Source organism: Arabidopsis lyrata (assembly GCF_000004255.2).
Source record: "Arabidopsis lyrata subsp. lyrata unplaced genomic scaffold ARALYscaffold_3, whole genome shotgun sequence".
NCBI lineage: Eukaryota > Viridiplantae > Streptophyta > Magnoliopsida > Brassicales > Brassicaceae > Arabidopsis > Arabidopsis lyrata.
In genome coordinates this window covers 21,602,844-21,672,559 of record NW_003302553.1, presented here as the reverse complement: position 1 = coordinate 21,672,559, position 69,716 = coordinate 21,602,844, and the positions used below count along the sequence as shown (strand labels likewise).

Here is a 69,716-nt window from a genome sequence, read left to right as displayed (position 1 = left end):
TCCTGATTGGCTCGGACTGTGCAAGATGGTTCGGAGTGATACGGGCGCCATGACGACAATCGAGTGAGACTGGAAATATGGCCGTAGCTTCCGAGCTGACATTACTACGGCGAGGGCGAGCTTTTCAGTTTGCGGGTAGCGTGTTTCCGCGTCGGTGAAAGTTTGCGAGACGTAAAATATCGGCTTCTGCTCCCCTCTATCTTCCCTGACTATGACTCCACTTATAGCCGTATCAGAGACTGCGATGTACAGGAATAACGGCTCGCCCGGGACTGGTTTCGCTAACACCGGTGGGTTAGCCAAATACTTCTTCAGTTCCTGGAAAGCTTCTTCGCAGCGATCGGTCCATTCGAATTTCTTGTTCCCGCGCAGGGTATCGTAGAAAGCCAGGCATTTGTCAGTGGACCGCGAGATGAATCGGTTCAAGGCCGCGACTCTCCCGGTGAGACGTTGGACTTCGCGCTTGTTCTGTGGTGAGGGCATGTTCAGTAGAGCATCGATTTGCTTCGGGTTTGCTTCGATGCCTCGGTGAGTTACGAGGTACCCCAAGAATTCTCCCGACTTTACAGCGAAACGACATTTTGCCGGATTGAGCTTCATGTTATGCTTGTTGAGCTGGCGAAAACAGTCGCGCAGATGGGCTATGTGATCGCTTTCCTCAAGGGATTTGACTAACATGTCGTCGATATAAACTTCCATCGTCTTCCCGAACTGCTCGGAGAACATCCTGTTGACGAGCCGTTGATACGTCGCGCCAGCATTCTTGAGTCCGAAGGGCATGACTTTGTAACAGTAGATACCTAGGTCTGTGATGAATGCTGTCTTCTCGCGATCGTCGGGGTGCATGAGAATCTGATTGTATCCTGCGAAAGCGTCCATGAATGATAGCAACTTATTTCCCGCGGTTGCTTCCACTAAACGATCGATATGTGGGAGCGGAAAACTGTCTTTAGGGCAAGCTTTGTTCAGATCGGTGAAATCGACGCAAACTCTCCACTTGCCGTTCTTCTTTTTAACCACGACAGGATTTGCTAACCAGTCCGGATACCTTGCTTCAGAGATCGAGCCGATCTTCAGGAGTTTTTCAACTTCGGCGTTCACGGCATCTGCGCGATCCCGGCCCAATTTTCTTCGCTTCTGCTTGATGGGCTTGAAAGATGGATCAACATTCAGCTCGTGGCAGATTATGTCGATGCTCACTCCAGGTAGATCTTCAGCTGACCAGGCGAAGGTGTTGATGTTCTCTTTGAGGAATGAGATGAGCTCGGTCTTGATTTCCTCGCTTAAGTCGCTGCCAATTTCCACGCATCGTTCGGGCCGTTCATCGTCGAGGCCAATGGAGATTACAGGATCCGAGGTAGGCTTCTTCTCCTCGCGCGCCTCCTCGATCTGTAATTGTTATAACTGTTTAGATATAGCCTTCTCTTCATTCCGGCCAAGTTTTGATTTCTTGTGATTGGTTTCAGCCTTCGCTTCGGTGACAGGGTTTCGGAGTTTGTGTGCTGCCATGAAACACATCCGAGAATTTTTCTGACTGCCCCATATTGTTTTCACGCCATTAGGGGTCGGGAATTTGACACACAGATGATATGTTGATGCGACAGCTCGCATTAGATTTAACCACGGAGTCCCCATTATGACGTTGTAGATGGTAGGTCGGTCGGTGACTGAGATGTTGACTATCTTTGTTACCCCGCCGGCTCGGACTGGTAGTTGGATGGTTCCAAGCGTCATCAAAGTTTCCCCTGAAAATCCGAGGACAGGCCTCGGGGTCGGAACCACCTGTGACATGTCGATGCTCATTCGTTGGAGCGTTTCGCGAAAGATCACGTCAATGGTGCTGCCGGTGTCAATCAACACTCGATAAATATCGTGGTCTCCTATCGCTAATGTGACGACGATTGGATCGTTATGAGGCATGTCGAGCCCGTTTGTCTCGCTTTCTTCGAATGTGATCACGTCGTTAGGTCGATCGAAGCGTCTTGTCCAGTTGCTAGGCGTCTCGGCTCGGCGTTGATAAGCTTTGATTGCCGCTACGGTGTCAGGACAGTAAGGTGATCCACCCATTATGGTAAGAACCTTCTGTCGCGTACCATCTCGGTCTTCGTCTTCCGACCCCCGGGTTCTTTTCTGAGACTCCTGGTTCCTTGGTTCGGGGTCTCTCCCTGGATTGGTCTGCTCGGGCTCCGGTTCTGGCTCGAGGTCTTTGAGAGTAACGTTTGTCCCGAGCTCTCCAGCTAGGAATTTGGTTGCTAACTTGGCTCCGAGGCTTCGGCATCTCGAGGTATGATGGCCGAAAATTTTGTGGTGTTCGCAATATTCCTGATCATTGTTCGGTGGCTGATCCCTTGTCCAGGTGAAGGACTCTCTTCCTCGCCCGCGGCCTCGGCCTCTGCCGCGGCCACGGCCTCGGGGTGTGTCGATTTGGTAGCTATGGTATCCTGAGAAATTGCGCCCTTCGTGATGCGTATACGTACTGCTCTCACGCGTCTTCTTCTGGACTGGAGGTGCTGCTTGGGCTTTCTCAGTTTTCTCGGTTTTCTCGGCTCGGGACGCCTGTTTCGTCGGCTCGTGCCTCTTTGCTAGTAGCGCCATTTCTTCTTCGTGGGCGACGAAATCCGAGGCTCGATGCAGCGCGTCACGAATTGTTGTCGGTTTAGACAGGTTCAACTCTTTCCTGAATTCTGACTTGTACCAGATAGCTTTCTTCAAAGCTGAGAGAGCTGCTACGTCGGTAATTCCTTCGACCTTGGCTAGCGTCGATTTGAAGGTCTTGAGGAAATCTCTTAACGGCTCGGTGGGTTGTTGAGATAAAGACCACAGATCCGCGTCGGAAGTTCCGGGGTCGATGAGCACGGAGTATTGTTTGAGGAACAATGTCGACAGCTCGTCGAAACTATCGATCGAGTTTCGTTCCAATCTTGAAAACCACTCTAATGCAGGTCCTTTGAGGTGTTCCACGAACAGTAAGCATAGACCTGCATCCTTTTCGCCGGGCTTGAACCTGGCTCGGGCCACAGATATCACGAACGATTTAATGTGGCATTTCGGGTCGGTTGATCCGTTGTAAGAATCGATTTTGAACTTCCCCAGATTGGACATCGTCGTTTCGGAAATTCTTTTGGTGAAAGGCGTATTCCGGGATTCCTCCAAAATTCGGTCGATGTTCGGTGCGGAGGATGAGACGCTATGTATCTGGGTTTTGACGAGCTTCATATCAGCTTCCGCCTTGGCTAGGGAGGCTCGGATCTTGCTTAGCTCGTCTTCCCTTTCGGATTCTTCGGCCCACCTTATGTTTTCTTCAGTTTCTTCGTCATCAGTAAGGTCCGTTCGCTCGGCGGAATTAGCTCCGGCTCGGGTACGCTCATCCTGAAGATCATCTGGCTCGTTTGTCAAGTCCACTGCGTCTGGCTCGGTGGGATCATCTCGGTTCTCGCGTCTGGCAGGATCAGCTCGGGTTGCGACTCTGGTGTTGCCGGTTGGTGTCGTGAACGTGAGTCTCGTTGGGTTGATGCCAGGCAAGTCCCTCCGAGCTCGTGGTGGCCGAGTTTGGAAACGTGTGGTTTTTTGTTGCCCGCGTGTTGCGATTTCGTCGACTCGCTGCGCCAAGGTTTGGTTGGCTTTCTCTTGGTCGTCAGTTTTCTTCTGGAATTTAACCATCAGATCTTTCAGTTCAGCTAGAGTCGCTAGGATCGTCGGATCGGCTTGAGGATTCTGAGGGTTCGGAGGGTTCGGGATTCCTCCTCTAGCTGGTGGCGTCTGACGACCGTCTTCGTTCATCGTCCTTTCAGTAATCGAGTTCTGCGTCTTAGGGTAAGAGAATTCTAAAGTATCCCCACGGACGGCGCCAAACTGTGGAAGTCGAAACTAACACAATCGAGATTTGTCTAGGGTTTTAATTTAGGGATACGATTTGCGAGAATTCTCAAAGAACGACAGAATCAATTGATACCAAAGATGGTGTTCTTGATTTTATTAAGAAAAAGATGACTTTGATCGTACAAGAGTTTGATCGTAAAAGAAAAAAGATGTTTGTGCTGTGAGGGCTTTGCGTAGTGTAAATTCTAGAGCGATATTGCCTCCCTTCTGCGAGAGCCTTGAGTCTCTTTATATAGGGGTGATGAACCGCCTCTCCAGCGATATTCTCAGAAGATTTCCATTTATCTTGAAGTCGGCTTAGAATATCGCGGATTAGGATAGTTTCCTTATTCTTCGGAGTCTTTTGGAAGATTTCCTGATTTGAGTTGATCCTTTGTGATTCTTCCTTATCATTTCCGATTTTATCGGAAATGATCCTTCTTTTTTGGAAATGATAATGTGCTTGGAAATGATACCTTTAAAGAAGAATATTTCCTAAGTCTTTGCTTCGGGCGATGAAGACTTCGCCTCGGGGAGCTTGTGCAACCGGCTCGGGTACACAGGAAGGACTGGCTTGGGCACTCTAGGATGGCTTCTTCGGGTGTCCCCGAGGCGATGGGCTCAGATACTCCCGAGGCGACCAGGCTCGGGTACCCCCGAGGCAATTGGGCTCGGGTGCTTCTGATGTCTTGTTTAGGATATCCCCGAGGCGATGGGCTCGGGTACCCCGAGGCAATTGGGCTCGGGTACAGGAAGGACTGGGATGGCTTATTTAGGTGTCCCCGAGGCGATGGGCTCAGAAACTCCCGAGGCGAAGGGCTCGGGTGCTTGAGACGTAACGTTCAAACATCCCCGAGGCGAAGGGCTCGGGTGCTTGAAACGTCTAGTTTCGAGTATCCCCGAGGCGAAGGGCTCGGGTACTCGAGACTACTTGTTAAAGGTATTCCCGAGGCGAAGGGCTCGGGTATACTAGATCGATTAGATGGATATCCCGAGGTGAATGATGCGATACCCCGAGGCGATCGCCGAAAGATTCCCGAAGTATTCTAAGTCTGGCTTGGCGCTAAAGGATGGAATCCGACCCCAACAGTTAGCCCCCCAGCTCGTTAGTTTGGAGAACCGAGCGTGACGAGCTGTGACAATTAGGCCGAGCCGTTTACTTTGAATAGTTCGGTCCCTTTAGCGATTTGAATTACTCTGTCGTTTCATCTTCTCTTGGCGTGTGACGGTTGGGATTCCTTCTCGAGAAGTGGAAAGGTCCTTTCGCTGATTCCCGAGATTGGTGCGGATGCGAAGTATCTTATTTGATTTGTGTGTGCCCGACGCGCCTTAGACGCGGACGCGATGTTTTTATTTGGTTCGTACCCGACGCGCTTGAAACGTCTAGTTTCGAGTATCCCCGAGGCGAAGGGCTCGGGTACTCGAGACTACTTGTTAAAGGTATTCCCGAGGCGAAGGGCTCGGGTATACTAGATCGATTAGATGGATATCCCGAGGTGAATGATGCGATACCTGTTGGTGTCGGATCCCGCAGCTCGGATCCGGCCCGGAAAGATAGTGAATCAATAAGACGAAGTGGGCCGTCGGCCCAGTCCAGGGGACGAAGAGAGCGGCCCGATAAGTTCAAGCCCAGTTCGAGTAAAACGTCGGATCCCGCGAGTTAAATGAAGGCGGATTGCACGGGATCTGCCAGATCGGGAAGATTCGAAACAGAAACAGTAAAGAAGGCGAGATCTGCGGCTTGACGAGCGATTTCGGTTTCAAATCTTGTAATTATAAATAGGAAACGAAAACCATTGTAGAGGGGGGGATTTTTCTTGAGCAATAAACGAATACACATACTTCACTCTTTTATTTTCTCTTTGACGATTGCTGTTCGAATTAGCAAGGCTAGACGGCCCGAGTTATATCTTAAAATTCGTATTGCGGATTCCGACATCCACAATTTGGCGCTAGAGAGAGGGGATTTCTAGCCTTTCACTCCAGAATATCAATCGGAAAGATGTCAGACATAGCGGATCCGGCTTCAGTCCTTGACGAGATCAAGAAGTTGCTAAAAGATCTGTCCGAAAAGACTGACCAGCAGCAGCTCGCCACCACTGCGTTGTCTGAGAAGCTCTCAGCTTTTGAAGAGCAAAGCGGCAGCCAAATCGCAGTCCTTACAGCGAGTTGTTCCGAAATCAGGTCAGCCCATAATGCTTATGCGGATCGGGTTGATACAATTCTTGCAGGAACTTTGCGGACCAGCGGACCTCGTGGCCATTTGGACTTTCATGGTCCGAACGTTTCGGAGGTTCAGGATCCTAGACTCGTGTCCCCGAGCAACGTACTCCCGTCTTCTTTGCCTCTTGGCTCTCAGAGCGAACCTGGAGATGGGTCCCGTCATGCTCAAGCACCTCCAAATTCGGCCGGCGGTCCTTTTGTTCCAGCCAGAACACCTCTCCCCGTTCATCTTGGCAGCACTCCGCATCATCCTCAAACCGAGTCCCATCCACCTCACCTTCCGGTCAACCCGGAAATCTAGAGCTTACAAAATCAGATTCGGGAAATGAGTTCGAAGGTTCATCAAGCCACCAGTTCGGCTCCCGAAGTCGATAGAGTGATCGAGGAGACGAGAAGGACTCCTTTTACTCCACGAATTGTAGCCCTGCGCATTCGAGACCAAAGGAAGGTCAAACTTCCGGGATACGATGGTAAGGGAGATCCCAAAGAATTTTTAGCATCTTTTCAGGTGACCGCAGGTCGGGTACATTTGGAGCCAAACGAAGTAGACGCAGGCTTATGCAAGCTCTTTGCCGAGAACCTATCCGGGCCGGCTTTAACCTGGTTTACTCAACTAGAAGAAGGATCGATCGATAGCTTCAAGCAACTATCCACTGCTTTCATCATGCAGTACGGATACTTCATCAAGAGCGATGTGACTGACGCCCAGCTGTGGAACCTCTCACAGGGAGCCGGAGATCCGCTCCGAACTTACATCACCTCCTTTAAAGAGATTATGGTCCAAATCCCAAATTTGTCTGATTCCGCAGCTATTGCTGCACTCAAGAACGGTCTATGGCACGAATCTCGTTTCCGAGAAGAGTTGGTTGTTAACCGACCGGCCACTATTCAAGATGCCCTCCATCGGGCAACGAACTGGATAAACGCGGAAGAAGAGCGGGCCGCTCTAGCTAAAAAGTTCAAGGCAGCTCCGAAACCTGCTCAGCTTCTTCCTCAGAAGAAACCCGCTCAACCTGAAGCTCGGAAACCTGGAGCTGGCACATTCTCAGTGGATCGGGAGGAGCCAAAAGGTTCACCGAAGATTTCACCTGCGAAGCAATCTTTCTCACCTAAGAGCAAAAACAGCGCTTTCCCAAGTAACAAGTGGATTCGTGACCCAAACGCCTACTGCGAGATCCACAAAGTCAACGGGCATGCTACGAAAAATTGCAAGGCTCTAGGGAGGTTACTGGCCGCCAAGTTCGCATCCGGGGAAATAGCCGAAATCGATGTTTCGGAGCTCGAACCAACTCATCCGTCGGGACATACAGTAGCAACAGAGGAACCGTCTCCTCCCAGCAAGAAAACCAAAAGAATCCAGTCCCCTGATGTTTTTAAAGGACCGAAGAAGCAAATCCAGGTGATTATGGGGGGATCTAAGCTTTTTCGGGATTCCATTAGTGCAATCAAGCAACACGAAAGGAGGGCAACCCCCCCGATTATCAAGAAGGCCAGGCTTACTGAGGAACAGTTACCCGAAGTAACATTCTCCGAAAGCGAAACCAGTCAACTTGACAAACCACACGATGACGCTTTGGTCATAACACTCGATATTGCGCATTGCGAAGTATCTCGGGTTCTCATTGATACTGGGAGTTCGGTGGATTTAATCTTCCTCGATACTTTGACAAGAATGGGGATATCGAAGCGAGATATAAGGGGGCCACCATCACCTTTGGTTTCCTTTACTAGCGAAACTTCAATGTCATTAGGAACGATTGTGCTCCCGGTATGCGCAGAAGGCATAGTCAAAATGATCGAGTTCACGGTGTTCGATCGTCCGGCGGCTTACAATGTTATCTTGGGAACACCCTGGATTTATGAGATGAAAGCAGTACCTTCAACGTATCATCAATGCTTGAAATTCCCTACGAAATCCGGAGTAAAGCAAATCCTGGGAAGTCAACGAGCTGCGAGGATGTGTTACATGTCCAGTCATAAGCTTAAAATTCAATAGCAACCACAGTTCGAGGTGCCTGCAAATCCCGTCAAAAAAATAAGCGGTGACCTCGTGGAGGCAGTGGTAGTTAATGAAGAATATCCGGATCAAACTGTTAGCATAGGAGCGGGATTAAGCGAAACACTCCGAGTTGAACTGATAACTTTCCTGAAAAGGAATCAAAAAACTTTCGCCTGGAAAATCGAGGAGATGACTGGGATCGATACAAAGGTCATTTCGCACGAGCTCAACATTGACCCGACTTTCAAACCAGTAAAACAAAAACGCAGGAAACTTGGTCCAGACCGAGCCGAGGCTGTAAATGCCGAAGTACAGCGCCTGCTTGATGCCGGTTTGATTCGCGAGGTCAAATATCCGGACTGGTTGGCAAACCCAGTAGTAGTCAAGAAGAAAAATGGGAAATGGCGGGTTTGCGTAGATTTTACCGATCTTAATAAAGCCTGTCCCAAAGATAGTTTCCCACTTCCGCACATCGACCGACTTGTGGAGTCAACAACGGGCCACGAAATGATGTCCTTTATGGATGCTTTTTCTGGGTATAATCAGATTTTGATGAATCCGGAAGACCAGGAAAAGACAGCTTTCATCACGGACCGTGGAACTTACTGCTATATAGTCATGCCATTCGGGTTGAAAAATGCCGGAGCCACTTATCAACGGTTGGTGAATATGATGTTCAAAGATCTCCTCGGTAAAACGATGGAAGTGTATTGTCACTGAGCGAGGAATCGAAGCTAATCCGCGACAGTTGAACGCTTTTCTGGCGATGACTTCGCCCCGAAATGTTCGGGAAGTTCAGCGACTTACGGGGCGGATAGCAGCTTTGAACCGATTCATCTCGAGGTCAACTGATAGATGCCTTCCATTCTATAATCTGCTCCGAAAAGCGAACAAAAATTTCATCTGGGATGAGAATTGCGAAAAGGCTTTCGAAGATCTAAAAGATTATTTGTCCACACCTCCTGTGTTAGCGAAACCTGAGTTCGGAGAAGAGCTTTTCTTGTACGTTTCGGTTTCTAAGAGCGCAGTAAGTGGAGTATTAGTACGATTGGATCGGAACGATGAAAGACCGATTTTCTATGTAAGCAAGTCTTTTTCGGGAGCGGAATCGAGATATCCGATGATGGAAAAGCTAGCTCTGGCAGTAATTACCTCAGCTCGGAAATTAAGACCATATTTTCAGTCTCATACGGTTATAATCCTAACTTCGCAACCTTTAAGAGCAATTTTGCATAGCCCGAGTCAGTCAGGAAGATTGGTGAAATGGGCAATTGAGCTGAGCGAGTATGATATTCAGTTCCGAACAAGGACAAGCATGAAATCTCAAGTCCTCGCAGATTTTCTGATCGAACTACCTCTGGTCTCCGAAGGGGCCAAAGAAAACGAAGGACCTTGGATACTTCATGTGGACGGCGCGTCCTCAAAACAGGGTTCCGGGATCGGTATCCGATTACAATCCCCGTATGGTGAGGTAATTGAACAGTCATTTCGTCTCGCATTTAATGCGTCGAATAACGAGGCGGAGTACGAGTCTCTCCTTGCAGGACTTCGTCTAGCGGTTGGGATAGGTGTCACAAAATTACGGGCATTTTGCGACTCGCAGCTCGTTGCTAATCAGTTTTCCGGTGATTATGAAGCAAAAGATGGTAGAATGGAAGCTTACCTCGCTCAGCTTCAGGAATTAAGTAGAAAGTTTCTCAGTTTCGAACTCACTAGAATTCCGCGAAGTGAGAACTCAGCGGCGGATGCCTTAGCGGCATTGGCGTCGAGTTCCGAAGTAACAGTGAGCCGAATGATCCCTGTTGAAGTAATTGAACATCCCAGTATAGCCACCGGAGAGCTGAATTTCGTGACTACACGGTCTATGCAAAGAAGGACGAGTGTGGAACAAGAACCACAAGGGGTCGAGGAAACTGAACCGAACTCCGAAGTAGAGTCACTAATCGGAACACCGCTAAATCCGGAACCACTACCAGCGCTACCGCTCCCGGATTGGGGGGCAGACTGGCGGATTCCCATCAGAGAATACATCCTTAATGGTACTCTTCCTGCGGATAAGTGGGAGGCACGGAAGTTGAAAGCTAAAAGTGCTCGTTTCTGCATTTTGAGTGACATCCTCTACAGAAGAAGCATCTCGGGTCCTGACATGATCTGTATTTTCGGACAGCAGGTCCGTACTGTGATAAAAGAGATTCATGACGGAGTATGCGGAAATCACTCCGGAGGTCGCTCTTTGGCCTATAAAGTAAGAAAGTACGGATATTTCTGGCCCACATTAATCGCGGATTGCGAGGAGTATGCGCGGAAGTGCGAGCAGTGCCAGAAGCACGCACCTTCAATTCACCAACCCACCGAGCCATTATCATCAGTCTCTTCGCCTTATCCGTTTATGAAATGGTCTATGGATATTATTGGGCCCCTTCATGTTTCTACGCGCGGGGTGAAATTTGTCCTGGTTCTTACCGATTATTTCTCGAAGTGGGTGGAAGCGGCAGCCTACGTAAACATAACTCAGGTTCAAGTTCGCAAATTCATTTGGCAAGACATCATTTGTAGGCACGGTTTGCCATACGAGATCGTTACTGATAACGGACCTCAATTCATTTCGCGGCAATTCGAATTTTTCTGCGAAGAATGGCAAATCAGACTCAGTCGATCAACGCCACGTTACCCGCAGGGTAATGGTCAAGCTGAAGCAATGAACAAAACTGTTTTGTCCACTTTGAAGAAAAAACTTAAGTCGCATAAAGGAGCTTGGTTTAATGAACTACAAAGTGTTCTCTGGGCAATTCGCACTACTCCTAGGCGTGCAACAGGTGAAACACCATTTTCATTAGTTTATGGAATGGAGGCTGTAATCCCTGCTGAAATATTTGTGCCAAGTCCGAGACGAATGAATAACCCGCAGAACGAGGCAGCAAATATCGAACTGATGGTTGATGTTATTGATACCATTGAGAAGCGGCGAGATCGAGCTTTGATTCGAATGCAAAATTACAAGAATGCCGCAGCTCGATACTATAATTCGACTGTCCGAAGTCGACACTTCGACGTTGGAACCTTGGTATTGCGCAAAGTTCAGCAAAATACTACCGAAGATGGAGCTGGAAAGCTAGGTATTAACTGGGAAGGTCCTTATCGAATTACTCAGGTAGTTCGCAACGGAGTTTATCGTCTGGAGAATATGGACGGAAAAGCAGTTCGGAGAGCTTGGAATTCCATTCATTTGAAGAGATACTTTATTTAATCACATTATTTCTATTGTAAATCGAACTACGACAGACTTGATCCCCACCTTTGGGTACGTAGGCAGCTCGGACCTCCAGTGCAGTCTCTAAATCAATAAAATATTTACATTGTTGAAACAGTCTAAATATTCAAAGCCGAGATATATCTCGCAACTCGTAAAACCGAGAGTAATCTCGTAATTCGCTCTTCGCAAACCGAAAAAGTTATTTTCGTACTATTTAAGATTCTTTTCGTCCGAGCTCAGTGCTCGAATAGACGAATCTTTATCTCTAAAAACAAACGGAGATTTTTCTTCTAAAACAATTTCTAAGTATATTTACTTAAGAGAATAGCTGGTTCAACACAGTTCAATTCGGACTTTGATGTCCAAGTCTCGTGTCATGTTTCTTGAAAACCGGAAGTACTTCAATTGTATTTCGCTTTCCTTTATGAACTTTTTGTCCGACTTACGTTAGCAAAAAGATTTTCAGGAAGGAAATAGCTTAAGTTTTTAAATCCAAAAGAAACGGGAAGCAAAAGCAAAAGGTTCTAATTAAAAACAAAAGGGAGGGCCGTTTAAGCCATAACAACCCCGGAAATCAAATCAAGGATCTTTAGGCTTCGGGATCCTGCTGTCGCTGTTCCTCCGATCCCTGGGCTGTTTTGAGCTCGGATATGAGACCTTTGTTCGAACCGAACTCATCAATTGCAAGTTCCTCCTCGGTATATGGACCTTCAGGTGCCGATTCAGGAGGAGTGGCAACGAAGAGATGAGCAAACTCATCAGGACGAGGCTTGAGAGCGTTTATCTTGTTAACTTTGGCCTCCGCATCCGCCTCATCTTTCTTCACAGACTCCAGCTCGGCATCAATATCCGGGATTTCCCCTCTCTTAAGCTCCTCAAGAAGCTCCCGATTTGCTCTAGTCTCCGCAGCTCGGTTGCTTATTGACTCATTCTCACTCAGGACTTTCAGGTAGATCTCATGCTTTGAGATCAAGCCACTGTAGTGTTCTCGGAGTTTCTTCCGCTCATCCTTCCTTGCTGCTGCGAGCTCCTCGTCCCGTTTTTCCGCAGCAACCTTGCACCATTCCTCACTTCGCTTTACTTCGGCCTCCAGCGAAGTTATCTTGTCACATGCCTCAAGGTACATGTTCTTTCCGGTCTTCAGTTTCACCGACAGATCCGTGTTAACTACATCAAGATGGTTACAGCGAGCTTCGGCACTCAACATCCGTTCCCGGATATCGTTGGCCTTCGCCACAGCTTTAGCATTTTCTTCCTCCATCTCTTTCATTTGACGGATCTCTTCTTCGAGTTCAGCAACTCGAGTCCTAAGGCTGTCAAGCTCGTTCACGGGGAAGAGTTGGCTCTCGTGACAAGAAAATGTGGTGTTGTATTCGAGCATAATCTATCAAGATGGAAAGAAACCGTTGGATCAAGCGAAACGAGCTGAAGTAAAAATTTAAGGTAGTACCTCTCCAAGTTTGTCGGCGAAGCGAAAGTAATTCGCCCTGTTGATTTCTTTTAGCTCGCTGAAGGCCGGGATCCTCATCCCAGCCGGAGTAAAGTTCCTCATGAAATCAGCTGGAGATTTCGGAGGGGCTGATTGAAAATTTTATAGGGAATCAATATGAATGATTCGTGCTTTGCAAGAAGAATCGAAAAACAATATAGGATTACCTATTGGAATAGGGATTTCTTGACGACCAGATTCCCGATTCTCTGAGTCTCGTGAGGGCAAGACCATGACTTGAACGGGAGGTTCGGACAGCGGAGTCCCCTGAGAAGTGTCTTTAGCTCTTTGGCTAGTAGTCCCGGCATCTTCGGGAGGATTCGCATCGACATTCGTGTGAGAACGACTTTTGCGATGTAGAGGAAGAACATCCGAGTCCTCGCTCTTGCGTTTCCTCGAGGAAGTTGCAGTTGGTCCCCCATCAGAACACTCTTTTTCCCGGGATGATCGGGAGGAACGGGAGTCCGAAATTCGGACTATCTCTTTACCAGCAGACTCCTTTACTTGATCTTGACGATCAGAAGTCTTCGACTCAGATGCCGGCATAACAGAGCCGGAAGTCTTTCCTTTCCCAGATGCGGATCTGGATTTTCCCTCTTCCAGGGCCTTCACCATTCTGGCCTTATCCTCCTTTTCTCTTGCCTGCCTAACCTTTTCCCTCTCTTTTTGGAGCCTCTTCTCTTCGCGGTAGGAGACTGGAGACATGTTTCTGTCGATGATGGGAGAAGTATGAGGAGGAGAAGAGGTAATAAGGTCGGAGCGATTGCGGACACGGCAGCACGAGTTCCGAATTCGTTCACAAGTAAAGAGTTCCCACGCGAGGTCACTCTGATTACAAATCCTGATGAACTGTTCTGCAAAGGTATGGGAGACCGGTGTCTTCGGAAGTTTAACTGCAAAAACAAAAAGGATTATTTCACCGAGGAGCGAAGTCAAGAAATAAAATGCATTAAATCCCTAAAAACCATCTAACCAGGACGACGAGTCCAGTCCCGAACAAAAAGTCCTGCATTTGGACCGTAGGTGAACTCGTCAACAGGAAAGAAGAAATACGACTTCCTCCACTTCTCATCTTTTTCAGGAAAGTCTCCGAAGACCCTGAAATGACTCCTCGGGCTAAGGAAGAAGGTTCCCGGGGTTCGCCCCTTCTTCATTGTGTAGAGATGAAAAATGTCGGATAGCGTAATTCGGTATCCATTCTCCTCTGCAAGAGTCTGGAGGCATAGTACTATCCGAACAACGTTCGGGCAAAGCTGAGGCAAAGCGATCCCCAGTTCGTGCATAAGTTCTATCAGAAGCTCTGGTAAAGGAAAGGAAAGGCCGCATTCCGAAAAGAATATTTCGAAAGCACAACAATGATCGGTGGGAGGAGATTCAGGAGACTCTCTGGGCTCCGGAGCTATTAATTTAACTTGTCGAGGGATACCGCAGCCGCCTTTCATCAGAGCTAGTTTCCTGTCATCAAGTTCCGAGGAAAAGTATTTCCCGAACTCATCTTCGAGGATGAAAGATTCATTTCGGATCTTCTTACTCTTCTTCGGAGCCATAACACGAAATTGAAATTTCTAAAGGTGAAAAAAGATCTGGCGAGAAATGAATCGAGAAACCCTCAAGAACACTGATGAAGATCTTCGCCGAAAACCCAGGAGATGAAGATCTCGACGGAGAGTATTCTTCAGATGACGGAGAAGAACCACCGGAATTCGAAGAAGCACGGCGGAGGAACGGCAATTGACGGGAGTTTCTTCACACCTAACGGTTGAAAATCTAAAGGATCTTCAGATCTATGGACTAAACCTAGCGGAAAGCAGATGCTAAGAGTAATCTACTTCTAAAAATCTAATCGGATTCAAGAACTCAAAGCGAAGAACAAAATCAGTCAGAGAATTTAGGAGTAAGGAGGAGAGGAATACCTTTAAATAAACGGAGGACAGAAGTGGATCGTGGGTATTGAAGGCAAGGTACAGAACCCGAAGGGTCCAGTCTGATATATAGAGCGTTTTGGCGGGAAAGTGAAAACCCTAGGATCTCGAAGCGTCGCCTCGATCCCGAGAAGAATCTCTCGGTTGGCGGGAAAAAATGAAAACCCTAGGATCTTGAATCGTCACCTCGGACACGGAAAAACCCCGAGATTGACGGTATTTATGTCGAATTTCCTTTTTTACAAGATTTTCAGTATCATAAGTATCCCGAAGCATACACTTCGGAACACTTGGGGGGCAAACTGTTGGTGTCGGATCCCGCAGCTCGGATCCGGCCCGGAAAGATAGTGAATCAATAAGACGAAGTGGGCCGTCGGCCCAGTCCAGGGGACGAAGAGAGCGGCCCGATAAGTTCAAGCCCAGTTCGAGTAAAACGTCGGATCCCGCGAGTTAAATGAAGGCGGATTGCACGGGATCTGCCAGATCGGGAAGATTCGAAACGGAAACAGTAAAGAAGGCGAGATCTGCGGCTTGACGAGCGATTTCGGTTTCAAATCTTGTAATTATAAATAGGAAACGAAAACCATTGTAGAGGGGGGGATTTTTCTTGAGCAATAAACGAATACACATACTTCACTCTTTTATTTTCTCTTTGACGATTGCTGTTCGAATTAGCAAGGCTAGACGGCCCGAGTTATATCTTAAAATTCGTATTGCGGATTCCGACATCCACAACCGAGGCGATCGCCGAAAGATTCCCGAAGTATTCTAAGTCTGGCTTGGCGCTAAAGGATGGAATCCGACCCCAACAAACCTTTCACCAAAAGTGGCGTTGGCACTAGCGAGTATACCCATCTGATTGGTCAGATCAGTGGTTGACTGAGTAAGCAAGGCAATTGCATTGCTCAAAGCTTGCTGATCAGCCATAGTTTCTTGGTTTGAAAAAGAGAGATTTTGAGATTAAAGAGTTTTACGGTAACTCTCCACAGACGGCGCCAAAATGTGGATGTAGGATTCACACTCGTTTGTCTTTAAGTAATTTTGTGGAGAAAAACTCTAAAATCAACAAATGAAAATAAGGATTTAAAAAGGAAAGTAACCAAGAAACTAAATAAAGCGAAAGAGTTTGACAAGAATAAAATAGTAAAAAGCCTTGCGAAATTGTAAAAGAAAGAGTATGTTGTATTGCTTGATCGTAAGAGGTAAAAAGTTGTTCTCTCCCAAACACATGCGTTTGAGGTTGTTTTTATAGAGAAAACATTATCATTGCGGTCATTTACTGCTCATAATCGCATTGATCCGCATTAATCATGTAGGTTACAATTTGACCGAAACGGCTTGAATTTGAACTATATTGGGCTTCGCGTGGATCTTCCGAACTCTTTCTTGTTGACTCCAAACTCCTGCGTCTTGACGCTGCCGCGAACCTCGAACAATATTCTCCTCGCTTCGGCCTTCTTTTATGCGAACTATATGTTGAATAAGAGCGAACTCCGTACTGGTAAAGATCGAGCTCTTTAATAAACTGAATCGAACTTCCGACAGGTCGAGCTCGATTCTCGCAATGAAATATCTAGAAATCCAAGAGGATTATTATGTAATAATGACGTGGACAGATCCAAGTGGATCCTACCGAAGATGTGTGGGATCCGACCCCAACAATGAGAATGCAGAGGCATCAGGACTGGTGGCGTGAGCCACTATAGTGAATCCACGGCCTCGACCAGAGGGTCCAGATGTTGATCCACGTCCACGGTTTGAACCATGACTTCCACCAGACTTGTTTCGTTCTATCCACCACTCGGGATATCCAACGATCTGCCAACATACTTCTTTTTCATGTCCCTGCCTTCCATAGTTGGGACACGCAAAGTTACGGTCTCTGTTTTTTCTACCACTTGGAGAAAATCGTGTTGCAAAACCAGAGGCATCACCGGTCATCAAAGAAGAATCAGACGTAGAAGATTCATGGCGAGTAACAAACCCGATTGCGTCCAGCTGTTGCTCCTTTTTCTTCAATGCCGCAAGTCTCTGCTCCTCTTAGATCACATTAGCATAACCTTGTACCAAATCAAGCATCGGATCCGCGTCAACGATTGCACAAATCACATTACCAAAACGAGACTCATCAAGACCCATAACGAACTGATGCACTTTCTCATCCTCTCTTTCCTTTGCGAATACGTCACCGGCACCACAGGTACACATAGGTACACACAGGAAGAGGACGATAACTGTGGAGATCATCCACAAGACAACAAGACATCCGTAATAATCAATCACGGATTGGCCATCTTGACGACACGCCGCAAGCTGACACAAAATCTGATGGGTTCGCACCTTGTTCCCAACCGAGAACTTCTTCAAACTGTCTCATAACTCAGACGCGTCCGAGGTGAATGACACCGTCGAACAAACACGAGTGATTATTGAAGTTCTCAGCCATCCAATAACCATCGAGTTCACACTTGTCCAAGAATCCATTCCGGATCTCCAGCTGCGGGTTTCTTGATGGAACCATCAATAAACCCTAATTTCCTCTTGGTTTTGAGAGCGTTGAGCATCTCTGTTGCCCACTCCGCATAATTTTCTCCGGTCAATTGAACAGAGGAAATCATATATCCCGGATTGTCACCAGAGAACATTGAATAAGGTGTGACTTTTGTAGTGTCGATAACCTTAGGCACCATCGATAGATCCTCACTAGCCATCGAACATGTTTTTTTATCTTAATCAAAGATCGACAAAGAAAATAGAGTAGTAAACACGAAAACAAAAGAGAATTTTTGAAATTAAAGAGAGATCAATGAATCATGAGCGTTTCTCTGATACCATGTAGAAACTAGAGACGACTAGGTTTAGAAGAATGTATTCTCTTTTGTTCATATGACACGGTTACATCGCAATATATAGACACATGAATATTAGGTAAACTAAACTTGGAGATCAAGTTATTCTCCGCAAGATATATCTCCGAAATATACTTATTAACATAAATATGTATATATCCCAATACTTTGACTGGAGTGGGGGTGGTGGTTTGGTGGTGGTGGTGATGGGATACTAAATCTGATTTGTGACGTTTAGGATGGTGGTGGAGGTTATGTTGATGGCGATGGTGGGAGATTAGATTTGATTGGAGTGGGAGTGGTGCTTGGTGGTTGTGGTGGCCGGTGGGAGATTAAATATGATTGGTGGTGGTGGTGTTGAAGATGGTGGTAGATGCTGTGTTGATGGTGGTGGATGTTGTGTTGATGACGATAGTGAGAGATTAGATTTGATTAGAGTGGAGGTGGTGGTGGTGGTGGTAGCGATTCGACGATTTAGTGTTCCGGCGAAAGATTTGCAGCAAAAGTTTGTGGGGGAAATCAGATTAAAAGATTTGAGAGAGATGATGAGACAGAGAAAATGTGAATGAAAGTTAAATGGTCATTTCCTCTACTCCTCTAACAAAACACTATAACTCATAATAATTAGTTGGATTTTGCGCAAAAAAATCCTCCAACTCGCCTATTTTTGCAGTTTTACCTTTCATCTCCGAAAAATACAGATTAATCCTATGAAGTCTAAAATAATACGCAATATAACCATTATATGTATTATACGTATATTGTAAACGTTTTTCGGGTCACATACATTAGTTTTTATAATTCTGAAAGTAAAGTTGAACTCTTCATCCCGAGGGATTCGATTTGACATATTATTTGTCAAAATTTTACGAACTTGACGGTAGCGAATAAGGGTTACATTGCGTATTATTTTAGACTTCATATAATTAATCTACATTTTCCGGAGATGAATGGTAAAGTTACAAAAATGGGCGAGTTGGAGGGATTTTTTTTGCACAAAACCCTAATTAGTTTGTTAATTCTTTTAGTTTTCATGGTTAGTATCTATATTTTCTCCTCTTTTTTTTGGTAAAACGAAAACATTAATTATCTTATGTTGATAAAAGAAATATAGTATTTTTAATGAAACTACAACTTAATTAACAGAGTTCTCATTGATCCAATTTTGCTTGTGTATACCATGGATCCAAATCCAAACAATCACATTTTGGATTTAAAAATGTAAATGCAACTAATAAAACACCTTTTGCTCAAAGTACTTTGTCACTCTAGTTATTGATCAATGAGTGCAATGAGAATAAGCGACATTGTTTTGAGACTAAACCGGTGTAAAATCATTGTTACACTTAATATCTCGCAAGCCTTTCCTTCACAGGAGGATCCAAAAAAGAGAGACATTGCTCCCATAAGTTTCCTCCTAGCATCTGAACACATAAAATTAAATCAAAGACATTAATAATTTGACATCAGATTGCTTCAAATATATGTAAATGAGAAACTAAGCACTTGAAATGGTTAAACACTGAACTCAAAGTACGTATATCTTACGTTTTTATAAACGTTCAACACTTGGGAGACTTCATTCTTTACGTCCTCACTTCTTATTTCCAATTGTTCCAAATCTCTGTAACGAGATTGAATTTAAATATAGCTAGGAGGGTCAGAGTTAGTTTTCTGTTTACTTACGTGCCAACTCGCAATGGCTTGACATATGTAATAAAGCGAGTCAGAAACTTCTAATGGATCCACTTTAACCTGAATTTATGGTGACAGCTTATAAATGCCAAACTAATACATATGTTATTATTGCACATTGTTACCCTTTAGTATTTATTATACAATTATCTTTACCCGTTATATTGATAAACTCATGTTTTAGCCCTAAAAACATTGCAAATGTACAATAGACCGCAATAGTATTTAGATATTGAATTCAGGGAGATCATGGGAACTTCGAATCATACTTAAACAGTTGACTATTGAGATACCATTATTGTGAAGAGGTGAAAAACGTAAATGCAACTGAAGAATGATGGAAGACAATACACAAAATCCCAATCACATTTTCTTATTGGTATCCACAGGTTTAATAGTTCACACAAGCTGAAGAACAATAAATCTTGACTTTGCTTAGCTCTTTCGGTTTAGAAATCTTACCAAAACTGCTCAAACCACCATACAACGTTGCCCGCAAAACAAAAGAGGACGAAGAATCGATGTAGAAATAGGATTAAAAATAAAGACAGGACGTAAAAAAATTCCAACCATGTAATCTGAAGAGCACACACACACCCATACTCTGTACTGTATGTCTTCTCTTGCGAAATTTTTGCCCTTCGTTGAATCTTGCAAAAAAATATGATGTCTCAAGCGCTTTTGCTCAAACTCTGTGACTCTATTTGTTGTTTGCAATGAATAAGCTAGAGCATATTCCTCTAATACAAACCGGTGTACGATCAATGTTACACTTGATATCTCGCAAGCATTTCCTTTACGGGAGGATCCAAAGCAGATAAACATTCCGCCCATGAGTTTCCCAGCATCTGAACCCAAAATAAATTAAAAGGCATTAGTCATTTGACTTCAGATCACTTCTAATGTACGGGAGTAACCGCTTAGGATTGTTAAACACTGAACTTAAATTCAGCATAGCTTACGTGTTTATAACCGTTCAGTACTTGGGAGACTTCGTTCTGGACGTCCTCGCTTCTTATTTCCTATGATAAAAAAGAAAGTTGATATTTGTGTATCACAACCAATTGTTCCAAAGCTCGGTAACAATATTGATTTTAGAACAGTTTGGTTTCTGTTCACTTACATGCCAACTCGCAATGGCTTGGCATATGAAAACAAGTGAGCTGACACCTCCTGATGGATTCACTTTAACCTAAATTTGTGGAGAACACTTGTAAATATCAAACTTATTCATGTTTCGAGCACAAAGAAAAGAGTAGAGAGCAATACCACTGCACATAATCCTCTAAATGCATCTTCTTTCTCAATGTCATCACGTACCCTGAAAAGAAAGTATGATAAGAAATTGTTCTATGGAGCAGAAGTTGGAAAAAGACTCCAAAATAACACAGAGGTTCCCTAACATTGACAATGCCATGCACCATGGCTTCATAAAGTGCTCCATGTGTGGTGCAACGAGGTCTGGACGTATCCATGCTAGTCTCCCAAGGGTAATTGCACTGTTCTCAACTAGTGCCTTATTGACACCCTGCTTCACAAGAGAATAAAATTAGGCATACTCATCAAATACCGCAGTTATTTGATAGACTTAGACGTGGCCAAGAGGTCAAATTTATAGGCTGCTAGAGTCACCTCTCCATGTTGAAGAATCAGGCCTAGGGAAGAGACAACTTTGGCCACTATTGGTGAAACTTCTTGACGAACCTGAAACATTGAGTTCATATCAGTGAGTCTGCTCTTAACCAGAAACTTCAAGCAACAATAGAAGAAATAGTATTTTGGTATTACCTTGACCGCTAATTCTCCAATGGCCCAACAAGCATTATTTGCGACAGAAAGGTTTTCTCTATTGAGGTTTGTACTCTGTACAAAGCATAGATATGATCAGTGCCATAGAAGAAGAGAATAGGTATAGTATCAATAAAACTTGGATACGAACCAGTTGCTGGCTTGCAATTTCAAGGAAATCAAGCAGGCGGGGTTGTAGATAGACCGGGAATACCTGTCGGTAGTAGCCAAAAAGCATTATTTCACTACTATAACTAGCAAAAGGGAGTCGGAATTATAACATATAATCTCACATAACTTCACTTCCCTTACTGTTTCTTTATGTTAAAAGTAAAATAAGAATAAAAGAATATGTGGCTTACTCTTGCGAGATCACCCATTAGGGCAAAAGCACTTTGTCTGACATCAGGAGCTTCATCAATGCAACAATTGAGAAGCAGATCCCTTAGGTTACTTTGTGAAACCTGCATAAGAGCAACATAATAAGAATATATCCGGTTTTGGAAATCAACTCAATTATGTTATACCACAATACATTAGACACAACCATCCACTTGATCATGTTATACGAACAACAATGATCAGAGCAGTTATAAAAGTTATCCACTTAGTTAGAACTTATGCATAATAGATTGTAAGAGCAAGACATAAAGAAAAAGAAGTACCAGAGACTCTATCCCACTGCCAAGTCCTTCAGCAAGTCCAGAAAGCAAATCAAGAGAACAAACAATGAATTCTCTGTCATACTGAGCCCCCGCAGAAGAAGGATCAACCTACAAACAACAGAAGCGAGCTTTGATCAAACGGAAAACAAAAACATGCAATAGTTATGTACATGCAAGCCTGTGACGAAGGAAACTGGAAAAGTCACTCTAATTCTCAAATGAGATGAAATCGCAGAATTCTGAATGGAACCTTAGCCAGCTGCTGCAATTGGATGATATCCATGCATCTCTGGAAAACAGGCTGAGCATATGGAGCGAATCCTACACCTAAAGCCTGAAACATGGAAACACAATTTGTTAGACATAGAGAGTTCATGCTGCAACCAGTCTAATTTTAGGTCAAGATTAACTTGTCAGGCATCATAACTGATATATCCTTCTATTAGTAGCAGTTTCAGGCTTCCAAAAATAATCGTTGATCAAATGCTGGAAGTTTTGGATTTTTAGCTGACCCACAACCCCCAGGATTCTTTTTCAGTGATCTTAAAACTACCAACACTATAACTTCACTGAGTAGGATCATCAAGGATAGTTTCATTCGTGCAACAGATACAAGACCTTACAGATATTCTTAAGACCTTGACAAGTAGCCCATACCTGAGAAATGGATGTGAAGCACTCTAGCAATGGAAATAGATCTTTATCTGAATTGGAAAGCTGTTGCCACTTTGTAACCAGTGGGGGCATCAGAATCTCAAGATAAGCAGGCTGCATAAGAGAGGAATAATAAGTAGGCAACAAAAAAAAATTATACTACCACCAGTATATGGAATTGAAAAACTACTAGTCAAGGATCTAAATTTACAAGATCAGATTAACCTTGTACAAACCCAATTGTTATACCTTGTTCAACTCTCCTCTAACTGAATCTGCCAGTGTTCCAATAGCATCATAAACAATTCTTAAGTTTCGTCTCTGGTATATGAAAATTGTATGTTAGGTAAACAATGGTTTGAAGTAGATAATAGCCACCACGGATATTTAGTCTGGCAAAGCAGTTTAAGAGAATTTAATGACCTGATACTTTCCAAAAGCGCACATCAGATGCTGCAGTATTACCCCCAGGTGTGGCACTAACTCTTCGGCAGCATCCTACACGTTCATAGAAGATTCACATGGTCAACCAACATCGACAAATAACACCAAAACCCACATTGCAAAGCCAATAGGTACCTCTTCAACAGTTGCAAAAGCTGAACAGGCAGCCTCCTGGACCCGCTTGTTCGTATCCAAGAGTCTGCGGAGAAGACCCATAAGAACTTTCTCAAATTGTTCATAACCCTTCGGATTGCCACTTTCCTAGAAAATAAAACAGTGAATCATCTAAAGACCGTTTGAAGCAGTTAAAGTGTGAAATATCCTGTTCCAGTCATACCTGGATAAGATACTTGCCAAATCGAGAAAGCGTCCAGCAAGATATGCTTCGTATCAGCGGGAATTTATCATCTAAAAGAGGAAGAAGAAATGCCACAATCTGTAGAAATAAAGCGTTCGCATGTTGATGTATATCAACTGAGCAGAGAAAAATCATATATATGAGATGATGTGGATCAAAAACGAACTTGCCTCAGACAAATGAGGGTAAAGACCATTCATGCAGCCTTCAGAAATAGCCCCGAGAGCCAAAACAGCAGCTTCCCTTTGTTTCCAGGCGTCATCACCAGAGGCTGATAAATTTGTCTGCAGCTTGGAAGAACAGGGTTTAGCTAATTGTGTTCATTTCAAAAAGACTAAGAGGAATAACATTTACCTGAATTAGGGGCATGATTGCTGGAAGGATTTCATCTCCAAATACATTAGAGAGAATGTCAATAGCTGCTGCACTACACTTTCTTAAATTCCACACGTTAAACGAGTCATCATCCTGTACCCAGAGACAGTCATTAAAGAGGGATCTATAGAATTAATATTTTTGTATCATATAACACATGCTTTTCTGTACAGATATCAAATGACACAAAAAAGTAAATCACGTACATCATCATCAAAATCTTCTGATCCATGAAGTCTTGATGTATGAAAACGAGGTTTCAAATCCTGTAGGGGAACCAAAATGAATGAAAATTGAAGAGGAAAAAATTATAAGAAAAATCAAAGACACAAGAACAAACAACTGCACCTGATCTCTGTCTGGTTGTGACTCATCTTCCTGAAAAAGTGAGCAGTTTTCATATATATAGATGGCAATTATATTGAGAAAGGTGACAAAACATATAATAACAACAGAAAAACAACCTCTGCATCCAAAAGTGACTCGTCGTCATCTGCATAAGCCATGTTTGCAAGCAACACCTAAAACAGATATATTTTATGAACATTACAAGCTACACCAGCTGAGTAAATTATTAAGTGCCCAAAAATATACTGATACGAATACTTCCTATTTTATGATTTAGCAAATAGTTTAGGATTTCCATTTTCTTATTTACTTTTCCTAGAGTATTTTACTTTACGTTTTATTATAAATAAGGGTTTATGTTTGTGAAGCCTATCCAAGCAATAGAGAGCTTTGGAGGATTTGATCAGGTTAGGCCGAGAGGAAGAGAACATAGTTCTCTTGGGAGCTTTTGCTCTATTCTTGTTACAGTATCTTTATCTTAGTTTTAATAAAGAGAGTTTTGAGTTTTATTCTGGTTTTGGGATTCTATCTCTAACATATACTGAAGAAAAGGAGAAGTATCACTAAACTGGAATTAGGCCAGGCAGAAACTCTTTCAGGTTCTCTGGAGGCAGCTGGGCGTCACAGTATGCAGACCTGCCAAACAACAATATAGCTTTATGTTATTAAATGAGGACAAGGATGGAACATAAGAGAAAAACAGGTATAAAACCGTCATCTATAAAGCAAACAAAGAGAATAACATTTTACCAAAATTCACATGCTTCAAGACACACTTCTTCGTCAGGGTCATTGTTAACTTGTAACATGTATTCCATGACATTCCTGAGATACGGCTGAAATAGAAAATAAGAGACGAAGACAAATCTGAGATGCAGGGTAGACGAAATACTCAAACTAAACATATGAAGTACCTCAAAACAAGGGACACTTTGGAATAGATTTGAAGCAATGTGTATAATAAAACCTCAATGAGAAATACCTCTATGGATGAGGGGAGTACTTCTGTGAGATGCACAAATGCTGCGCAGACCTTTTAGAAAAGGAAGAAAAGACATTATTACAGAAGCATAAGAACATCCGATATGAGATGGGAATCTGATTGAATCATATGTCAGCTAAAGAAACCAATTCTTCGAAGACGAAATAACCCTCTCCTGTACTGACAAAAATAAGAAACAATTGATAGAAGCTTAAATAAGACGCATACCAATTTTCTGACTTCTGCTACAGGATCATTTGCGAGGACAAACAACCCCTGAAGGTACTTATCCATGGAATTGTACAAAGCCTGCCAAACGTCGATTGTTACCATCCACGGTCCTTTATAACATATAAAACAAAAACAAAGCTTTACAAGTAGTCTTTGCAATACTTACAGCAGGCATGATTATGATATATTGGTTCACAGAACCCAGGGCAAGCTTCCTCAGTGAAGCATGGGGTGACTGAAAAAACTGCTCAAACAAAAGAGTGGTAATCAATCTTATCGCAACCAATGCAACAGGACGAAAAGAAATCAAAATAGAACCTAAACAAGTGCTACAACCAAGTTCCGAAATCTGTGTAGGAATATGAGATGTTTACCTGAAATAGCCTAGGCAGGAAAATGTTGATAGGGCGTTCTGCTAAGCCAGGCACTTCTGTATCCAAGACATGCGGGATATCCTCACAAATCTGATCGATAAGAACACAAAATGTAGATATTACAAAAACTTTGAAAGAATTCCAAATAGATCACAACCAACAATCAGAACTTTGGATTACACAGGCTTATGGTTCATAAACCAAAGGTTCAACAAACAAGAGCAAGAAACAGAAAAGGTAAAGCACAGCTGCTACATACCTTTGACAATGCATCCATGGCACCATCCATGTGATTTAGGTCATTACTGTCTAAACAAGTAACAAGAGCTGGCAAAAGCTCATGCCATCCAGAAACTCCCTCTATATTAACAATAACACTGATGATAGTTCCAACTGTGGTCCGGATATTCCTGTCCGCTGCTCCAAGACAAGGCAGCAACTCCGACTTGATATATTTTTGATTTTCTTGAGCCATGGATGGATAAGCACCCCTCAAATTATTTTTCAGAAGCAATCCAGCAGCTTGACGAACCTCTACGGACTTTCCCTGATCATCGTACAAGCACACATCAGCTAGGAAACAGATATTTAGATACAAATGCATAAAACCTAATGAGTTCTTGTCTAGGATCTGCAATTAGAGCATGTAAATGCAACTAAATAAACAACATTTATGTTATTTGGATACAAGTAAACTTCAAGTCAATTGAATCACAAAGGTCATACAACATAAACACCAACTATTGACATAGACGAATATGATCAATAAGGAGATATATCCATCCATTAGGGCACAAAACACAGAAACTAATAACGAAGAGAAGAAACGAAGAGATTCTTAGGAAAATTCAACGATCCGAGCTCATTCGACAAGTAGATTGAGTCAATACGGAGAAAAAAAAACCTCAGGAAGAGAAGAGAGAGTAGAGAAAAGTTGGAAAACCTCAGCGCGAACGAGGATGAAGACGAGATAGTTGTTGAAATCAGGGAACTGAGAGAAGTGTTGAAGCTGCTTCCAAATCTGAGACTTGTCAACGACGGAGGAAGGAGAAATCTGTTGTTCGAGAAGAGAACAGATCTCAGCGAGACCATCGTCTCGGGGTTGCCAGACCACCGCCGTCGCCGCCATGATTGTTGTGGCAAAAAGGTAAATATGACTCGTGTGAGAGGGCAAAAGAATATTGATTCTTTGGACAAAAAAAAGCGCACAGCAAAAGTTTGGAAAAAGACACAGAAGACGAAGAAGAAGAAGAGAAAGGAGAGACGCTAAGTTTGGGTTTTGTTGGGTTTTGTTGGGTTTTGGTTCTATTCAAGTTTTCTCTTATGGGCTTTTTATGAATTTGCAAAATAACTTCTTCGTTTTTTTTTTTTTTTTTTTCATAAAATTCAATTAGCTTGAAAAATAGATGAAGTTAATTAATTAATGTCAAGTCCAAGAAAATATATGATAAAAAATAAAATTTAGTCTATAAATGTACTCAATATGAAAACTTGAGTTGTCCCATCAAAATATAATTTTTATTTTATAGTTTATGGTTAAAAAATATATTTGCTTGGAATAAGATCCCAAATTTATGAAAGCATTGGCTTGTAAACACAATTTATATACTAAAAAGGGAAAATAATTCATATATATATATATATATATATATATATATATATATATATATATATATATATATATATCAGTTCTTTTTAGCTTTAAAAAAATGTACATTTTATTTGGGTAAGAGATTTCATTGATCTAAATATGAGCTGAAGCCAGAGCCGGACCAATAAATTTTGAGGCTCCATTAAAATTAAGAAAAAAATAACATTATAATTTTAAGTTTTTCACAATATTAAAAATTATAAAATAAAAATAATCAATTTAAATATTATTTTAAATGTAGCTAATAAATATCGTACGATTGACAAGATAAATGTAGTGTATAACATTTAGGTTTCAAGAATATGATTGTGCATGCGGAGAGGTTTAAAAGTATTGAGTTGACCACCTATATCACCAAAGTACACTTATCTTTTCAGTCAAGCGTCCTGAGATAACTCTACTACAGTTAAACGTGATTGAGCTGGAATAATTTCAGGATGAGTGACCTTTCGGGATGTGATTGTGGGAACAGTGTGAATGAAGACAAAACACGGAGAAATATCATGTGGTAATTTGTAGGATAGGTAAACAAGTCTTTAAAGCCTCTTGGACTTAGCGGACCGCCCGTAGAACAGGGGCGGGGTCCATGGGCCTGAGTGAGGATGTGGATTCTCACTGTAGGGGCGGTTGAGGCCTTACAAGTGGTATTAGAGCCAAACCCATGCGAGTGTAGAGTCAAGAGGGCTCACACCTTCAGGGGTGACGGTCTTGGTGCGCAACGAAGACTTTGCTATTTGTTAGTGGGAGTGAATTATAACACCTCGGTTTCATTAATATTGTGGTGAATGTGGGGAGGTTTAAAAATATTGATTTGGCCATTTATATCACTAAAGTGCACTTATCTTTTCGGTCAAAACGTCCTGAGAGAACTCCACAGTTAGGCGTGCTTGAACTTGAGCAATTTCAGGATGAATAATCTTCTGGGAAGTGATTATCGAAACCGTGTGAGTGAGGACAAAACACAGAGAAAGATTTTGTGGTGATTGGTAGGATCGGTAAACAAAGCCTCTCGGACGCAACAGACCGACCGTTATACAGGGTGAGGCTATGGATCCGAGAGAGGATATGGATGCTCATTGGTAGAGGCAGTTGTGGCATTACATAGTGAATCTCATTTCTACACTTACCAAGTCCATTTGTACAAACAAAGCAAACAACAACTATCATCTTTTTCATACGATTATCATGTATTGATGGTAGTTAAGCCATTTTTATGGATATACAACATTTTGGTGTCGAAATACACCATTTTTAGTTAGTTTTAGAACTACTTTTGCTCTAACATTAATCGCCAAACATCACATGAAAATAATATTCTTTATTAATATATAACTAAAAAAGTTTCTTTACTATATAGTAATTTTGATAAATATCTATTATTCTTATAGTTAATTAATATAATATCAAAATAAGTAAACTAAAAATGGTGAAAGGTAAATTACATCTCTAGTTCTAAAAATTAGTATATTCGTAACTTGTCCAACTATTAAATTATTTTTCATATGCATTAATAGTTGCTGGTTAGGGATAAAATGAATTTAATTATTTCTAAACCCTTCAAGTTCTAACGGTACATCTCAAACGGTTTAAAACTCATAGATTAAGAAAAATCGACAAAAATGTCGATTTTTCCTCAACATGATTGACATGAAACCTTTTGTTAGTGGTCCCTACGTAAGTAGACTTCGACTTGTGCTCTATATTCCATAGAATTGACATGTCCTTACAATTGTTAAGACAATCTTGTTCATGTATTTTTTTAATCTTTGAGCTTCATGATTTCCTTTGTAACAATACAATACTTTTATTGAACAAAAAGGTAATTCGATGTATTATGGTGAAGACCTAGGAAGCACGGAAGCTTCGTCGGACGTCCGCTTCCCGCTTCGGAATCTTAGTCGGAATCGGAAGCTCTCAGAAGCTTTCGGAATCTCGCTTCCATAACGCTTCTAAAAAATTCAATTTGGAAGCTCCTTGGAAGCTTACGATTCTATTTTGGAAGCTTGCGATTCCATTTAAAAAATTTGATGTCACAAAATAAATAAGAAATATGAAATTATTTTTGATAGTTTTTTTATAGAACAAAAGAAAAACCAAAACTAATTTTGCATACTAATTTTGTATTTTATTTTTTTAAATATCATAGTTAGAAAAATGATAGCAGCATGAATCATTTATTAGGGAGATGTTGAAATGATTAATTGAATTAAATTAAATTTGAGAAATTTGAGTTTGATGATGTTTTTATTGGTAAAAAAAATTTAAAACAATTTTATTTGATGGAATTAGTAAAATGAGAATGAAGAATGATCTTAAATTTTTGACTTTGAACTATTTGACTTTTCTCTATTGTAAACGTACACTATTTGATTTTTAAATATAGAGAGATATTTAGAATTTATGTATTAGATTTGTATGTTAATTATAATTTTTTATATGATATAATGTTTAATATTTATTATATATGTATATATATATATATATATTAATTTTTATATACGCTTCCAACACGTACCCACTTTCTATAATTTCTATAAAAATCGCTTCCACGTTTCCAAACGCTTCGCTTCCGCGTACCCGCTTTTGATTCCATGCAACCTAGGTGAAGACGTGGATTCTGGTCACTATGCCTGCTTTGTTCGTACTTCAAGTGGAATATTATATTACCTTAATGACAATAAGGTAAGTAGCAGTGTTCTACGTCTCTAGGTTACAATTTTTTTTTTTTGATATTGTACCTACACCTAGTACATTCTTGTTGACATGGCTAGTACTAATTGCCTCTTTACATTATTGTGTGTTCTACGTTCTTTGGATTACAAATTTTTGTATTTGCTATTGTACATGTAGTTAGTAGTTTCTTGTTGACGTGGCTAGTACTAAGTCCCTCTTTACATTGTTGTTGTAGGTTTCCCAAGTTAGTGGGGAGGATATGTTCAATCCAGAAGACATATATGTTATTCTATGTTCTTGATAGGCAAAAGATAGCCCCCAAACAATGCAGTTCTCGTGGTTAATAAAGATATTTCAAAAGACAGTCTTGCAACAAACCGAACTTCTTTGATTATACCTTCTAAGGAAAATGATAAAGTGAATGGTTCAACAGTCATCAAAAAATCGAACACTTTGATTGGATCAATAAGGTTTCTAGAAATACAATCTTGCTTGGACCATGATGGGAGAAACAGGGATATCATGTTAGTTTAAGACTTGGATTGAGACTGTTGTATTTGTAAAAAAATTTCAATTTTTCATACACATACACATGCTTATAGGGATTATGCACGGGAATGCTAACGGGAAGGCGAAACAAATAGAGGAGACGACATTGAAGTTTGTCTTTATGATGTTAGGTATATTTTGTTTAAACTTGATATAATATTATATAAAAATGTATAATGTATTAATATTGTCATGTATGTTGATGATTGTGAAATATAAAAATTATATTATAAATCCAATTACATTTATGGATATTATGAAGATATGTACCAAGAGGACTCGAAAATTAACTGACACAACAAGACAATATGTGGCAAACAATGTATATGTATAATTGACGATTGCACACCTATATATTTGCCAAAGAATAATTTTAGGATATAGCTGAATTGTGTGAGATGGCATGAATAAGATATTTTTATTTGATTTTTTTGGAGAAATTCAATATAATTTAAATTAAATTATGTCTCAGAAATTCTAATCACCACCTTTTTTCAGGAATTATTTTTGTTTGGAGAATCAAAGAAACTGAATCTTTTTTGTTCAAAAGCAAGCGTCTTGTTTCTGGAAAATCTAATCAGCATCTTTTTTGAAGTCTAAAACGGTGAAGGCAATTGTCTTAAATTTCAGACCTAGTGTTTTCATTTTATATCGATTGGTTCAGAATTTAAACACTACCTGATTAGAGTGAATTATTTTTAGGGTTTTTCGAGGACTTTCTCTACTCGATAAGTCTAGTGTTAACTTGATCACGATTTCTAATTTTTTTTCTCTCGTCGATAAGTTTGACAACGCGAAAGATTTAGATGCAAAAAGGTGGGTGAGTTATAAAAAGTATTCTAACAGACTTAGCGGACAACGTTTTAGTAACCATGTTAATAGAATTTTTACACGCTAACATTGAGACCTTTCAAGTTATGTTTTTTATTATCATCTTTCTGCTCATTATTATCATTATTAGCATAGTAATATATCAACATCGAGTCCGCATATCCACGTTTATCCCATCATTTGTCCTGACACTGAGATGAATGCGGAGAAATATTTATCTTGGTCTGACGCTGAAGAAGATGTGAGGGTTGATAACATACTAACTATAGTTTTACTAGATTAAAATTGGTATTACCGGCTTAATTTTATTATTAGAGATAACCAAGTTTCCAGACCATTAATTGGCAGATGCTCACTATCTTGATGATTATAGTTAACATCTCGGTATTTCATGTTTTTGTTACCACATTAATAATAATGTTATCATCTTCACATATGTAACTCAATCTCACAGAACTCGTAAATTGATAATTGTATTTGTATTGTTAACATATCTTCTCATATCTAATCCAACTCGTGAAACCTAATTGTTAGTTCGATAATTGAAAATTTGTTCATCTCATTAAGTGTATTGTTAACATCTTAGGTAGATACTTACCTAAAATCTTTTCATCCATCTATCAAAGACTTAACCATGTTTCGCTAACGATATTACCCTGATACCACGTTATCTTGTAACTCTCCCAATGCGTGTATTATTCTCTACATGATTATTCAGCCGCAAGTCAACTTTTGTTTCATCACGCTAAATATTTTTTACTAGATTAATAATAATGTTACCGTGTTCACAAATCCAATCCTTGAAATCTAATTGTTGGTTCGATAACTGAAAATATGTTTATCTCTTTAAGTATATTATTAACATGTTAAGTAGGTGCTTATCTAAGTCTTTTCATCCATCCATCAAACTCCCCGCCATGTTTCGCTAACAGTATTACCCTGATAATATGTTATCTGCTAACTATTCTGATATATGTATTATTCCCTACATGATTATTCAGCCGCAAGTCCACGTTTGTTTCATCACGCTAAATATTTTTTTACCAGATTTATAATAATGTTACCGTGTTCACATATATAATCCAATCCTTGAAATCTAATTGTCAGTTCGATAACTGAAAATATATTTATCTCGTTAAGTATATTATTAACATGTTAAGTAGGTGCTTATCTAAGTCTTTCCATCCATCCATCAAACTCCTTGTCATGTTTCACTAACAATATTACTCTGATACTATGTTATCTGCTAACTATCCTGATATATGTATTATTCCCTACATGATCATTCAGCCGCAAGTCAACGTTTGCTCATCATGCTAACATGTTAAGTCAACGTTGGTTGATAACCCAAAATATGTTCATCATGTTAAGTGTATTATTAACATGTCAAGTACTTACTCTAATCTTCGACCATCGTTTATTGTTAGTCCTACTTGCATTGTCGCCACTAACATTGGTGTTACATAATAACATACTTGTTAACATGCTATATCGTAAAGTCTTTATTTCCGTGCTATTCCAGTAGTTATCTGAAATGGCCGTCTTACTCATACCCCCAACATTTATGTTACATCCCAAAACAAATATCCTGTAATTAATAATTTTATTTTCTTAAAATCTTTCTCTTCCCACGTGCTACACCACTAACTATATTCATGTTTTGTGGGGAAGTTTTGTCTTAATTATTGTAGGTGAAGAGAGAACAAAATATCTAATAAAGAAGGCTACATACTTAATTTTTCGTTCGTCGGTGTATATATATATTTTTAAGGGGCTTTTGCAAAAATGTCACTTTTTCAATGCCACTTTTCAAAAATAACCTTATAAAAATGCTCTTAAAAATATAAAATTTACCCAAATATGCATGTAATATTATTAAAACATACACAAACTACATTTCTATGTATCTAAAATCTTATAAATATTTTATAAATACCTTATAAATGCATTTTAAATACCTTTAAAAACCTTTAAAATATCTTGTAAAACCTTTGAAAAACCTTAAAAATCCTTCAAAATAACTTGTAAAACCTTTAAAAACACCTTATAAAACCTTATAAATACTTGGATCGAGTCTTCAAGTAGTAGTTACAATCCATAAGTACCTTATAAACCTAATAAAACTTTATAAAAATTTCAGATTTAAAAAGGGGCATTTATGAAAATGGACATCTAAAAAGGGCATTTTTGAAAAGGGGCACACCAAAAGGGGTATTTTTAACAATTTTTCTATTTTTAATTCACCTTACATTTATTTTGCAACACACGGTTCAAATAAAATAATTATAAATAAGTCTAACTAAATTTATATAGTAAATATAAATAATACTACAATCTTATTATTTAAAGTATGGTTTTCAAAATTAATAACTCATATGATCGTGACACGTGGCAAATCTATCGAACTTAGATTTTGACACGTGTAAAACAAAAATTTCCTTTTTAAATTAAAAAAGAAGATAATTGAAAGTAATTACAAATTTAAATAGGTTTAAAAATGTTAAAGATAATTATAAGAATAACTGTAAATAATTCATTTCTATAAAAAAAATTTTAAAATGTCAAAAGATAATAATAAAGAAATTATACGTTTTTTATATTTCAATTAAACAAGAAAAAAATAAGACAAATTTATTAAAAAGGAAACATATGTTATTATATATTAATTTAAAATTTGATATTATTTATCTCAATTTCTTTTCTATTAGAAATATGTGATGATTTAATTAAACTAATCTTCATATTATTTATTTGAGTTTATTTTTTCAATTAGAAATATGTGAGATCAATTTTTTTTTTCCTTTTTGTAATATTTTTTTACTTAACTGTTTTTTTTTGTTCTCAATTATGATTGTAGTATAGTTAGATTGGTTATTTCAATTTCTCTTTTCATATTTAAATTATTAAAGATTCACATATCATCGTGTTTATAATTTTTTTATTTTTAGTTTATTTTTTTTTATCTTTAAATTATTTCTTTTTGTTTCTACGTTCAGTTTAAATTATAAGATTTATAATATATCATAGTTCTAATGATTAAGATAGCAACATGTGTCATGATTTAAATTACAAATTTACATTATTTATGTCAATATTATTTTCTAATTAGAAATATGTGATGATTTTAAATAAAGTTTTATATTATTTTATTTGAAATTCTTGAATATGTAAGAAACATATATGCTTCTTTTTTGTTTTTGATATTTTGAATTTAGTTATACTATTTTAAAATTGTTTTATTTTAACTTCTATGTTCATATTTGAATTATATAAGATTCATATATCATAGTGCTTATAATTTTTTGAATTTATCAATTTTTATTGATTGATCATAAAGTTATTGCAATCGAGTATATAGGAATCGAACCCGCAACGTTAGCTTGAAAGGCTAAAGAATTTAGTCGATTTATCATCTTTATATTTTTAACGTGTCTAATTAAACACCACTTTGGTTTTATTCACCAACTTTATGATGAATATTTTTAATTTTAGTTCTTCATATAAGTATACCATTAATTATTGTTATGTGATATATCTTTCATTCGAAATAATTATGAATTAATAATTTTAGTGGTTAAAGAAACAATGCAACAGTGAAAAATTAAATATTGTTTTTACTTTTGAAAAAAAATTTCTACTCACAACGTTGTTGATTATTTTTTTTGTTAAATTTGATTTTAATTTTTAAGAAATAAACCCGTCCATCGGACGGGTCCTTATCTAGTACAATATAAAATGTAGCACTAAAGTGTGCTATAATAATATAGTATAGTAGAGCACTCTATTACCGCAATAATTGAACGACTTATAATAGCATGTCAGAAAACGCTATTGTATGAGTGGCATCTACCATAGCTGCCGATGTCATAGCATTGATGAAAGTGCTATAAAATATGTATGATAGCAAATTTTTCGCAGTAACAATGTATATATTTCTTATAGTGCGATCACCACTAATGAGCCCTCAGTCATTTCCAAGAAAAAGAAAGCTAAGCCGGGTGGAGCTACCACAAAAAGAAAAAAATAGACGATTCCGGATTATTTACGTATACCTCTCCTCTAAAAATCGAAGCTAATATTTGGTGTTTGTCTATGTTCGTTTGGATAGCTAGCCATTTCCCATAACTGCTTTTGAATATTGTTCTCTCTTGTTAGCCTATTGAAGTTGCTTTTGTTTTTTTGAGTCAAACAAAGCAGAACCAACAAGGTAAATGATATACATACATACATATATTTCTTTCTAAATATACTTATATGATTTTTAATAATAAAAAATAAGTCGTTGATCTATAGTCAAACTAATTCGATCCGAAGATCTGGAAACTTTTCTGCTTTAATTACGAGTTATGTTTAAAATAGATATAAAATCAAACACAAAATAAATTTGAGAAATTGTCTCTTATAGCCCCAAATCAAGTTTTTGGGACAAAAATAGCACTCAAAAGTTTATTGGACAAAAATAGCGCCTTATTTTTGATTTTTTAAATTAATTAATAATTATAAATAAATACAAAAAATCACAAATTCATCGTTAATATTTTCCCGCCAAAACAAAATCCCTTCAAAACAAATAAAATTATTTTTATAAATTAAATAGTATAAGATTTATCTCATGGTAATTCTTATCTAAAAAGGGTAAAATACATTAATATTTTTTTTTTTTAATTTTTCTTTGATAACTCGGGTGTCCGGCCCCACCGGGGTGGAACCGACTAGCGTGGGACCCACATGAGTCATCTGCCTTGGGGTACCCCACATCCCGTGGAGCTGGCGATTCCCTCATATAAATCCGCCAGTAGGCGTGCCTCGAACCCTGGTGGCGGAAGTCACAGCCGTGACCCCTTTACCACTAGGCTACAAAGCCCGGTTAATACATTAATATTTTAAAATTATATATATGAAAGTTGGCCAACTCTCTCCATATTAGTGCCACATCATCACATAAGAAAATGACATATGTCATTTTGTATTATTTAAATAAAAATTAGCCAAATTAAATGAGAAAATAAAAATAAAAGTTCTTTATTGCATTAAATCCCCCACCAATTATACTTTTAAATTATTTATTCAATACTGAAAAAATACAAAAATTATATTAATAAAAAACACTACTTTCAGTATACTCTTCTCATTTTAATAAAAAAAATTATCAATGGTTACCACTAGATAATGACTGAATTTTTTTTTTTTTTTGTAATTTATCACACAAGAAAATGACTTGTGTCATTTTGTATTATTTAAATAAAAATTATCCAAATTAAATGAGAAAAATTAAAAGTTTTTATTGCATTAAATCCCCCATCAATTATACTTTTAAGTTAATTATTCAAAATTGAAAAAAGATACAAAATTATGTTAATAAAAAACACTACTTTAAATATACTCTTCTCTTTTTAATAATTTTTTTTATCAATGGTTACTACTAGATTATGACTGAAACTTTATTTTTTTGTAATTTAGTTGTTTGCTATCATATGGAGAGAGTTGGCAAACTTTTATACATATGGAGAGAGTTGGCCAATTTTTATATATTTGATTACGTTTTGTTGTTCATATATGACTTATCATATGACTTTCTCTCTTTTTATCTTTATGTTTTATGGTAAGTTGGTAACATTGACATGCAAGATTTTTCAAGTGATGGACCTTTGAAACGTTATACATACCAAATAATTCAAGACACGACTATTTATCTTATATGGTTATATGCAATGACAGAAGATGTAAAAGTGCTTACCTAAATGACACTTTAGTTTTGCTTTATTTTTCTATTTTCATATGAAAACTTTTGAGATATTGTTCAATTTATGTCTATCTAGTATTCAATAATGAATCTATCACGATGTGGTTGGAGTACTAAATCAGGAGAGTTAACAGAACAAAAAATTGTATTTATAATCAAGTTAAGTGAGTTTCAAACTACACAAATGACATAATTACATATGATTGTATAAAAATATCCTATATTGATGTTATATGTATTCATGATGGTGGGAAAATATTAGAATCTTAAATATATAAATAGTCAGATTTATACATGAAAATGTATAAATTAATATTTTCAGTAAAAAATAAATCTAATCATAAAAATTGTAACTACATAAGATGAATTTAATTTTATTAACTATATAATAATAAATTAAAAAATAAACATAAATTAGCAACAAAAATAATCAACATAATTTTTCTTAATAATTTTCAAAACAAACGACGCGTGATATTTTTCTAGTAAATATAAAAAAAAATTAAGAAAAAAAAAAAAGGGATTGGGCCTTAGACCCGAAAGAGGGTTTTAGGCTGAATCTGGGCAAGTGGAAAGTAAACCTATAGTTGCGACCACCTCACAAACTTCGTCTTCTTCACAAAGCTTTTTTCTTGCCCTAGATAGCGCGAGCGGGAGATTCCAGATTGAGAGCAGCTTCGAGTTTCTCTCTCCTCGCCGTTCCTCTTCGCTTCTTCGAGTTTCGTTACCAGAGAGGTAAGTACTGAGTTGCTAATTCGCTTATTCAATTTCAATCTGGAATTCGTCGTATCCAATGATCTCTCTCGAAGGAATTTGGCTGTGAAATCGAATAATTTCTCCATTGGGAGTGAGTGATGTTGAGGTTGTGCTTGTTTCTATACTAATTTATCTTTTTCGTTGTAGATTCTAGGTATTGAGGGAGAGAGTGGTCTGGTGTTGAAGTGATTTGACTTGTAGAATGGACTTTGATGAGTATGAGTACCTAGAGAAGACAGTTGAAAATCCCCACTTGGAGAATGAAGTTGGGAATGGTGGTGGTGATGAGAAAGTCAAATCTGAAGGGAGAGAGCGGAGTAGAAGCTCAAGGCATAGGGGTGACGAGAAGAAGGAGAGGGATGAAGACGAGGATGGTCGGCGTTCTAAGCGGTCGAGATCTCACCACCGTTCACGGTCTAGGGACAGAGAGAGGGATAGGCATAGGAGTAGCCGGGAGCACAGAGATAGAGATCGTGAAAAGGATATAGATAAAGAAGAAAGAAATGGGAAAGATAGAGAGAGGGACAGAGATAAGGATCGAGATGGTAAAGGGCGTGACCATGAAAAAGATAGGGAGAGAGATCGGTCACGAAGGAGTAGAAGTCGATCAGAGCGACATCGGAGTCAGGAAAGAGAAAAGAGCCTGGAAATAGAACCTAAGGAAAGAGAGACCAAGGACCGGGATAGAGATCGCAGGTGCTCCTTCTCTCTCTTTTCTTTATTTCAAACTTGTTCTCATAAATGCCTACTGCATTTAATCAATATACTTTTTGTTCATACTTCTTGAGAAGTACACATCCGAGTTGGTGATCGACTTGATACTCTACATATCGCCTGCTAGTTCACTCTTTAGAATCCGATTCTTAAATTTATGTACTGTGTTTAGTAGCTTCTTTGTACTTTTTCCGAAGGACTTCTTCATGGTAGTTTCAGAATATTATTGAGATGTTGAGAGTGAAATTGAGGATGCAGGCTCCTAGTGCTTCCCATCTTCTTGATTTGATGACTGAATTTGGAAATCAAATCTCTTATGCTATTTGGGTTATGCTGCAAAAACTTTGATGTAAGCTATAAATGTTAACAGGTTCATACTAATGCTATTAGGTCCATTGGTATTGCCTTCTGTACAACTTGATGGGGCACGTTCTTAAGATTATCATTGTAATAGAAGGTAAAAAGTTTTTGGTTAGACTTCAGGTTGGTCCTGTGCTAAATTTAAAATGAAAGAAGATCTAAGTTTTAATTATTAGTTTATTGTTCATCCCTTGTTGACTTTGCATAGTTCCCTGCAGGGCCATCTCGTGCTTCACGTGTGTACGCCTAACGGAGAAAAGTTTATCTGTTTTGAATTGTTATAATATTAACATATTGCTGTATACCAGAAGATGCCATTGATATGTTGTCTCTGGCCTATTCAAAAGATGTTGCGACAACTTGTAAAATATAGATGAAAAAGTTTATAGTATGAAATTAAACAAGCTCACATGTTTGTTATTATGCAGACGCCATAAAGATAAGAAGGAGGATAAGGTAGAACCTGAGGCTGATCCGGAAAGAGATCAGAGAACAGTTTTTGCTTATCAGGTATGCCTGTTGTTATAGCTATGGTTCCTTTTAAACATTATAACTTGATTAATAATTGAATTTTTTTTTTATGTACAACAGATTGCTTTGAGAGCAACAGAAAGGGATGTTTATGAATTCTTTTCTAGAGCTGGCAAGGTTTGTTCATTCCCTGCCTGTTTCATGTTGCCATATAAATTGTTGTTCTGGCTGGTTCAATTGAAATTTTTGACACATTACCTCCTAAGTATGGTTCTAGGTGCGAGATGTACGGATAATAATGGATCGAATTTCCAGGCGTTCCAGGGGAATAGGGTGAGTTTCGAACAGTTTGACTCTTTAAGACTTAGAGCAGCATTATCGGTCGTTCTTTAGCAGAACTCTTAATAATTAAAAAAAAGAAAAATAATGAAAAGTAAAGAAAAAGAAGAGAGAGAAGCTGAAATAGCTCTTAGTTAAGAGACGTTATCACAAACCAACAGACACGTGCACCTTTATTAATGGGTTATTTATATTAAAAAAACTAGAATATAATTGTAGCATTAAAATATTATTATTTCTTGTGTTTTTAGAAATCTGCTAAGGAACGACCGATAATGCTGCTCTTATGTGGCTAGAGCAAGTTTTTGTTTATGCTTAAGAGTTTTTAACTGTCGGTGCAGTGATAAGCTTTAAATAGCTTCTGAGCCGTAAATTGTGCAAATGCTATGTTGTATCTTGTTTTAGTACTGTTTGCTGGATTCTGAGTTGTTCCTACTTGCAGGTATGTGGAGTTTTATGATACAATGTCTGTCCCCATGGCTATTGCTCTATCTGGACAACCTCTTCTTGGTCAGCCTGTTATGGTAAAACCTTCTGAAGCTGAGAAGAATCTTGTTCAGTCAACAACTGCTGCTGCTGGAGCAGGGGGGATGTTGGGCCCCTACTCCGGCGGAGCTAGACGTCTTTATGTTGGTAACCTCCACATTAACATGTCAGAAGATGATCTGCGAAAGGTAAACTATTTCTTTTCCCCTGGCAACTGCTCTATGTTTGTTAAAGAGGAAGTGTTATTTGGATAAATGTCAGAAAACCGTAAGAACAGATTTTTTCCTGTACTGTGCAAATCATATGCCTATTGAGCTTTAAGGATCATAGACCTCTTTTGCAATTGCTCATTTTTCGGATCATAGTTTGCTTTCAGGTGACATAATAATGCTTTCTTTTGGCATTTCTAGGTTTTTGAACCATTTGGGAGTGTGGAGCTGGTGCAAGTACCTCGTGATGAAACTGGCCTCTGCAAAGGATTTGGTTTTGTTCAGGTGAGTAGAGTCAGTGTCAGTCTTGAAACTTTTTTTTTTTGCTACTGTACTTTTTTGATTAACAGAATTCTTTTCTTTTTCTAAACTTTCAAGTTCGCCCGCCTGGAGGATGCTAGAAACGCACTGAATCTAAATGGGCAGTTGGAGATTGCAGGTCGTGCAATCAAGGTAGTGGTTACACTTTTTTTTAAAAAAATTTCAACTGATATCAGTAGTATTGAAGGTAGTAGAGAGCTTAAGCTGTGTTAGGTACTTTCTATACGGATTCTTTCTCTCTGTGGGAAAATTATGATATAATTCCCGAACATACATTCATTTTCTTTGTGCTTAGTGATGTTACATTATCACTTCTATGGAGGCAAATTGAGCAGTGTGACACCTCTATGTGAATTTTTTTGGCTGATACTTTGAGCAGTCAACCATCTTGAATCTGTCTCAAAGGCTTCTAAAGATGCATTTAAGACAACATGTTATATCTGTTGATGATGTAGTTTTACTTTTCATTAGGTGTCAGCTGTAACTGATCAAACTGAAGTCCCAGAAGCTGGACAGACGCAAACCACCGGTGATTTGGATGATGATGATGGAGGTGGCCTGGTTAGTTAGTTGTCTTAATCTCGCTAGCATAACCTCCAAAGTGGATATATTTTATGGATCTATAGTTACTGCATGATGTAGGATTATAAAATATGAACATAAGTTTAATCAACTTTAACAAAAGGGTGTTAATAGACAATTTTTTATTTAATCTGGTTCTCTATAATTGTAAATAGCTACTATGTGTAAGATCCATGGTGGAGTAGAAGAGAATAGAGTTAACTTTCCAGTTTCCGGCACTGTCATTAAATGCATTTGTTCTCTTAGCCTTACGTGGTTGCTTAATCTGCAGTCTCTGAATGCACAATCGCGGGCGCTTCTCATGCAAAAGCTCGATCGCAGTGGAACTGCATCAAGGTTTCCTTATTTTCTGTTACTTATTTCTGTTTTTGCAGTTTGTTTTCATTCATTTATATTCCACTAAATCCTCCAACCTTCTCTGCAGCACTGGCCTTACTACAGCTGCATCTATTCACGGTGGAGTATCTACAATCTCTTCATTGGCAGCTCCTGCACTTGTACAAGGGTCTTTTCCTGCTGTTGCTGGACTCGCAGGGGCCGGCATTATTCCTGGTGTAATAGACCCAGTTGGTGTCCCCAGCGAATGTCTGCTGCTTAAAAACATGTTTGATCCATCTACTGAGGTTAGTGGTCTACTAAATAGTTTCTTTCGGCTGAACAATTTGTACCTCAAGCTAACTCTTCTTTACACTTGTATCTGTTTGGCAGACTGAAGATGATTTTGACAAGGATATAGAAGAAGATGTTAAAGAAGAATGCTCCAAATTCGGAAATCTGAATCATATCTATGTTGACAAGTGAGTGAGCTTTAGGATCTTGTAACTTTCTCACTCTCGAAAAGAGTAGACTGGTCTCTGACTGACTTGCAATCTCTGTTGCTAAAACAGGAACAGCGTTGGTTTTGTCTACCTGAGATTTGAGAATGCGCAAGCAGCCATAGGTGCACAACGTGCTCTCCATGGAAGATGGTTTGCTGGAAAGATGATTACTGCGACTTACATGGTATCCAAAAAAAAAAAAAAAAAACCAAACTTGTGTTGTCTCAGTTTCTTCGATTTCATTATCTTACTAACAATCTTGCTTGTTTCTCCTTTGTTTTAACAGACTACAGTGGCTTACGAGGCCAAATTCCCCGAGAGTAAGGTCGGTTAAAGGTACCGAGAAAAAGTTGTTATTATGGTTGTCAAAGCATAAATGAAGATAAAATCTGCGGTGGTGAATGAAGTTTACTGTCCTAAAGAGTATTACAAATTCAATCTTGTGTCAAATTTATGTTTATGCTTTTAGCCGCTTCTTGTATTTTTAAGTCTCGGTAATGTGTGTGCCGGTAACTTTGAAACCTTTTCAAGTCTTAATTCAGTATTTGTATTATGCGAACATGTTTTCGATTTCATAAGAATGTTTTGACTTTTTTTATTCGGATTTAGAATCGAGAACATGAAGGCAATTGGGCCTTAATGGACTGTAACATACTATTTTAACAAACTGGCCCAATTACAAATTATGAAACCGAGATGTTATAACCAGGTCTCTTGAAACCCACGAAACAAACAAAACAATCAGAATATGTGTAGTAGACTGGGGGATAATGGTGATCTCCAAATGATGATTTATTTCATAAAACCCGGTTATTTTGTTTTATAAAGGACCCATTCATTGTGCTCGAACCATCGTGAAAGAAGAAAGCATATTGGGGTGCAACACCGACGGTTATGCGAAACGGTACCAACCAAACTGTAATGTTCACAGCGAAAAAACGCCTTTGATGTACTCTTGTCTTGTGGAACAAACATGAAGGCGACGGTAAAGTCTTACAACCATGGATGGCAGTCAATGATCTCAGGGTTTTTTGGCTGGAACCGCAGGTCCGTTGTGCACAGGACCATTTGATGTGGTAAAAACGAGGTTGATGGCTCAAACCTGAGAGTCTGAGACAGTGAAGGTGGGGTGAAATATAAAGGGATGGTTGATGTCATTAGAAGGATTTATGCAGAGGAAGGATTAGTGGCTTTATGGAGAGGATTGTTGCCATGGCTAATGAGGATTCCACCATGACAAGCCATTATATGGGCTGTTGTTGATCAAGTCTCACTTTATATTATAGATTTCATAAGAATGTTCTAACATTTTTTTTTAAATTATTTGGCCTAGAAATCAAGAGCAAGTTAACTATCACTGTCACATAACATTCCTAGTAGAACTAGAACAGAAGATCTAATAATGTTTTTAATTATTCGAAATTGATTACAATATATTTTTAACGACTATTATTGTCTTTTACCCAGTCATAATCATTCTCAATAGTTACATGTAAATGATATAACAAATATAATTCATATACCTTATGCAATTTTAGTTTTTATAATAATCAGATAGATACTAAAAAAAAACAAAAAAAAAAAACATGACCGGCGACTTGGTAAGCAGATCCAACGGCTGAGATTCGATGAGTGGCCTCGTGGAATGTTATAAAACACTTTGGCACAAATGACGAATATACCCTTGACGCCGCTGAGCTCCTCCTCCTCCTCCTTGCCTTGTTCAATCTTTCTCCTTGATTCTTCTTCTTCTTCTGATAAAGGAAAAGAAAAAGCATCTGATCAAAATCGTAATCGATTGAAATCTTCCTCCGATCACTTCTTCTCCAAGATTCCTCCAATTCGGTACTTACGAATCTGTTCCTTGGCAGCTCAATGTGATTGTATATATTCGCGAACAATCTCTGTAATATTTTTTGATGATGTTCCTTTGATTCTTTCTCTTATCGATCCTTGTTCTGTAGAATATTTCATTATCGGTGATCAAAACTCTTTTACTTGGCTTTTTTTTAGATGGAGCATGAGCAACATGACCCTGGTACATCATCAACAAATGTTGGGGTTGACTCGCCACCGCCACTTGATGATTCAACTGTGATGAATAACAACAACGACAGAAATCATATCCATAGGTCTGATGATTCAGAGCATCCTAATATTTATCGACAAGATATTGTCAAAAACAATAGGACCGGTAGTATTGGGGTTGTCAGCGAAGTAGCTGGTGATTCTGACTCCGAGAGTGATATTAGTGATGAGGATGAAGACAACGAAGAAGATGATGATGAAGAGGAAAAGGCCAGTGAAGAAAATGTTGGTGATGGAGATGGCAATGCTGCTGCTGGCGAGAAAAAACCCGATGGGAACTATAAATGTGGTGCACTTGACGGAGATCAGATTCGTGTGCTTTGGATGGATAACACTGAGCCTGTTCAAGATATTAATGATGTAACCGTTGTAGACCGTGGTTTCTTACATGGAGATTATGTTGCTTCGGCTTATGAGCCAACTGGCCAGGTGGGAGTTGTAGTGGATGTGAACATATCAGTTGATTTGTTGGCTCCTGATGGTTCTATCCACAAGGATATATCAACTAAGAATTTGAAACGCGTCAGGGATTTTGCTGTTGGTGATTATGTGGTTCATGGACCATGGCTAGGTAGAATCGATGATGTATTGGACAATGTCACTGTCTTGTTTGATGATGGTTCCATGTGTAAAGTTCTACGTGTTGAACCCCTTCGACTAAAACCTATTCCCAAGAATAATCTTGAAGAAGATGCTAATTTTCCTTATTATCCAGGCCAGCGTGTTAGAGCAAGCTCCTCCTCGATTTTTAAGAATTCCCGGTGGTTATCTGGACTGTGGAAGCCCAATCGTTTAGAAGGTACTGTGACCAAAGTTACTGCTGGATCTATTTTTGTCTACTGGATTGCCTCAGCTGGCTTTGGTCCAGATTCTTCTGTTTCCCCACCTGAGGAGCAGAATCCAAGTAATTTGACATTGTTGTCATGTTTCACTCATGCCAATTGGCAAGTGGGTGACTGGTGCCTTCTTCCATCTGTGAATCAATCTGCTACGATCCCCTTACACAAGCATGTATCTAAATTAAGAATTTATGATTCTCAAGCAAATTGTGCTGATCGGCAACAGAAAAGCGGGTGCGATTTAGAAGATGTGCAAGATGGGGTAAGTGGAAAAGTTGGTATTACTGCTGAAACTTTGCCAAAAGTAACTAGTGAAGATCCTTCTCAAAGAAATCCTTCTATTTCAAAGGAGCCTGTTCATGAGCCTTGGCCTCTCCATCGTAAGAAGATTCGCAAACTTGTTATCAGAAAGGACAAAAAGATAAAGAAGAAAGAGGAAACCTTTGAACAAGCTCTTTTGGTAGTTAATAGCAGAACATGTGTTGATGTAGCCTGGCAGGATGGTACAATAGAATGTAGACGGGAAGCGACAACATTGATTCCAATTGAGACTCCTGGTGATCATGAATTTGTCTCTGAGCAGTATGTGGTAGAGAAGACCTGTGATGATGGTGATAACACAAATGAACCTAGACGTGCTGGCGTTGTGAAAAGTGTCAATGCAAAAGAACGTACCGCTTCTGTGAGGTGGCTAAAGCCACTTCTAAGGGCAGAAGAACCCCGTGAGTTTGAAAAGGAAGAAATTGTCAGTGTGTATGAGCTAGAGGGCCATCCAGATTATGACTACTGTTATGGGGATGTTGTTGTTCGCTTATCACCTGTTACCGTTGCGTTACCAGCATCTTCTCCCGGAAACTCTTTAGAGGAGGCAACACAGCAAGACAATGGATACCAAGATTCAGAATCCCATCAAGAAGCTAAAATCCGTAAGGATACTGAAGAAAACGAATCTAATACGGACCTTTCAAAGCTCTCATGGGTTGGAAATATTACTGGCCTCAAGGATGGTGATATTGAAGTAACATGGGCCGATGGAACTGTATCAACGGTACGTCAACCTCAACTAGTCTATTCACTTACAATCCCTTGCTGGTGTGGTCTCATTATATGATTTGCAACGTCTACAGAAATTTTGAGTGTTTTAATACAGTTGCTGTTTAAAAGTGTTTATTCGGGATGCTCAATGTCTATCCCAGACCTATATGTAGTTAGGTTTGTTCATGTTCTTGCTGCTCTGCTTTTTATTTCATAGATCAGGGAGTTAGGGGAAAGGCCAAACCATAAATCTTGTCCATTCGTAGATGGTTTGGCCTAAAAAGACTGTTGATGCATAAGTTGGAGGAGATTTTATTACCTATCTTAAGGAATAATTTGTAGAGCAGTTGTTTTTTTTTAATTTTAATGACCTGAGAGATATATGGAATTTGGTTCGTTATGAGACTGTCTATCAAAGAAAAACAGTCAGAAATCTTTTGAATCTGATGGCAGTTTACCTGTGGATAAGACTTGGTATTCATTGATTTTTAATTTTTAGCTTTTGCTTTCTCTTAGGTTGGCCCTCATGCAGTTTATGTAGTTGGACGGGATGATGATGATGAATCGATTGCTGGAGAAAGTGAAGCAAGTGATGCTGCTAGTTGGGAAACTTTAAACGATGATGATAGGGGTGCTCCTGAGATTCCTGAAGAGGTTTATTTCCGTTTATAAAAAGTTACTAAATTTGTAATTACTGAATTATACGTCTCCTTGAACCAAACTGTTAAAAAAGGGTGGCACTGATTCAATTCCTTTTCTAGCATAGGCATTGCCATTTGTCTGCAAATTAATAAGAATGTTTGCTTTTCAGGAGCTTGGAAGGAGTAGTTCCATTGAGGGAAACTCTGATGCAGATGTCAATTCTGAGAACGATTCTGGGAGGAACGGTGCCCTAGCTCTTCCACTGGCTGCAATCGAATTTGTGACTCGACTGGCTAGTGGAATCTTTTCCCGTGCCAGGAAATCTGTAGATTCTTCCAGTTCTGATTACACGGGGGAAAATGTTTATAAGCAAGCTGAATTGACCAACTCTTCCGATGAAAGAGATTGTTTCCTTGATGACCCTAGTCCTTCAAAGGTCAACGTGACTGATAATTGTGAGTCAAAGGGCACTCAAGCTAATGCTGAGAATATTTTGAGTGGGGAAACCTCTACACTTTTAGAAGATGAGCCAGTACCTTCTGATGGTGATAGCTGCAGTTTCAGACGCTTTGATATATCACAAGATCCTCTGGACCACCATTTCCTTGGCGTAGATGGGCAGGTAGTTGAAGGACTTACACTTTAGATGACTTCTTTGTTGGTGCAAATTACTAAAATATATAATAAACTTGCAGAAAACCAAAGAAAGACAGTGGTTCAAGAAGGTTGATCAAGACTGGAAAATACTTCAGAACAATCTTCCGGGTAAGAATGTCTAGCTGTTAAGTTAAAACGTTCAGCAGTATCTCATGATGGTAACATCATATCAAAAAAAAATCATTCAACTTTGGCAGATGGAATCTTTGTTCGAGCTTACGAAGATAGAATGGATCTCTTGAGGGCCGTAATAGTTGGGGCATATGGAACACCATACCAAGATGGTCTCTTCTTTTTTGATTTTCACCTTCCATCTGACTACCCTAGTGTGCCACCGGTATGGGTTTCTAATTTTTATTATTACTATTGTGCACAACCTAATGTTGAATCCAGCTATGCATGATATGAAAATAATGTCATGTCATGTTGCAGTCGGCATATTATCATTCTGGTGGATGGAGGTTAAACCCCAATCTGTATGAAGAAGGCAAGGTCTGTCTTAGCCTTCTCAATACCTGGACAGGCAGGGGAAATGAAGTCTGGGATCCCAAATCATCTAGCATCCTTCAAGTTCTTGTTTCACTCCAGGGATTGGTGTTGAATTCGAGGCCTTATTTCAATGAAGCCGGGTATGATAAGCAGGTTGGGACTGCGGAAGGAGAAAAAAACTCACTGGGATACAACGAGAATACTTTCTTGCTAAATTGTAAAACCATGATGTATCTTATGCGGAAACCACCAAAGGTAATGGTGAAGCTATGTTGCTATTTCTACTTAATTTCACATTTTACCCAACTTTCTTTTCTTAATTTCGTGATGAAATCTGTAGGATTTTGAAGAACTCATCAAAGACCATTTCAGAAAACGCGGCTATTACATTTTGAAGGCATGTGACGCCTACATGAAAGGATATCTCATAGGTTCCCTCACCAAAGATGCCTCAGTTATCGATGAACGCAGCAGTGCTAATTCCACTTCGGTTGGTTTTAAGCTTATGTTGGCTAAGATAGCGCCAAAGCTTTTCTCAGCACTGAGCGAGGTAGGAGCTGACTGCAATGAATTCAAGCATCTGCAACAGCAATAACACAAGCCTCAAAAGAGCTAGATACACCAATCATTGCCAATGAACCAAGTGAAGGTTTGCGGCTTCTTTACTATTTCGAGTTTTAAATCCAGATATTTCTGAAATGTGTGTAATAGAGTTATTTTTTTGGAGTTATACAAGAATTACGCGTTGCTAAGTTGTAACCCCATCTGCTCCAACAATATCGGCAATGAATCTTTTTTGGTGGTCTTGTTTTCGGGACTACTTAACAGTTTTAGGGATGCACTTCAACACTTGTTTCTTGTGTCATGGGTTGTCAAATTACTTCTCTAACAAAGATTATTTAAGTGAAGTTGTTTCGCTTTTATTGTTTCTGTTTGATGAAATTATAGAGCAGTCTCGCTATGGTTTATTCCTGGTATTGGATACAGGAACTGTTCTCAAACTGACATTCCTTTTTTTCTTATTTCTTGAAATGAAAAGATCTTCAAAGTTTATTTATGCAGATGTTAATGTTTCTTTCGCTTGTAAAGCAGACATCTTTATAGCTTTGCGGAATTGGTCCTTATTGGTTGTGGTAATGGTTGATGTGTTGGTGGTGGTGATGATGATGAGCGCTCTGATTCATCTGATGATCGAATGGGTGATGATGACTGTTGTGATGCTGGTGATCATCATAGTGTTGATAATCAACTTCGTTCTTTTCGTTTTGCATAGAGCCTGTAGCCATCTGATCATCTTGCCATCCTCTAGATGTGTTCCGGGTTATTTCTAGCAACGAGTTCCTTACATGTTCAGCTTGCACCATCTCGTTATCATTTTTCTGTAACCGGGAAAAAAGAAACATATAGTTTTTGTATATTTTGCTTTGGTTTTTGTTTCTCCATTCTACAGGTCCTTTAGATCATACCTCGACTTTGAAGACATTGGAGACAAGGCTGAGGAAGCGAGTTGTGTTAGCATTTGTGACCTCTAGTCCCAGAGAATCCAGTGCCTCCATTAGCCTAGTGAAGCCCCCTGGTTTGTATTCGCAAATCACCTTTACGAAAAACTCTCTGCCATCTAACTGAGCCACGTCCACCTGTGGCTGAAACTCCTCAACCCAACATAAACCGATATCATGAGATTTTCATTTTAGAGTTCTGTATAGATTAGTTTCTTGTTATTATGCTCTAACCTCCATTTCTTGTCCTTTATCATTGGAATTCTCAAGATCAACATCTTGTTTCGCGTTAGGAACGTTGGAGTTACATGAAATCCCCGGGTGAAACCCAGTGACCACTGTCCCGTTCAGGCTCATCCCTCCTTGCTGCCTATTAGATCCATCCTCAGTCTCTGAGTTCTCTTCAAGCTCGTCTTGAAGTTCCTTTGCCTCATTCTGCAACTCCTTAACGTAGTTGATTGCATCGCCAAGAATCGACGCCCTGTCCAACTTTCATGCCACAAAAACTAGTTTCAGAAACGCATAATATTTCAAAAACCTAGAAACAAACCCTGGGAGGAAAGCCGCAGATATAGATACCTTGGTTATCGTGGGAACAAGCGACCGGAGTTTATAAAGCCTATCGTTTAGCTTCTTCCTCCTCCGTCTCTCAGCCATCAGGTTCTTGGCTTGAGATCCTTTTCCTGACTTCTTCTTGTACTTTGGATCATCTTCATCATCAATCTGGTCGCTGCAATCCGATCCTGAATCCACCCTACCGTTCTCATTCATTTCCTTATCGTTAACAACTTGCTGTTCATTCACAAGCAAGCTAGGCTCGCCGATCACCGGAATCCCATCTTCTGCCACCGCGTTAAATGGGTTCATACCCATCATTTCCTTGTTACCATTCTCTGAGAGATACCCTAAGGCTTGATGATGATAATCACTCTTCATCTTCAAGTGTTGTGTCTCGTAATCACTCATCTGAGGCAAGAAATTGAGTCGGATCTGATCAGCAGAGATATCGTAAGACGAGGGGAGATTCATCATTTCTTCTTCCTTAGAACCCTTTTGCTGGATATCACCGGATAAAATCCCGTATGGCTTCGATTCGACTTCGTCTGCTACCATCATGTTGATCGTTACAGAATCATCCATCAACATGTTGCAATGTCCCATTACAAAATCCACCACGTTCTGATCTTCAGCGACCTATACGTACACACATCATCACAAACCACCAAAGTTTAAAAACCAAAAACTTGGCATAATTAAGAGACATAAACATACATGTCTGGTCGCAAAGAGCTCAACTAGTCCTCCCGGTATAGGAATCAAAACCCTAGTACAGATTGTTTCCTGCAGAATTTAAAAAAAAACGAAAATTAATCTTCTTGTTCATGAGATTGTGATTACTCAAAACTCCGAAAATCGGATAATACCTGCATAAAACTTGGCTCTGAGCTCTCGCTCAACCAACCGGTCTGGTTAGTCAGAAGAGTCTCCGCGTATATCCTATATCAAAATCCATATATTTCCATCTCTAGACATTTCTTATGAAAGAATATATATGTGTAGCTTGTATATATATGTGATCATACCCGGAATCGAGAGGTATGGAAGCTGGAAGATGAGAAAGAAATTCACAAGATTTGGTCCGAGGATGATGAAACATAACATCCCGACAACCTCCGTAGCTAAACTCTTCTGTTCCATTCTCCGCTATGAGTTCTGTCCCACCGCAACAACATCCCATCCACTTCACAAACCTGTCTCCTCCAAAACCAAAATAACAAATATATAATGTGACGCAAGATAAAGAAAGATAGATAGATAGAGAAAAAACTCTTTAAAGCTTAACTACTTATTAACAAAGAATCAAATCAACCTTTGGTCTTCGTTTAGTCTCCAAAGAACACAATAATCCCAAGCTCTTGCACCCACAAGAGGTCTCAATTTCTCCAACAAGTTTTGCATATTACTCTCCATTAACCTCTCAATCTGATTACTGCATATATGAAATAAAACCGTTTATTGACAAAACCACAAAACTATTGCCTCAATAGTTAATGGTTTTGTTAGTAACAAAGAAGAAACTAGAAATCGCATAATGAATTAGAGAGACAAAATGTATCATTTCTCATGATGATAGAGCTAAGAATATCATGAGGAAAATATGCCAACAAGAACTTACACAAGATTCTCGGAAGAAACAAGGCTCCTCAAAAATCTTGTGACTGGTGAAAACTTGACAAGAGAAAGCCAAGAAGAGGTAGCAAAAGAAGACAAGAAATTGAAAGAAAAGAGAAGAAGAAGAAGAAGAATAATAATCAATAATAGGTAGCAGCTAATTACTTCCATACAAGGTTGAGCTTTTTCGTGTAAAATAACGTCACCACAAAACTTTATTTATATATGTGTGAAAAATCTCTTAGAATTTTTTATTTCTTCTCTCTTATTAGGAGAGATAATTTATGGCTTTGGTAGGTAAAATGCAGGACATGCATGACGATCATGTATATGTATGTATGTATCTAATATATATGAATGTAACTAAACACATAAATATAAAAAGTATATATTATAAAAAAGAATTAGAATGATGAAAGGGGCAGATTGCATGAGCTAAGATAACGTGTAAAACCCTAACTAACTTTGTTGAGAGCTTCTCTTCGTTGCGTTTAGGTTATTCATTCTTCTTTCGGTGTCTCAACTACTATTATATTTTCCCTTCTTTGTTATTTTTATTATTCTATTTTAGTTCTCCTTGATTCTTTAGTTTCGACGTAAAATATGTTATAGAGAGATAAAAGTTTACAAACATAATTGTGTGTGTATGCAACTATTTGAGTTGAGAATAAAAGTGTATATATGATGAAAACAAATAATATTATTTACGTATATATTGTTAAGCTGAGCTAGCTTTGTCTCCTAATAAATATCCATAGACCCAACTGTCCAGTGTCCACCTTTCATGAAGCTAAAATTCATGATTACGTAACAAACCACTCCCATAGTCCGACGTAAGTTTCTTCATCTGAATACATATCTACACGCATGTTCCTCTTTCACTTGATTAGAGAAAAAAATCGTTGATAGAAACCCATATTGATCAAGAGTTTAATGTTTGTATATATGATGGATTTTGAATTCGATTCCGGGAGAACGTGCAATTTTTTTATAAGTGATATACAAATTTTAGGACATTTGATTAGTATGTTGTTGTTGTTGACAAGTATGTTGTTGTTGTTGACAAGTATGTTGCGGGTAGAATTACTTATCGTGGAATCATTCATGGAACCATTCATAAATACATGTAGTATGTGTACTGATGTTATTAGATTTGTTTATTGTAAACGATAAATCACTTTTCATAATAGAATAAGAAAATAAATTATATTTATGAAAAAATATGCAGGTGGACTTCAAATGTGGTTCGCATCAAAACAACATAAGAGATAAAATCACTATGTAGTCGTTTAAGAAAAGTTAGCAGTCATATGTAAAAAAACGTTTATTTTTTCTTTGAATGTAATTTAAAATTAGATTAGGCAAAAAAAAAAACAATTATATTTATGCTATAAAATATGACAAAAAAAGAATGAGAAAAAATCGTCGATGGGATTAAGAAAATTTAGGAAAGCTTGATATTTTCTTAAAAAGGGATTGGTTATAGCGTCTTTAATGGCGATGGAAATTTAGGTCATAAAGTTATTTTTGTATATTTAAAAAATATACAAATTGACAACAAAAAAAACAAGAGCGCTTTAAAATTCAACAATAATTGCTTTGAGAAAAATATGAATAAATTAAAGCCATGAAATGTGAGTTTTAGGGTGGGTTCTACCTCAAACTCGATTGGTTGGAAAAAATAGTAAAAAGTTGTATTACATACCAACAGCCCCGGTCCAATAAATTTGGGAGTTTTAGAGCATTTTTAATGGTGTTCTATATCTTTCTTCAAACTCTATATTTAGAACAAAATCACTCCAATAGTGTCCTATATCTTGCTCTAAAAATAGATATATGAATAGTGTTGCTCCAAAAACTTTTTAATTTACAAAGTACTTCCTCAATTTTAATATAGTATCATATTATACGTAAACAAAATTATATAATTAAACTACATACATACATAATTTTATATTAAAAACCGTAGTTACTAAATTAATTAAAATTTAAAATATAACAATAACATATATTAAATTAGAAAATAATGTCATCTCAAATGATAAACTAAAAGTACATAAAAACGATTAAACGTGTCGTTAAAAAAAAGTTAACACACCATAAACTAGTGATTTAATAATCCGGTAGATCGCATCCGGATCCACTAATGTTGATGCTTAAATAAAAACATATTAATCATTCGATCTTCTATTTGTGTGTTGTAATAAAATTTAATTTGTAATAATATGGTTATATTAGATATTTGTTCAAAAATAAACTAAGTGGATAGAATTCGCAAACTTTAAAAATAAAAGACTATGTGAAGAATTAAAACAAAATATTAAAATAGAATATTTGCTTTAGAGCCAAAAATAGAGCAAACTTCTGCTCTATTTTTAGAGCACTCCAAATTTAGAGCAAGAAATAGAGCCAACAATTGGAGATGGTCTTAGGACAAAAAATATTTTTTGGCTTATTATTATTTAAAAAATTTTTTATTACTTTTTTCAAAATTTTAATTTTTTTTTATAAAAAAATTGTTATTTTAAACTTTTTGACCTTTTATACTTTTCTTTTTTTTATAAAAAATGGACCTTTTGAAGTATAACTCTTATATTAATAATAATTTTAAAATATTTAAGCTTTTTTATATATAAATTTTCCAAAAGAAAAAGCTCTGTACCGTCGCACTTCCGTCTGATCAGGGGCTACCAATTACATCCTCCGAAAATTTAGTATTATTATAACACAACTCCAAATTTTTTATATGATTTCTCCGGATACATATACGGTATAAATAGCTGGAAACCAAAACTAGAAGAAATAATTTTATGACCCATCTAGAACAATCTGGACCACACATCATGGAAATGGAGGGTGTGGCCGATTATTTTACTTTATTATTATTTATACTACTCTAAGATTACATATTTAGTAATTTAGATTTAAACTTTTCATTAGATATTTATGTATAAGTACAATTTTATAGTGTTTCCGATTAAAGATAACCGGCCATAGTTAATTTTCCAAATATTCGAGGCTTCGTAATTTGATAAAATTTACTATATATAGTTATTTTTAATATAATAATTAATATTTCTGGTTTTCTAAGGTAGGTGTTAATCTTTTGTTATCGGATTAATTAAATGGTTAACCATCAGATTTGGATGTAATAATTTTCTCTTCCATTTACGGGTTGTAGATTAATTTCTGGTATACAAAGATTCCACCATACTGATAGATTGAATCCCGATCTTAGAGACCATTTTGCTCCCAATTCAACCAATTTTTTTGTTGAAAAATAGTCTTCCATCCAAACGATGGAGAATTTGGTTTGTTTGCTTGTAAAAGATAAATATTTCTGAAATACCTATCTTTTAGCATCCGAGCTACTAAAAGTTTCGAAAATATTTTTGAAATATCTACTTTTTAGCACCCGAAATACTAAGGATTTCGAAAATTAAATTAGTAGTCAATACTGTTTAGCCAATATTCCTTAAGAGTTAACCTCCGTAGAAACTAGAGATGGATTCGGAGAAAACTCTTTATTGTATGTTGTTGATCTCAAAGAACTATATATATAATGTGAGAGTCTATATATATAATGTGAGAGTCTTCTCTCCATCTAGCCTATCCACCTAAGCATCCACCTAAGCAATATTATTTATTTTATATTAAAATACGCTTTAAACATTCATTTAGTGCATATTTATGTTACTTATAATTAATAAAAAATTAAATAAATAAAAAAACGAATTATGTAAACTAAATGAGATATTAAAATAAGAAAAAACTATAAAAATAATATTAGTAGTAATAAAATACTTCCAGTTTTAGTAGATAAAAATTACAAATGATCATACTACAAATCTTTAAATGTATTAATGAGTTTTAGAATGGAAGTAAATTTTAAATACATGGTAGAATAAAAATAAATTTATGTAATTCTATATGTAAAATTTTAAACAAGAAAATAAAATTTAAAGTGAAACATTAACTTCTAAGAACAATATACTACATATTTTTATTTTGTTTTAAATTTTTACTTAAAGAAAAATAAAAGATAGCTAAACTCAACTTAAATTTATAATTTAAGACGGAGGTAGTGTAAAAGTCACACTTTATCTTGTGAAATTATTAAAAAAAAAAATTGAAAATTTTGAAACATTATGATCCATCTTTAAAAAATAAATAATCAATGATCACATTATTCATGAATTCTACACAAAATATACAAAAAAAATGAAATGTAAGCCTTTCAAAAAATTGATTTGTAATTTGTATAGCATATTCTCAACTGCAACTACAACTTTATAACATGATCAAAAAGAAAAACAAGATTGATATTTCATCAATTGAATCAAATGCTTTTAACCCAAAAATTTGAGTATTGAAAGATATTAATTAAGGAGAAAATAGTTAATGATATGTCGTGAAAATCAATTCATAGTCCAATATATATAATATGTGAGTCAATAGAAGGTGAAAAGAAAGTAGATGTCGATCGTGTCAACGAGTGCATCATAGAAGATGACGAAAGAATTGGTAATTAAAAATGTTTGAAAATAAATTTCTAAAACTTAGAAATATAATGCATATGAATAAGGTCAAATTCTTTGAGATCTCATGAATTGTGTGAAACGAATGAGTTTTTTTAAAATAAAAATGAAACACATTATCAAACAGATTATTAGATCAAAGTTGGGCTTAACCGTTTGGTCGTATAATCATGAAAAGTTAGATAAAATAGGCACATTGATAACTTAGTCGAGAATTCTCTTATGGCACCATGCACTTGCTTCAATGGGTAAAAAAAGCTTTGCTAAAACGGTTCTAGCAACATGATATTATAGATGTACTTTTACACTAAATAATGTTCATGAAACTCGGTATATTCAAATTTTATATGAAATGATGTTAAAAATTGAATTATTATATTTATGCTCAAATATTTATCTTTTAAATTTAAATGATTATATTTTATGCTTAAATTTTTATTAGTAAAAAAAATTAAACTAAAATCCCGCACAACGCGCGGGTACAAAATCTAGTCTATATATATAATGGGAGAGTTCTCTCTCCATCTAAGGTGTCCACATAAGCATCCATGTCATCACATTTTATTATTTTTGTGGGCTCTACATATGTTATTTATTAAAACAAAAACTAAACTAAATTAATTTACATAAATTAAATATGAAAAAACGAGAAATTACAAAGCATGGACAAATTAACCGAACCGAATGAAACAAACCATTATTTAGGGCATTTATTTACATTATTTGTTTATTTATTTATGAACCGAATTAACAAGTATTAACATTATTTATTTTAAATTAAAATACACTTTAAACATTTATTTAGGGCATATTTATGTTACTTATAATTAATAGAAATTTTAAATAATAAAAATAGAATTATGTAAAATAAATGAAAAGTTAAAATAATAAAAACAAAACTATAAAAATATTATTAGTAGTAGTAATATACTTCTACTTTTAATAGATAAAAATTAAAAATGATCATAATTCAAATCTTTAAATATTTTGATGAGTTTTAGAATGGAAGTAAATTTTAAATACATGGTAGAATAAAAATAAATTTATCTAATTCTGTGTATAAAATTTTAAACAAAAAATAAAATTTAAAGTGAAACATTAGTTTCTAAGAACAATATACTACATATTTTTATTTATTATTAAATTTTCACTTAAAGAAAAATAAAAGATTACTAAACTCAACTTAAATTTATAATTTAAGACGAATGTATTGTAAGAGTCACACTTTATCTTGTGAAATTATAAAAAAAATTCTTGAAAATTTTTAAACATTATCATCCATCTTTAAAAAAATAAATAATCAATGATCATATTATTCATGAGTTCTACACATAATATACATGATCAAAAGGCAAAACAAGATTGATATTTCATCAAATGCTTTTAACCCAAAAATTTGAGTATGAAAGACTATAATTAAGGAGAAAATAATTAATGATTTGTCTTGAAAATCAATTCGTAGTCCAATCTATATATATAATGGGAGAGTTTCTCTCCATCTAAGGTGTCCACATCAGCATTCATGTCATCATAATTTTTTTTTTGTAGGTTCCACATATTTATTTATTAAAACAAAAACATTAAAACTAAACTAATTCACACATTAAATAAAAAAAATAATTGACAAAAATTAAAGAGAAATTGTTAAAAATGCCCCTTTTTCAATACCCCTTTTCAAAAATGCCCCTTTAGAGAGTCCATTTTTAAGTTTGCCCTCTTTTAATTTTTAATGACCATTTTACCCTTATTTGAAACAAAATTAGGTCTACAAAATACAAAATATTTTTTGGCGGGAAAAGTGATCCCGCAATTTTCCTGCCAAAACACTTGTAAAAGCCTTTAAAAAACCTTGTAAAATTTTCCCGTAAAAATTTTTCCCGCCAAAAAATTTTCCCGCCAAAAAAATTTTTGCGGGAAAAGTGATTCCGCAATTTTTTTTTGCGAAATTTTTTTGGCGGGAAAATTTTTGGCGGGAAAAATTTACAAGGTATTTTAAAGGTTTTACAGAGTATTTACAAGTATTTTGTAAGGTTTTACAATGTATTTTAAAAGGTTTTACAAGGTACTTATAAGGTTTTATAAGGTATTTATAACTTGTAAAACCTTATAAAAAACTTGTAAAACCTTATAACTTGTAAAAACCTTATAAAATAGCTTGTAAAATCTTATAATATCTTATAAATACCTTGTAAATACGTTGTAAAACCTTTTAAAATACATTGTAAAACCTTATAAATACCTTGTAAAAAACCTTTAAAATACCTTGTAAATTTTTGTTTAACGCCAAAAAAATTGCGGAATCACTTTTCCCGCAAAAAAAATTTTTTGGCGGGAAAATTTTTTGGCGGGAAAAAGTTTTACGAGAAAATTTTACAAGGTATTTTAAAGGTTTTACAAGTTTTTACAAGAGTTTTGGCGGGAAAAATTGTGGGATCACTTTTCCCGCCAAAAAATATTTTGTATTTTGTAGACCTAATTTTGTTATATTTCCTTATATATTTGTGATATCTTTTATTAAAAGAAGGGTAATTTAGTCATTTTGTACATAAAAAGGGGTATTTTTAAAAATGGACAGCCAAATGGGGTATTTTTGAAAAAGGGTATTAAAAAGGGGGCATTTTTGTGAGTCTCCCAAAATTAAATGAAATATTATGAAAAACGAAAAAAATAAATATACAACTTAAAATATGAAATTTTTGAATAGAGATTAAATATATATAAATTAGATCATTATATTTTAACATATAATGAGTAAATATTTTAAAATAGTTAGAGATACGAAAAAAAAACTTATCATATATTTTAATGGTACAAAATTTATTTTTTAAGAGTTGCCATTATTTAGTAGAGAAAAGGAAATAAGAGTTAAAAATACCAAATTTAAAGATTTTTACTTAAAATAGAAATCAATTCATTTCTGAAAAATAGACATTTAAAATTTGAGTACCGATTAAAAAATAAGAAGAATTTAGAACATATTATTATTTATAATTATAATATAATATAAGTAGTCAAATTAATAAATTTTCTATATTATAAATGTTTTCTAAATAAAAAAGTGAATACCTAAAGAAGAAAAACTAAATATTAATCAGTGTTTTTAGGAAATTCACATCGATTGAGCAATCTAAGGGTGATTTGAAATAAAACAAAAACTATCCTAAACATCACAAATAAAAATAAAATAATCTTATCGAATAATAAAACTGTGTAATAATAATATTTGAGAATGTTATTTGGAAATCTATATATAGTAATGGTAGATTGAAGAGTTTTTCACTAGAAATAAAAATGATTTTGTTTTGTTTTTCAAAATACATATATTTTAAAATTAGAATAATTTTTATGAGTTCGTAAGTGTCACATTTTATAAAAATAAACATTAAAAATACTATCTAAAATCATAATATATGTTAAATTATATATGTAGAAAGAGATTTTTGTATTTTTCAAATGGTCAAGATAAAGTGCAAAATTTCACGTTGAATTTCTATGTTTGTTAATAGGAATGAGTCCATATATGAGATTTGTTTTCTATAAAACAATTTTAGATGCACAAAACATGGTAAAAAAACACCTTATAACAAACATCTCCTCGGATTTCTTTTCTGATGTTCACTTTAATAAAAAGATCATGAAACTTATTAAAAATTTGAGTACGACACTGGTCAAAGATTCTATTGAGGGGGGTTTCAGTCGGGTGCGCTCCCGTCTGTTCATAAATCTTTGAGGCCACTCTTCTTTTTTTCTTTCTTCTTCTTTTGAAAAAAGGTGAGAAACGAGAGACGACGGGGGAAAGAAAAGGCACAAGAAGTAAAGAAAAAACTAGTAAAAGGCAAGGGAACAGATGGATACACAAAGAACAAAGTCTAAAACCAAACCCCGCGCAACGCGCGGGCACACCACCGAGTACAAAGAAAACGTGAGCCAATAGAAGGGGAAAAGAAAGCAGAAGAAGACGAAAAAACAAACTACAATTCCTGGACAAATTAACCGACTCGAATGTAACGAACCGGAAACGGAGCAAAAAGAACCAAACCGAACCGAAAATTTGAAAATATCCGAATGGATACTAAATTCCATAACCGTAAGAACCGGAACCGAATCGGTACCGATCCAAAATATTCCGGGTACCCAAAATATAATTATATATCTAAAAATATTAGTTTTTTATAGACTAAATAATCAAAAATACCTCAAACTATATAAAAATACTAGAAATAACCGAAAAGTATCCAAAATATTCAAAAATAACTAAAATATCCAAAATATCCGAAGCAAAATACTCGAATGTATAGTAAATTTTAAAACTGAAAGAACCGGAACCGAACCGAAACCGAACCAAAATTTCAAAATACCCGAATAGATACTAAACTCTAGAACCAAAATGACCAGAACCGAATGGAACCGAACCGAAGCCGATTGGATAACAAACGTCCAGGACTATAAAACAATCACTTTTAAGAGTTATAATTATTTAGTTGAATTAAAAAATATGAGTTAAGAAAATACCAAATTTAAAGGTCCTAACTAAAAAAAGTACTTCATTTTTAAAAAATACACATTTAGAATTTGAGAATATATTTGTTAAGTTTAAAGTATTAATTCATGATACCAATTAAAAATAAGAAGGAATGGATACATATTATAATTTCTAATTATAAATAGTATAAATAGTTAAATTAATAAATTTGTATATATTATTAATGTTTTCTCAATTAAAAAGTGAACATTTTTTATATAAAAAAATGAATACCTAAGAAAGAAAAACTAATTATTAATCAGTGTTTAGAAAATTAACATAGATTGAGAAAAATGAAGCTGATTTGAAACAAAACAAAAAACTATCCTAAACATCACAAATAAAAATAAAATAATCTACTCGAATAATAAAACTTTCTAATAATAATATTTGAGAATGCTATTTAGAAACTAAAAATAACAATGATTTTGTTATAAAAAATAAACGTATTTAAAAACTAGAATAATTTTTATGATTTCTTAATTTACATATTTTAGAAAAGAGAATTTTGTATTTTTCAAACAGTCAAGATAAAGTGAAAAAATTTGATATTAAAATCCGATGTTTGTGAATATATAAGAATGAGTTTATATATGTAATATGTTTTTTATAAAACAATTTTACATGCACCAAAACATGGCTAAAGAAACCTTATGACAAAATATTTTCTCAGATTTTCTGATGGTTACTTTAGTAAAAAGATCATGCAACGTTTAAAATAGAATTGAGTATTCAAAGATAGGAAGGAGAAAAGATATACAATCTATCTTGAGAACTAATTCACAATTGAGTATATTCTATGTGAGACAATATAAGGTGAAAAAAGAGTCGATGTCGGAAGACGATGAGTATATCATAGAAGATAACGAGAAAAATTGTAGTGTAAAGTGAGAGAATGTTTTTACTACTTTGGAATGATAATGCACTGAATAAAGTAAAATTGGAAGAAAACAAATAAAGTAAAATTGGAAGAAAAAAAATAAAGTAAAAAAGTAAAATTTAATTGATTAGATTTATATTCAAAGATTCGCATTGATAAAAAAAAATTAAAACTAAAATCCCGCGCAACGCGCGGGTACATAATATAAGTATATATAGAGGCTAACTTATGTTTAACCTAATTAGAATAGGAAATATGTAAACATGAATAAGTAAATATTCTAAATCTCTTAATCTTTATCACAATAAGATATCTAAAATATTCTTCGACTTCGGCTTCACGGGCTTCGCAGACTTGATGATTCACATACTTGGTCCGCAAGATATGTCTTGCTTCCCAAGTTACCTCAATAACCTCGTTCTTCTCTAACCTTACACATTTTCTCCCATGCTATCCCATAGTGACCACGATTTCTCCCATTGGAACTCTACCGGTAATTTGAAATAGCAATTGTTAACTTGGAGGTTAACTCTGCTTGGCAATAAGATACAATATATATAGAGGTTAACATTTGTATTTACAATATATTTCAAGTATTGTTTATTACTTTATTATAATTTTCACATTCAAATATGTGTACCATATTGCATATTGTTTTTTCTTTTCATCTTTCACACATTATCATGCAAAATTTATTCCACCCAACTGTAATTTTTTTTTGTCATCTGATTTTTACTATTAAAGTTTGTTGTGGAATCAAACAAAGAATTCAATGACCCAAACAAAGGAAACTAAGCCAGTAAAAGAGTAAAAAAATTTAGAAACACCGCCAGAACACACATGATTTTCCGAAATGTATTCCTAATGCAAAAAAAAAACGATAGACACTAAAATTACAAAACATAAATTTTAAAACCAAAATCGAAAAAGATTGAAATCTTAAAGTAACAACATAAGCAAAATGGTTTAAACCTGGAAAAAAAAAAACTAACCTTTTACATAACAAAACATCCCCAATTTACAAAGAACCTACGAACGAGATTTACCAAAAATGTCTACCACTAACCTAACGATAACATCTACTTCCCCCTATTAAGCCGATGATAACCGTTCTCTCAAAACCAAGAATCAAAGAAATCTTAAACATACTTCCAGATGCACGGTGAGAACGACTGATGCCCATTAACACCTAACTAGATATTAAATTCGCATTTTTTACTAAATAAAAAGCTTAAACCAAAGAGAAAGTAAAATGAAATTAGAAGCTATTAGGTCCCCACACGTGACTAAATTAGTAGGTGTGAACTATGAGGAGAGGATCAGCTTTTCTTTTGTTCCCTTTTCTCGTCTCAGCTTCCTTGTTGTCAACTTCTCGAAGCCTTTGATTGATTACAACTTCTACCTTCATTCTCATGCCCATTTATTGTTTAATTTAATAGTCAGTCTCGTCGAATCTTCAACGATTCTCTTCAATTTTTAAAAGCTTTTGGTCAAATCAAATGTATGCAAAGTCAGATCAAAACCTCTTCTTCTTCTTCTTCTTCTTAGTTCTTATATACTTCCTCTACAAAATCTCTTTTTACTTCCATCTTCTCTGCTCAAGACCTTTCTTCACCATTACCATTTTCCCGGTAACTCTCTCTTTCTCTTGTGTGTGAAAGAAAGTTTAAAGCTTTGATCGTAAAAATCGGTGCTTTATTCTTATAGTTAAAGAGATTTTTGTGGGTCTGCTTTTATTTCTCAATAAATTCAATGAAGAAAACGATGTTTCATAATAAAGTTTTGATTTTTTTTTTGTTTGATCCGAGTTATTATTGTGGGATCGTTTTGGTACCAAAGTTTTAAAGTTTCTTTATGTATATGTTTTGGTAAAGTTGTCTTCTTTTTCTCTCTCTCTTTTGGTGGAAAACCCAGATTGGAGTTGTTGAATTATATGCTAGTGTTTGATTTTTGTAACCCTTTTGAAAAATATTGATTTGAGGTTCTAAAGTCTTGACCTTTATGACATACCTTGAAGTGACTTTATTCAACTCGAGAAGCCACATTTGTTAGTTCTTGATGAGCTTGGTTCTTTTTATGCTGATAGGCTTCTTGTTTGTGTTGTGTTGTTTGCAGTTCTTTGCTTCTGATTGAATCTAGATATTGATTTAAGCTATGGATGTCAACCGGAAAGCTCACCCGGATTGTCGATATTCTTCGAATCCTTTCCATGAATGTGCTTCAGATTGTTTAGAGAAGATCTCTCAAGGCCGTGGAAATAAGCATTCAAAGAAGCAAGGTACTTTCACTATGTTTGATCCGTTAATCTCTGAGTATGCTTCTGTTGTGATGGATAAAATCTGTCTTTGTCTTTCTTTGTGTATTGCTTCAAGGATAATTCTTGGAGGGTTGTTTGTAATTTGATCAAGGCTTTAGCTTTCAATGGATCTGCAAAGTTGTTTTCCTTTCTTTTCTCATTCTTGATTTGTTTATTACAGGTGCAAAGATTCTTAGCCTCCCTGGGAGTTTTGGTAAGAAAAAGACGGAGTCACAGCCACTGTCACCTCTGAGTACAAGGAACTATCAGAACGGTGCTGCTAATTCCCCAAAGATTCATCAATCAAGACCTTCACCAGTAGCTGTCAAGAAGACGACGGTTCCAGAAGCGAACAAATCGTTCCCCTCTCTATCACCTGATGAAATCTCTATTGACATCAACGGTCAGCATGATTCGTTCAACCATAAGGCAGAGAAGCCATCAAGAACTGTTCCTCTATCCCCAAACAGAATGGTATTTCTTAATTACCCTCTCTCACTTAACATCTACGTAGGTGTTAGAGACCCGTAGAGTCTTGGTTTTTATGTATGATCTTCAAGCAGAGAGTGTGATCTTAAAATGTTCTGTTTTGTTTCATTATTGTTCAGGCTGATGGTGGCAAACCTGTATCACCACGACCTCGAGGGCATGACCACAGTGGCAAGAATGAAACAGCCAGTGAGATTAGTGTGTTTAATGTTGTAAGCCCTCCAAGGTCATGCGCCAATGATGATGATGATGATGATGAAAACAATGATTATGAGGAGGGAGTGGAGCTAGACCTTATATCAGTAATGTCGGACTCGTGTGTTTCTGTTGGAAAATACCGTGTGAACTCAAGTGTTTCCACAATCTTACAGTCAATCATCGACAAACACGGAGACATAGCTGCAAACTGCAAGCTAGAATCAGCATCAATGCGATCCCGATACCTAGAGTGCCTATGCTCATTGATGCAAGAACTTGGATCAACTCCGGTCGGGCAGTTGACCGAACTAAAAGTAAAAGAGGTGGTCGCGGTTCTCAAGGATTTGGAGTCTGTGAACATCGATGTTGGCTGGATGCGTTCGGTTCTTGAGGAGTTTGCTCAGTATCAAGAGAACACAGACTCAGAGAAAGAGAGGCAAGAAGGATTGGTGAGGTTTAAGAAACAAGAAATGGAGATTCAAGAAGCTGATTTGGCTCGGATTGAGAAGGAAGTAGCGGAAGCGAGGTTGAGGGTCGAGGAGATGAAAGCAGAGCTGGCTGAGCTCGAGACAGAGCGGTTGCGGATGGAGGAGATGGGATTTAAGGTCGAGAAATATAAAGGGAAGTCATTTCTTGATGAACTTCTGTGATGTTTGTTAATATAAGTAAAAAAAAGCCTAATACTGAAGATTATTAATACTAATGTTTAGTTTATGTAAAACCTGATCTGAGTCATTAAGGTGAATTATTCACCAAGAGTATTATTTTCTTGTTTAATTATTTTTGGTGAGAATAAATTACTTTGTTCTTTTTATGTATTTCTTCTTACATCAATAAATTACTTTGTTTTTATTCACATGTCTTGTATTATTTCTGCTATTTAATACAATGCTAATATTTACAAGTAGGTATATGAATTATTGTACCATATGTTTTCTAAAGAAATTGAGAGTTTGGACTGGAATCTCATTTACCATCTTTTTGTTTATTCAATTTGGGTTTGAAATCATTATACACATTTTAAATCATTATTCCTCAAAGTAAAGTCAGTATGTTTACCATTAAATGTTTTTGGGGATTTAAGTAACAAGATTTTAGTCAATTCGATATTATTTTTTATAATATATAAAATGTCAAATTTTGTCACTTCCAACTATTTTATCACAGGATTTTTCTTTTTGGCGAAGAATCAACGTACGTGGGAATAATCACTAGTTATATCTCAAAGTAAAGTCAGTATGTTTACCACTAAACGTATGTGTGTATTCCATAATGCAATCTTGTGCTAATCAAAGAAACACAGCAAGTAAACTTTGAGCATAATCAGCTTCTTCTTTTCTTCACTAGCATTTCAGCTTTCTACATTTTTTAATTATTGAAAATTTGAATAAATAACTTCTTGTAAAAACTTATATGATTAAATAACCTCTTTTCATATTATATTTTCAATAACAAAATAGCAAATTTGATCTATTTTGGACTTTTTTTTTGTCCATAAACAAAAACAATTCTCTCTTTCATTCTTTTGTTTCATAAGTTCTTTCTCTTGATGATGATCTCCCACATCAAGATACCACAGGTCTGATTCAGTTATACAATAAAGAGCTTGAGGATGGGCTCTCAACCCATTAAATATCAAACCATTTTTCTACTATCTGATATTTATACATGGAAAAAATTACATTCTTAACTTTCAAAATGTCACTGGGTAACGCTTTAAATCTCGAAAGAATTTCACTAACACTATAAACCACCATAATAATTTTACTAACACTTTGTACCTCTAAACTAACTTTTTTGTTTGTATCGTCATAAAAATGACGGAACAATTAATTTCTGTATGTTTAATATAAATTTATTTAATTTAATTTAAATCTAAATTAATTTTATTATTTATTACAATTAATAAAAATCTTTTTTAAAAAAAACTTCATCTTCTTTGTTTATTCACCGTCTGACCATGAAATTTCTTGATAAACCTCTGAAACTAGAGACTGAAGCACAAGAGAAGTTTAAAGTAGAAGAATAGAAATCAAATAATGTCGAATCTAAGGTACAAGAAAAGTTTAAATTAGAATAACAAAAAACAAGGAATATCAAAGCTTAGCCGAAAAATAAAACATTATCCATATCGGAGAATCAATTGAGAGATTGATCCAGAAGCGTTTTCGGTTTTCACTCTCTCCGGTGGATATAGTGAACTTAATAAAAAATTTGCACTTTTTTTATTAATCGTAAAATTATAATAAATAATAAAATAAATTTAAATTTAAATTTAATGTTCTATCATCTTTTATGGCGGTGCAAACATGAAAGCTAGTTTGGAGGTTTAAAGTGTTAGTAAAATTATCTTGGTGGTTTATGATGTTAGTGGAATTCTTTCGAAGTTTAAAGTGCTACCGGTAATATTTTGAAGGTTAAAAATATGATTTTTCTTTTATACATGTGTATATGAATTCCTAATTAATTACACTAGATTTACTCGACGAGAGTTGCGCGGGATATCAAATTAAACCGGCCACAATACAAAATGTTAAAAATAATCATAATCATTTAAATTTCAAAACTATATAAATTCATAACAATATACAACATAGAAATTATCAAAAATATTTGGTATGTACCACGTATTAACAAAAGTAATATAAGATGACTCGGACTCAAGTAGCCATCCATGAACTTTTGTCAAAAAGAGACTTTATTCCATAAACAGATCTTATAAGTATATTTGTCTCGAAGTTTTGACCTAATCTTACCCCAAACTAAAAGTAAATTTACTGAATTTGAACATCAATTTATGAAAATGTATAAACGTAATATTCATGCCGCTTCAATAAGTTTGAAGAGCACAATTTACCTATTGAAGCAAGACAATCATGCATTAAGAAAAGTTTTAACTAAATCATGAATGTCCTTATCTTATCTATCATACAACGCTTAATCATATGCCTCAACGGTTTAATCCGATGTTGAATATGATAGTCTGATTTACTAAACCAAACTATCTGATAGTATATACATATATTGAATGAATTTACTTTAGTCATGTATATACATATATCCGATGTTTCAAACATTGGTCAATTTCTCTTCAAACATTTTTTCTCTATCAGTTTTTCGTCATCTTCTATGATGCACTTGTTCGTCTCCCAATTTCTACTCATTTTTTATCTTCTATGCTCACCTACATATAATAAAACTTTGAATTCATTCTTAACTCAAAACTAATTTCTCATTTTCATATTCTTAGTCTATTTTCTCTTACTAATTATATGATTTTCATGCTTCAGCGTAATATAATTTTACGGAAGATATATATGTGAAAATTTTCTCAACACTTATTTATAATTTTACCTATATGTAAATATTTTTACCTTTTTTTATTTAGAAAGCAAATAATAATATAGATATAATTGTATTATTTTTATTGTTAAATTTTATTACATTTTAATATTAAGATACAATTAATCTTTCTTTTTTTTTCGTCAATGTGAATTTATACTTTTACTCTCTTGAAATATAATTTCCAAGTTTAAACATGAATTATTTCTTCTACGTTAAAAAACTTATACTATCATACATTTACTATAACATTTAACCATTTATTTTTTTTATCTAAACAATAATATTATCTTAAATAGATTACTTCTACTTTATTATCATCTTTTTAAGTTAATGTTTTCAGGAAATATGAATATCTTCTTGTTACTACAAAAATAACTCTTATACCCTTCCATTTCAATTCAATTCTCTTATTCATCCTAAATTATATTTAAGGTTTCCTTATCGATAGTTTTTAAACTTTTTATTTTTTTATTTTTAATAAGTTATTATTTTTTTGTTATTTGTTTGTCCATCTTAAATAACATTGGTATTACTATGAAATTTTATTTATTATTTTTTATTTCTTAATTATATATTTAGGGATTATGTTTATTTTAAGTTATATATTAAGAAAAATTTAATTTTAAGTGTTTTATATGTATATGTGTTACACTTGTGTTGTTAATATTCAAGTAATCTTTATTTAAAATTGTGCATTAATTGAAGATTACTTCTTAGATAATTATATGTAATTAACTATAAAATTAAATATTTTGAAATAATTATTGGTGGGATCCATCATATTAATTTGGTGATGATGTAGAGACCCTAAGAGGAGAGAAAACTCTCCCATTATATATATATATATATATATATAGAGAGAGAGAGAGAGAGAGAGAGAGAGAGATTTTTAATAAGTTATTAATTTTTTGTTATTTGTTTGTCCATATATATATATATATAGATTTTTAATAAGTTATTAATTTTTTGTTATTTGTTTGTCCATATTTAATAACATTGGTATTACTATGAAATTTTCATTATTATTTTTTTATTTCTTAATTATATATTTAGGGATTATGTTTATTTTAAGTTATATATTATGAAAATTTTAATTTTAAGTGTTTTATATGTATATATGTTACACTTGTGTTATTATTATTTAGGTAATCTTTATTTAAAATTTAGCATTAATTGAAGATTACTTCTTAGATAATTATATGTAATCTATATATACATTTTTGGATGACTTTTAGCAAATAAATCCTGGAGTTGGAATGTATTTACAAAGAATGTCATTGGTTGGGTGGGTTTTTTTAAAAAAAACGAGTGACCCGGTTTCAATTTCGGATATTTCCGAAATTTCCTCTTACAACATTAAATCAAAATCGACATTAATTAGTTTGTAAATCTCGATTATTAGTTGTGAATCCCAACTGAACTCCCTCAAAAATATTCCTAATAGCGAACGTGATCTTGAAAATATTGGGCATAGAAACTAATAAGTACACTAACATTCTTTCTTAGTAGCATATTCCTTATCTAAATACTAAATCTTTTATTTTAATTCTAATCAAAATACATGTAATCTAAATTCAATCAAGATTTTCTCCATTTGCTAGCTATAGAGATCGAGAAAATAAAGGATATAATAAATAATTACTACACTAACACTCCTTATTAGTAGCATATTCCTTATCTAAATAGTAAATCATTTGTATTACTTAATATAATTGATATTTCGGAGATTTTATGCTTGCTTACCAATTTTCTCTAGATTCGCAATCACACCTAACCTTGACATCAAGTATCTCTATATATAGCCTGTCAATGAATGTAGAAAAGTCATCAGAGTATACGCAATTTGCGTTTACCAATCCACAAATCATCAGATCTCTATAAAGGATGACAAGAGCCGTCGATGACTTGAAGCTCTCCAGCGGGTAAACATGGCAACAGAGCAGCTTCCAAAGCCGTTACGCAAGCCATAATGTCCTCTATTTCATCAGTCTGATTGATCGACGACATCTCCGGTGCT

At 36.3% G+C, this 69,716-nt stretch overlaps 6 protein-coding genes and 1 pseudogene across 12 annotated transcripts; 4 read left to right on the top strand and 3 right to left on the bottom strand.

Moving 5' to 3' along the window:
- Window positions 1-11,922: 11,922 nt before the first annotated feature.
- LOC110230154 (meiosis-specific protein ASY2-like) lies at window positions 11,923-14,369 on the bottom strand. Its single transcript, XM_021032161.1, has 4 exons — window positions 13,796-14,369; window positions 12,990-13,715; window positions 12,784-12,911; window positions 11,923-12,717 (listed from the first exon to the last, which is right to left on the bottom strand). Exons 1-4 carry the CDS (start codon window positions 14,367-14,369, stop codon window positions 11,923-11,925), a joined length of 2,223 nt encoding a protein of 740 aa, XP_020887820.1.
- A 5,267-nt stretch (window positions 14,370-19,636) lies between these two features.
- LOC9322154 (transportin-1) lies at window positions 19,637-26,793 on the bottom strand. The gene is made up of 29 exons (XM_002883978.2): window positions 26,451-26,793; window positions 25,767-26,054; window positions 25,508-25,597; window positions 25,300-25,377; window positions 25,131-25,211; window positions 24,903-24,953; window positions 24,671-24,756; window positions 24,490-24,556; window positions 24,037-24,093; window positions 23,921-23,950; window positions 23,779-23,838; window positions 23,552-23,665; window positions 23,368-23,481; window positions 23,177-23,275; window positions 22,975-23,100; window positions 22,819-22,893; window positions 22,645-22,716; window positions 22,399-22,509; window positions 21,992-22,075; window positions 21,742-21,849; window positions 21,439-21,540; window positions 21,228-21,290; window positions 21,077-21,151; window positions 20,921-20,992; window positions 20,692-20,816; window positions 20,558-20,609; window positions 20,412-20,480; window positions 20,251-20,310; window positions 19,637-20,136 (listed from the first exon to the last, which is right to left on the bottom strand). The coding sequence occupies exons 1-29, from the start codon at window positions 26,634-26,636 to the stop codon at window positions 20,056-20,058; spliced, it is 2,676 nt and encodes an 891-aa protein (XP_002884024.1). The 5' UTR covers window positions 26,637-26,793; the 3' UTR covers window positions 19,637-20,055.
- Window positions 26,794-37,525: 10,732 nt separating this feature from the next.
- On the top strand, window positions 37,526-42,608 carry LOC9322153 (RNA-binding protein 39). 3 transcript variants are annotated; one of them, XM_021033717.1, is made up of 16 exons: window positions 37,526-37,689; window positions 37,858-38,406; window positions 38,795-38,853; window positions 38,993-39,020; window positions 39,213-39,294; window positions 39,376-39,432; window positions 39,533-39,588; window positions 40,037-40,268; window positions 40,491-40,574; window positions 40,668-40,742; window positions 41,082-41,171; window positions 41,464-41,528; window positions 41,617-41,815; window positions 41,901-41,989; window positions 42,080-42,194; window positions 42,297-42,608. In XM_021033717.1, exons 2-16 carry the CDS (start codon window positions 37,913-37,915, stop codon window positions 42,342-42,344), a joined length of 1,773 nt encoding a protein of 590 aa, XP_020889376.1. In that variant the 5' UTR covers window positions 37,526-37,689; window positions 37,858-37,912; the 3' UTR covers window positions 42,345-42,608. The 3 variants fall into 3 exon arrangements, with proteins under 3 accessions (XP_020889376.1, XP_020889375.1, XP_020889374.1); XM_021033716.1 differs by lacking the exons at window positions 38,795-38,853; window positions 38,993-39,020 and having other exon boundaries at window positions 37,527-37,689; window positions 37,865-38,406; XM_021033715.1 differs by lacking the exons at window positions 38,795-38,853; window positions 38,993-39,020 and having other exon boundaries at window positions 37,527-37,689.
- A 220-nt stretch (window positions 42,609-42,828) lies between these two features.
- On the top strand, window positions 42,829-43,534 carry LOC110230499 (annotated as a pseudogene).
- A 71-nt stretch (window positions 43,535-43,605) lies between these two features.
- LOC9320091 (probable ubiquitin-conjugating enzyme E2 23) lies at window positions 43,606-48,668 on the top strand. Of its 3 annotated transcripts, none has more exons than XM_021033712.1 (8): window positions 43,606-43,916; window positions 44,024-45,985; window positions 46,489-46,626; window positions 46,784-47,236; window positions 47,310-47,379; window positions 47,469-47,608; window positions 47,704-48,015; window positions 48,101-48,668. In XM_021033712.1, exons 1-8 carry the CDS (start codon window positions 43,680-43,682, stop codon window positions 48,353-48,355), a joined length of 3,567 nt encoding a protein of 1,188 aa, XP_020889371.1. In that variant the 5' UTR covers window positions 43,606-43,679; the 3' UTR covers window positions 48,356-48,668. The 3 variants fall into 3 exon arrangements, with proteins under 3 accessions (XP_020889371.1, XP_020889372.1, XP_020889373.1); XM_021033713.1 differs by having other exon boundaries at window positions 43,763-43,855; XM_021033714.1 differs by having other exon boundaries at window positions 43,872-43,893.
- Window positions 48,669-48,721: 53 nt separating this feature from the next.
- On the bottom strand, window positions 48,722-51,640 carry LOC9322152 (transcription factor ABORTED MICROSPORES). Its single transcript, XM_002883977.2, has 9 exons — window positions 51,436-51,640; window positions 51,130-51,249; window positions 50,843-51,010; window positions 50,684-50,756; window positions 50,532-50,600; window positions 49,839-50,453; window positions 49,494-49,748; window positions 49,227-49,403; window positions 48,722-49,139 (listed from the first exon to the last, which is right to left on the bottom strand). Exons 1-9 carry the CDS (start codon window positions 51,600-51,602, stop codon window positions 48,882-48,884), a joined length of 1,902 nt encoding a protein of 633 aa, XP_002884023.2. The 5' UTR covers window positions 51,603-51,640; the 3' UTR covers window positions 48,722-48,881.
- An 11,025-nt stretch (window positions 51,641-62,665) lies between these two features.
- On the top strand, window positions 62,666-65,168 carry LOC9322151. 3 transcript variants are annotated; one of them, XM_021032464.1, is made up of 4 exons: window positions 62,666-63,002; window positions 63,487-63,649; window positions 63,849-64,141; window positions 64,276-65,168. In XM_021032464.1, the coding sequence occupies exons 2-4, from the start codon at window positions 63,526-63,528 to the stop codon at window positions 65,002-65,004; spliced, it is 1,146 nt and encodes a 381-aa protein (XP_020888123.1). In that variant the 5' UTR covers window positions 62,666-63,002; window positions 63,487-63,525; the 3' UTR covers window positions 65,005-65,168. The 3 variants fall into 3 exon arrangements, with proteins under 3 accessions (XP_020888123.1, XP_020888124.1, XP_020888122.1); XM_021032465.1 differs by lacking the exon at window positions 62,666-63,002 and adding an exon at window positions 63,253-63,352; XM_021032463.1 differs by lacking the exon at window positions 62,666-63,002 and having other exon boundaries at window positions 63,254-63,649.
- Window positions 65,169-69,716: the final 4,548 nt, after the last annotated feature.

Excerpts from the sequence above, each read along its gene's own strand:
- LOC9322152 (XM_002883977.2), bottom strand. The coding sequence starts at position 51,602 with ATGGAAGTAATTAGCTGCTACCTATTATTGATTATTATTCTTCTTCTT. Across the intron at positions 50,757-50,842 it reads TCCATACCTCTCGATTCCGG|GATATACGCGGAGACTCTTC; the intron begins GTATGATCACAT and ends ATTTTGATATAG. Across the intron at positions 49,404-49,493 it reads ATAAAGGACAAGAAATGGAG|CCACAGGTGGACGTGGCTCA; the intron begins GTTAGAGCATAA and ends GAGGAGTTTCAG.
- LOC9322151 (XM_021032464.1), top strand. The coding sequence starts at position 63,526 with ATGGATGTCAACCGGAAAGCTCACCCGGATTGTCGATATTCTTCGAAT. Across the intron at positions 63,650-63,848 it reads TAAGCATTCAAAGAAGCAAG|GTGCAAAGATTCTTAGCCTC; the intron begins GTACTTTCACTA and ends TGTTTATTACAG. Across the intron at positions 64,142-64,275 it reads CTCTATCCCCAAACAGAATG|GCTGATGGTGGCAAACCTGT; the intron begins GTATTTCTTAAT and ends ATTATTGTTCAG.
- LOC9322153 (XM_021033717.1), top strand. The coding sequence starts at position 37,913 with ATGGACTTTGATGAGTATGAGTACCTAGAGAAGACAGTTGAAAATCCC. Across the intron at positions 38,854-38,992 it reads TGTACAACTTGATGGGGCAC|TTCCCTGCAGGGCCATCTCG; the intron begins GTTCTTAAGATT and ends GACTTTGCATAG. Across the intron at positions 41,172-41,463 it reads ATGATGATGGAGGTGGCCTG|TCTCTGAATGCACAATCGCG; the intron begins GTTAGTTAGTTG and ends CTTAATCTGCAG.
- LOC110230154 (XM_021032161.1), bottom strand. The coding sequence starts at position 14,369 with ATGGCTCCGAAGAAGAGTAAGAAGATCCGAAATGAATCTTTCATCCTC. Across the intron at positions 13,716-13,795 it reads GGACTGGACTCGTCGTCCTG|TTAAACTTCCGAAGACACCG; the intron begins GTTAGATGGTTT and ends TTGTTTTTGCAG. Across the intron at positions 12,912-12,989 it reads AGAAATCCCTATTCCAATAG|CCCCTCCGAAATCTCCAGCT; the intron begins GTAATCCTATAT and ends ATTTTCAATCAG.
- LOC9322154 (XM_002883978.2), bottom strand. The coding sequence starts at position 26,636 with ATGGCGGCGACGGCGGTGGTCTGGCAACCCCGAGACGATGGTCTCGCT. Across the intron at positions 22,717-22,818 it reads GCGCTTTTGGAAAGTATCAG|AGACGAAACTTAAGAATTGT; the intron begins GTCATTAAATTC and ends TTCATATACCAG. Across the intron at positions 20,817-20,920 it reads TGATTCTTCAACATGGAGAG|GGTGTCAATAAGGCACTAGT; the intron begins GTGACTCTAGCA and ends CTTGTGAAGCAG.
- LOC9320091 (XM_021033712.1), top strand. The coding sequence starts at position 43,680 with ATGACGAATATACCCTTGACGCCGCTGAGCTCCTCCTCCTCCTCCTTG. Across the intron at positions 45,986-46,488 it reads CCGATGGAACTGTATCAACG|GTTGGCCCTCATGCAGTTTA; the intron begins GTACGTCAACCT and ends GCTTTCTCTTAG. Across the intron at positions 48,016-48,100 it reads TTATGCGGAAACCACCAAAG|GATTTTGAAGAACTCATCAA; the intron begins GTAATGGTGAAG and ends TGAAATCTGTAG.